A 72,089-nucleotide genomic window follows, 5' to 3' on the forward strand; every position below is an offset into this window, starting at 1 on the left:
AGGAGCCGGGAAAGTGTCTACTTCCCTCACAAGTGTATGTGGTAGAGCTTTTCCCACCACAGCAGAGCTGCGCAAAATTCATCATCCTGCTGCACCTTCTTGATCAACGTAGGAAAATAGCTCTACCGTAGACATTCTTTGATAAATCTGGGCCTTTGTGCACCAGAAAGTGGTGCAAACCCTTTGGAAATAGGGTGTTAATAGCACAAAAAGCCTAACCATGCCCTAACCACTCCCCTTTAAAAAAAAAAAAAAAACTAACAGGGTGCTAAATTGAGTGCTAAATATCTAAATACATGGCACTAATAGTGTGTGCCACATTTTAAGCAAGTGTGATGCAGCTAAAGCAAAAAAGTGGTGCTAAATTCTTTGAATATCTCCCCCCCATGTGTTTTGACTCACTGTACCCAGAAGGATTTGATCACACTGTAAAAAAAAACTACTGTCACATAACAATTGTTTCAGTTAGCAACAGAAAGGGTAAGGGAATATTAAACATGCAACCGCTATGTGATGGTCTCTGGCCACTGTTGGGCTGTATTTGGGCAATCCCCACCCTGCAGAACTTATACACATAAGATGTCTGATCGCGGAGGTCCCGCCACTGACCTCGATCTCTATGCAGCACCCAGCGTTCATATAGAATGCTTTGTGCGGGCGGCGTGGGGTTGTGTGATGGCATGGCCATGCTCCTCATACCATCACGCCATGCCCTCTCAATGCAAGTCTATGGGAAGGGGCATGATGACTGTCACAACCCCTCCCATAGATGTGCATTGAGGGGACGTGACTTGACAGCATGAGGGGCATGGCTGTGACGTCACAACCTTTGCTGTCCTCACCTAGTGTTAGGAACAAATTGTTCCTCTTCCAGGGGAGCGGAGCACCCCTTAAATCAGCCGTACGGTACCGATGCCGCTTGTTATAATGTTGATGCTCGGCTCTGATCGGACAGACAGCGATCAGACATCTTATCCAAAGGATAGGGGATAAAATGTATTTGCCCGGAATACCTCTTTAATTTATAGTAATGGTCTCCTTACATGGGCGCTCCAAAGCTCCAGGGTTTGGTTGCAACTAAAGCCTCTGCATCCGCATTGTCCCTATAATTCTCACACAAGGGGCCACTTTTTATTATATATCCATAGAATTGTGTGTTCTGATTTAGTGTCATAAAGGCATGGTATGAAGAAATTCTAACAAAGCAGAGACGTATTCCCAAATTTGAAATCAGAAAAGATACCAGGGTAATTGATTTCGACTAGTGTTATAGCTAATGGCATGTAGTATTTTGGCAGGAGCCCATTAATGTGCATAACTAGATGACTACAGAAATCTCAGGGCCGACAGGTTTAAAGAACGCCAACATAAAACACTCAGTAACTCTAATTATGTGTCAACAGAGATAGTAAAGAGCCGCAATGTTCTGACAAACCAGAAACTTTAGATATTTTTAGCGGCTAAAGTAAAGCGGCTCGGCCTGCGAATCGACATTATTTAAAAAGGCCCTGGGAAATAGCACAATGCTGCGCTGTCTCAATTATGTCACAACTCTGTATGAAGAACGTGTCCAGAGCCAACGTGCATAAAACAAGCAGGCAGGAGGAATCTGAAACATTTATTTCCAATAAAATAAGAAAATCACTCTTCTTATGCAGAAGTCATGATTTCTGAGCTCCACAACTCCCATTGTAACCAAGTTAGTAGTCACACAAATTAGAGTATAACCCTTTAGAGAATATGCACATTAAACTATACCTTTTTATGAAATGGATATGAGGATCGTGGGATATCCTGCTTCTGGGACGCCTAGTGATCAGCTGTTATTTTTCAAACAAACCTGCAGTGCCCCCGCAGGAGAAATCATGCATTACACATTTCCCAATTAAAGGTTGTCTGTCAGATGTTTTGACCTTTCAAAATTGCTGAAAACATTAGATAGATGAAGGGGTAAAGCATTCTAAAGGGGTACTCTGCCCCTTGACATCTTATCCCCCTATCCAAATGAGGGTCCCCCACGATCTCCCTGCTGCACCTGGCGTTCGTTTAGAGCGTCGGGTGCAGCGCCGAAGGCTCGTGACGTCACGACCACGTCCTGCTCGTGATGTCACGGCCATGCCCCCTCAATGCAAGTCTATGGGAGTGGATGTGACAGATGTCACGCCCCCTCCCATAGACTTGCATTGAGGGGGCGTAACCATTAAGTCACGAGCGGGGTGTGGCCGTGAAATCACGAGCCTCTGCCCCACATCGCCAGTCATTCGGCATGGAGTGAAGTTCGTTCCGTGGACCGGATGTCTGGAGTGCTGAGCCGAGATTGTGGGGGTCCTCAGCAGCGGGACCCCCCGATCAGTAGTGATGAGCGGCATTGTCCATATTCGAATTTGCGATATTTCGCGAATATATAGACAAATATTCGTCCTATATTCGCGAATTTCACATATTCGTTATATTCACATATTTGAGGAAGAAAACCGTGAGGGGGTGGGCAACTTTACTATTGGTTGCTAGGGATGTTGTTGATAACCTCTTACAAGTGTATTTGCATCATTCTAATTGGCCCACAAGTGAAAAGAAGAAATATGCATAAAAAAGTGAATATTCGTAATTACAAATATATAGCGAATTTGTGATATTCACGATAAAAATCCTGATAGCTATATAAGTAAAGGTGGCTATACCCTTTCAATATCTCTCCCAATAGCATGGATGACTGTTCATGTATTCTCAGTGGAGAAAAGAGGGGTAAGCCACTGCCAGAATGCTCTGGTGGCCGTTTATCTCTATGAGAACAATAGGGTTGGGTAGTTGATAATCCAACATGTCCGACACAGATGATGTCAAGGGGTATTCAGTCCACTGGTGACTAAAGTGTATGGACAGTGTTAAGAAAAAGATGTTAAAATCTCCATTGTACTGTGGTCTAAAGTGTCTTCTAGGTAGTAACCCTATTTTGTATAGTGTTACAATCCCGACCTCATATCCTGTCCTCATATCCCATCCTCATATTCTGACCTTCTATCCCGACCTCCTATCCCGTCCTCATATCCTCACCTCCTATCCTGACATTCTATCCTGTCCTCATATCCTGACCTCCTATCCTGACCTTCTATCCTGTCCTCATATCCCGACCTCCTATCTGGACCTCATTTCTCATCCTCCTATCTGGACCTCATATCCCGACCTCATATCCCGATCTCACATCCCGATCTCATATCCCATCCTCACATCACGTCTTCAAATTCCAACCTTATATCCCATCTTCATATCCTGACCTCATATCCCGTCCTTATGTCCAATCATCATATCCTGTCCTCAGGTGGGACTGATTTGTGATGAAGATATAAGCTGAAACAAAAATGCACAAAATTGGTAGCTGATAAAAAGGGTGGGACTTAAAATGTGGGCGTGTCTTTGTGAGATGGGATGAGGCTTGCAAACTGGATTGACACATTCACCAGGAGATGCAGAGTGGAGCTTGTGGAGTAAAGTACTGGAAATCCCATATACTTGCAAGGGACTTGAAACAAAAACCTATCTTTTATATAAGGGTGTAGGTAAGGGTTAATTTAACTATCATATCTTTTTATTTGACATATAAGTAATATGTGCACAGGTATTGAAATATTTCCAGCCGTACGGAAGTTATGTGGGAACATACATTTCCCATTGATTTGCATGGGACTTTAAACAAAAACTCCGACCCTCACAATGGGGTTAGTTAAGGGTTAAATTAACTATCCTATATTTTAAGTGGACATATAAGTAACATGTGACCAAGTATTATCGAAATATCTCCAGGTGTTTGGAAGTTATGCAGTAACATATAATTCCCATAGACCTGTATGGGACTTTAAACAAAAACCCTGACCCTGGCAAATGGGGGGGAGTAAGGGTTAAATCACCTATCCTATGTTTGTGGTTGACATGTGGCCAAGTTTCATGTTAATATCTTTAGCCATTTGGACGTGATGCTGGAACATACATACATACACACTGAGTTTTATATGTACAGTCATGACCGTAAATGTTGGCACCCCTGAAGTTTTTCTAGAAAATTAAGAATTTCTCACAGAAAAGGATTGCAGTAACACATGTTTTGCTATACCCATGTTTATTCCATTTGTATGTATTGGAACTAAACCAAAAAAAAGGGAGGAAAAAAAGCAAATTGGACATAATGTCACCAAACTCCAAAAATGGGCTGGACAAAATTATTGGCACCTTTTCAAAATTGTGGAAAAATAAGATTGTTTCAAGCATGTGATGCTCCTTTAAACTCACCTGGGGCAAGTAACAGGTGTGGGCAATAGAAAAATCACACCTGAAAGCAGATAAAAAGGAGAGAAGTTCACTTAGTCTTGGCAGTGTGTGTCTGCATGTGTCACACTAAACATGGACAACAGGAAGAGGAGAAGAGAACTGTCTGAGGACTTGAGAACCAAATTTTTGGAAAAATATCAACAATCTCAAGGTTACAAGTCCATCTCCAGAGATCTAGATTTTCCTTTGTCCACAGTGCACAACATTATGAAGAAGTTTGCAACCCATGGCCCTGTAGATAATCTCCCTGGTTGTGGATGGAAGGAAAAATTGATGAAAGGTGTCAACACAGGATAGTCTGGATGGTGGATAAGCAGCCCCAAACAAGTTCCAAAGATATTCAAGCTGTCCTGCAGGCTCAGGGAGAATCAGTATCAGCGCAAATTATCCGTTGACATTTAAATGAAATGAAACGTTATGGCAGGAGACCCAAGAGGACCCCACTGTTGACACAGAGACATAAAAAAACAAGACTACATTATGCCAAAATGAACTTGAGTAAGCCAAAATCCTTCTGGGAAAACGTCTTGTGGACAGATGAGACCAAGATAGAGCTTTTAGGTAAAGCACATCATTCTACTGTTTACTGAAAACAGAATGAGGCCTACAAAGAAAAGAACACAGTACCTACAGTGACATATGGTGGAGGTCAATGATGTTTTGGGGTTGTTTTGCTGCCTCTGGCACTGGGTGCCTTGAATGTGTACAAGGCATCATGAAATCTGAGGATTACCAATGGATTTTGGGTCGCACTGTACAGCCCAGTGTCAGAAAGCTGGGTTTGCGTCCGAGATCTTGGGTCTTCCAGCAGGACGATGACCCCAAACATACATCAAAAAGCCCCCAGAAATAGATGTCAACAAAGCGCTGGAGAGTTCTGAAGTGGCAGCAATTAGTCCAGATCTAAATCCCATTGAACACCTGTGGAGAGATCTTAAAATTGCTGTTGGGAAAAGGTGCCTTCCAATAAGAGAGACCTGGAGCAGTTTGCAAAGGAAGAGTGGTCCAACATTCCGGCTGAGAGGTGTAAGAAGCTTATTGATGGTTATAGGAAGAGACTGATTTCAGTTATTTTTGCCAAAGGGTGTGCAACCAAATATTAAGTTAAGGGTGCCAATATTTTTGTCCAGCCCATTTTTGGAGTTTGGTGTGACATTATGTCCAATTTGCTTTTTTTCCCCCTTTTTGGTTTAGTTCCAACACACACAAAGGGAATAAACTTGTGTATAGCAAAACATGTGTTACTGCAATCCTTTTCTGTGAGAAATAGTTAATTATCTAAAAACATTTACGGCCATGACTGTATACGTTACTCACTAGGTCATGCAGATGCTTTACATGTCTTTATGTGTCTAGCTTCTGTGTTTGGTTGGGGTGCCAACATTCACGGCCATGACTGTGTATGTATATATATATATATATATATATATATATATATATATATATATATATATATATAATATATTTTATATAACAAATTATAATAAAAGAAAAGGTGTCGTTAAAATTATGATGGGTTCTACAAAAATAAAAAATAAATAAGAGTCATATATTAAATTAGCAGATGTAAAACAAGGAGCCCATATACCAGTGTTCCGGAGCACCGGAAAGCTGAACTAATTTATGCAGGAAAAGTCAGCAACCGTCGAGCCGAGAAGTTCGTGACGAATCAAATTTACTGTGAGTTCGCTCATCTCTAGTGATAACTTGATATTAAGTGTACAAGAATAGTATATGGCAGTGTTTTCCAACCAGTGTACCTTGAACTGTTGCAAAACTACAACTCCCATCATGCCCGGACAGCCTTCGGCTGTCCGGGCATGATGGGAGTTGTAGTTTTGCAACAGCTGGAGGCACACTGGTTGGAAAACACTGCCATATACTATTCTTGTACACTTGATAGGAAGTTATCACTAGAGATGAGCGAACTTACAGTAAATTCGATTCGTCACGAACTTCTCGGCTCGACGGTTGCTGACTTTTCCTGCATAAATTAGTTCAGCTTTCCGGTGCTCCGGTGGGCTGGAAAAGGTGGATACAGTCCTAGGAAAGAATCTCCTAGGACTGTATCCACCTTTTCCAGCCAACGGGAGCACCTGAAAGCTGAACTAATTTATGCAGGATAAGTCATCAACTGCCGAGCCGAGAAGTTTGTGACGAATCGAATTTACTGTAAGTTCGCTCATCTCTAGTTATCACTGAAAAATCCTTTCCACATGAACGTACTACATATAAAAAGAAAAAAACAACCTAGTAATAATGTCACAAAGCAATTAGTAAATGTACAGTAGTATATTATCTTTTAATTGTAGTCATGGCTTTTGCACAATAACTAATGCAGGAGCAGAGAACTGGCAAAGCTCAACACATTCGGACACCGGATCTATAGCTTTATCCATTAGAAGAACAGTCGTAACAGAAACTCTGCTCCTTAATTTTAATGTCCATCAGCACCTCGGTGCACCGATCAATGATCAGCAAATTAAGGCCCGCGGATGTCTAGAGATGGGGCGGCGGAGATCCTCGCAAGTCTTCATTGGAAATCTTTTCTTAGTCGTAGTGTGCTTCTACACACAAAATAATCAAGGAAATAGTAAAATAGTTAAAGGGGTACTCTGGTGAAAACCTTTTTTCTTTTAAATCAACTGGCTCCGGAAAGTTAAACAGATTTGTAAATTACTGCTATTAAAAAATCTTAATCCTTCCTGTACTTATAAGCTGCTGAATACTACAGAGGAAACTTTTTTTTTGGAATGCTCTCTGATGACATCACGAGCACAGTGTTCTCTGCTGATGTTATTATAATAATAATTATAAGTCTTTATTTATTGTTGTCCTTAGTGGGATTTGAACCTAAGGCCCCAGCACTGCAAGGCAGCAGTGCTAACCACTGAGCCACCATGCTGCCCTTAGCATACATCTGCTATGCACAGTTGCTAAAATAGACAGAGATGTCAGCAGAGAGCACTGTGCTTGTGATGTCATCAGTGTTCCAAAAAGAAAGGCATTTCCTCTGTAGCATTCAGCAACTAATAAGTACTGGAAGGATTAAGATTTTTTAATAGCATTAATTTACAAATATGTTTAACTTTCTGGCACCAGTTGATTTAAAAGAAAAAAGGTTTGCACCGTAGCACCCCTTTAAGGTTACCAAGGATTAAAAAATAAATAAAATGATAGCAGAAAGAGTGCCACTCTTGTCCTCAGGTTGTGTGTGGTATTGCAGCTCAGTTTCATTGGAGTGAATGGAGCAGAGTAGTAATACCACACACAGCCTAAGGACAGGTGTGGTGCTGGATTTGGTAAGAATTTCACCTATTCAATTTCACCCTTATTCATTTTACCATACTAATGTTAACCCCTTAAGGACTGAGCCCTTTTTTGCAATTCTGACCACTATCCTCTTATGCATTAACCCCTTAAGGACTCAGCCCATTTTGGCCTTAAGGACTCATTTTTTCCTCCTCGCCTTCTAAAAATCATAACTCTTTTATATTTTCATCCACAGACTAGTATGAGGGCTTATTTTTTGCGTGACCAGTTGTCCTTTGTAATGACATCACTCATTATATCATAAAATGTATGGCGCAACCAAAAAACACTATTTTTGTGGGGAAATTAAAACGAAAAACGCAATTTTGCTAATTTTGGAAGGTTTTGTTTTCACGCCGTACAATTTATGGTAAAAATTACGTGTGTTCTTTATTCTTAGGGTCAATACGATTAAAATGATACCCATTATTATATACTTTTATTTTATTGTTGCGCTTAAAAAAAATCACAAACTTTTTAACCAAATTAGTACGTTTATAATCCCTTTATTTTGATGACCTCTAACTTTTTTATTTTTCCGTATAAGTGGCGGTATGAGGGCTCATTTTTTGCGCCATGATCTGTACTTTTTTTTGATACCACATTTGCATATAAAAAACTTTTAATACACTTTTTATAATTTTTTTTTAATAAAATGTATTAAAAAAGTAGGAATTTTGGACTTTTTTTTATTTTTTTTCGTTCACGCCGTTCACCGTACGGGATCATTAACATTTTATTTTAATAGTTTGGACATTTACGCACGCGGCGATACCAAATATGTCTATAAAAAATGTTTTTTACGCTTTTTGGGTGTAAAATAGGAAAAAACAGACGTTTTACTTTTTTATTGGGGGAGGGGATTTTTCACTTTTTTTTTGCTTTTAATTTTACATTTTTTTTCATTTTTTTTTACACTTGAATAGTCCCCATAGGGGACTATTCATAGCAATACCATGATTGCTAATACTGATCTGTTCTATGTATAGGACATAGAACAGATCAGTATTATCGGTCATCTTCTGCTCTGGTCTGCTCGATCACAGACCAGAGCAGGAGACGCCGGGAGCCGTACGGAGGAAGGAGAGGGGACCTCCGTGCGGCGTTATGAATGATCGGATCCCCGCAGCAGCGCTGCGGGCGATCCGATCGTTCATTTAAATCACGAACTCCCGCAGATGCCGGGATCTGTATTGATCCCGGCACCTGAGGGGTTAATGGCGGACGCCCGCGAGATCGCGGGCGTCGGCCATTGCCGGCGGGTCCCTGGCTGCGATCAGCAGCCGGGATCAGCCGCGCATGACACGGGCATCGCTCCGATGCCCGCGGTTATGCTTAGGACGTAAATGTACGTCCTGGTGCGTTAAGTACCACCTCACCAGGACGTACATTTACGTCCTGCGTCCTTAAGGGGTTAATAACTCTGGGATGCTTTTACCGATTATTCTGATTCAGAGATTGTTTTTATTTTGTGACATATTCTACTTTAACACAGTGGTAAATATTCATTGTTACTTGCATCCTTTCTTGGTAAAAAAAAATCCCCAAATTTCATGAAAATTTTGAAAATGTTTCATTTTTTCTAAATTTGAAACTCTCTGCTTGTAAGGAAAATGGATATTCCAAATAAATTATCTATTGATTTACAAATACAATATGTCTACTTTATGTTTGCATCATAAAGTTGACGTGTTTTAACTTTTGGAAGACATCAGAGGGCTTCAAAGTTCAGCAACAATTTTTCACAAAATTTTCAAAATCGGAATTTTTCAGAGACCAGTTCAGTTTTGAAGTGGATTTCAGGGGTCTTCATATTAGAAAAACCCCATAAATGACCCCATTATAAAAACTGCACTTCTCAAAGTATTCAAAATGACATTCAGAAAGCTTGTTAACCCTTTAGGTGTTTCATAGGAATAGCAGCAAAATGAAGGAGAAAATTCAAATTCTTCATTTTTTACACACTCATGTTCTTGTAGACCCAGTTTTTGAAATGTTACAAGGGGTAAAAGCAGAAAAAGCCCCCCAAAATCTGTAACCCAATTTCTCTTGAATAAGGAAATGCCTCATAGGTGGATGTCAAGTGCTCTGTGGGTATACTACAATGCTCAGAAGGGAAGGAGCGACAATGGGATTTTGGAGAGTACGTTTTTCTGAAATGGTTTTTGGGGGGCATCTCACATTTAGGAACAAATAAAAAAAAAAAACATGGCATACTATTTTGGAACCTACACCCCTTAAGGAACGTAAAAAGGGGTCCAGTGAGCCTTAACACCCCACAGGTGTTTGATGACTTTTTGTTAAAGTCGGATGTGTAAATGAATATTTTTTTTCATTAAAATGCTAGTTTTCCCCCAAATTTTACATTTTTGCAAGGGTTTATAGGAGAAAATGCCACCCAAAATCTGTAACCCCATCTCTTCTGAGTATGGAAATACCCCATGTGTGGATGTCAAGTGCACTGCTGGTGCACTACAATGCTCAGAAGAGAAGAAGTCACATTTGGCTTTTGGAAAGCAAATTTTGCTGAAATGGTCTTTTGGGGGCATGTCGCATTTAGGAAGCCCCTATGGTGCCAGAACAGCAAAAAAAATAAAAAAATAAAAACACATGGCATACTATTTTGGAAACTACACCCCTCAAGGAATGTAACAAGGGGTACAGTGAGCCTTAACACCCCACATGTGTTTGACAAATTTCAGCAAAAGTTGGACAGGAAAATGTAAAATTTTATTTTGTTCACTAAAATGCTGATGTTACCCCAAATTTTTCATTTTCACAAGGGGTAATTTGAGAAAAAGCCTGCCAAAATGTGTGACCCCACTTCTTCTTAGTATGGAAATACCCCATATGTGGATGTAAAGTGCTCTGCTGGCGATTGGTGAGAGAATTTGGTTGGAATAGAAGTCAGGGGCCATGTGTGTTTACAAAGCCCCCCTGGTGCCAGAACAGTGGACCCCCCCCCCCCCCACATATGACCCCATTTTGGAAACTACACCCCTCACAGAATTTAATAAGGGGTGCAGTGAACATTTATACCCCACTGGTGTTTGACAGATCTTTGGAACAGTGGGCTGTGCAAATGAAAAATAAAATTTAATATTTTCATGGACCACTGTTCCAAAAATCTGTCAGACACCTGTGGGGTGTAAATGCGCACAGTATCCCTTATTACATTACATGAGGGTGTAGTTTCCAAAATAGGGTCACATGTGGGGGGTCCATTGTTCTGGTACCATGGGGGCTTTGTAAACACACATGGCCTTGAATTTCGGACACATTCTCTCTCCAAAATCCCAATGGCGCTCCTTCTCTTCTGAGCATTGTAGTGCACCCACAGAGCACTTTACATCCACACATAGGGTATGCTCTTACTCAGAAGAAATGGGGCTACAAATTTTGGGGGGCTTATTTCCTATTCTCCCTTGTGAAAATGAAAAATGTGGGGTAACACCAGCATTTTTGTGAAAACATTTTTTTTTCATTTTAACATCCAACTTTAACGAAAATTTGTCAAACACCTGTGGGGTGTAGTTTCCAAAATGTGGTCACATATGGCTGTTTATTCTTTTGTGCTTATGTCAGAACCACTGTAAAATCAGCCACCCCTGTGCAAATCACCAATTTAGAACTCAAATGTACATAGTGTGCTCTCACTCCTGAGCCTTGTTGTGCGCCCGCAGAGCATTTTACACCCACATATGGGGTATTTCCGTATTCAGGAGAAATTGCGTTACAAATTTTGGGTGTCTTTTTTTCCTTTTACCGCTTGTGAAAATTAAAAGTATGGGGCAACACGAGCATGTTAGTGTAAACATTTTTTTTTTACACTAGCATGCTGGTGTAGACCCCAAATGTACCTTTTCATATGGGGTAAAAGGAGAAAAAGCCCCCCAAAATTTTTAATGCAGTACGGAGTACGGAGATACCCCATATGTGGCCCTAAACTGTTACCTAAATGCGCATTTGAGGCCTAAATTGGGGATTTGAATCCGCCACAAAAATACCCCACAGCAGTGTTCCCCAAACAGGGTGTCTCCAGCTGTTGCAAAACTCCCAGCATGCCTGGACAGTCAGTGGCTGTCCGACAACACTGGGAGTTGTTGTTTTTCAACAGCTGAAGGCTCCGTTTTGGAAACAGTGCCGTACAAGACCTTTTTTTTTTATATTGGGGGGGGGGGAACTTTGTAGGGGATGTATATACTTTTTATTTTGTGTTAGTGTAGTGTAGTATTTTTAGGATACATTTACACGGTTGGTTTTACAGTGAGTTTGAGCTGTGGCAGACCCGTGTGAATATACCCTGTACATTCACATGTGGGGGCAAACCTCCAGCTGTTGCAAAACTACAACTCCCAGCATGCACTGACAGACCATACATGCTGGGAGTTGTAGTTATGCAACGGCTGGAGACACATTGATTGCGATACACTGAGCGTTTGTTACTTAACTCGGTGTTTCGCAACCAGTGTGCCTCCAGCTGTTGAAAACTACAACTCTCAGCATGTACAGTCTCTCAGGGCATGCTGGGAGTTGTATTTTTGCAACAGCTGGAGGCACACTGGTTGCGAAACACTCAGTTAGGTAACAAACTCAGTTTCACAACCAATGTGTCTCCAGCTGTTGTAAAACAGCTGTTGCAACAATCAGCATGCATTGACAGTCGAAGGGCATGCTGAGAGTTGTAGTTTTGCAGCAGCTTGATGCACACTGCTACAACTCCCAGCATGCCCTTTGGTAGTCTGTGCATTCTGGGAGTTGTAGTTATGCAACAGTGAATGCACACTTTTTCATAGAAAAAATGTGCCTCCAGCTGTTGCAAAACTACAACCCCCAGCATGCACAGACTACCAAAGGGCATGCTGAGAGTTGTAGTTGGAACTCCAGCTGTTGCAAAACTACAACTCCCAGCTTGCCATTTGGCTTTGCATGCTGCGAGTTGTTGATAAGCAACAGTAGGAGGTGAACAGGCCTCACCTCCTGCTGTATCCTGCCGCCGGGACCAATCCTGCTGCTCCTGTCACTGCCACCGATCCTAAGAGGACCCCCGCCGGACCAGGGCAAGGTAGAAGACCCCTGCTGGTGCCGATCTCCACTCCGATCACCATCCCGATCACTACCTAGCAGGTCCGTGATTGGTCGATTGTTCCGACCGATCAATCACGTGATGGGTATGGGGTATGGGGCTGTCTCGGACAGCCCCATTCACCCTTTCTTTCCGGGTCACCGGGTCACCAGAGACCAGATTGATCCGGAAAATCGCAGGTCTGAATTGACCGGCGATTTGCCACGATAGCCGACATGGGGGGGGGGGGGGGGGGGTGGTCGATATGCCGGGATGGCTGCTGATAGATATCAGCAGTCATCCCGTTCCGATGACTGTGTACGTGTCAGGATAGCTGCGCCGTAAATGTACTTAGCAGCGCCGTGCATTTATCACGCATGTCCTTAAGGGGTTAAAGGGGTACTCCGGCGGGGGAAAATATATATATATATATATATATATATATTTTTTTTTTTTTTTAATTAACTGGTGCCAGAAAGTTAAACAAATTTGTAAATTACTTCTATTTAAAAATCTTAATCCTTCCAGTACTTATCAGCTGCTGTATGCTACAGAGGAAGTTGAGTTGTTCTTTTGTTTCTGACCACAGTGCTCTCTGCTGACATCTCTGTCCATGTCAGGAACTGTTCAGAGTAGAAGCAAATCCCCATAACAAACCACTCCTGTTCTAGACAGTTCCTGGCACAAACAGAGGTGTCAGCAGAGAGCACTGTGGTCAGATAGAAAAGAACAACTCAACTTCCTTTTGAATGTATAGCAGCTGATAAGTACTGGAAGGATTAAGATTTTTAAATGCAAGTCATTTACAAATCTGTTTAATATTCTGCTACCAGTTGATTAAAAAAAAAAAAATCCACCAGAGTACTCTAATAGAATTATCATTTTCAGGGATGGGGTTGTGGGCAGTTTTCACAGTTTGTTCCCATCACAGATTGACAAAAAGTCAATCTCCAACAAAGTTAAAAAATTTTTTGCTCAAATCCCCTGGTTTGTGCAAAGAAGTCAAGACTTTTTTTGTTGGTGGCTTAGTTGCCCACCACTTGCGCCAAATTTACTACCATTTTCGTGAACTGAAATTAAAGTCTATATGAGCTCTGAGCTGACAAAGGTTTCTGAGGCCGCCACACAGATGCTTCTCTTCATCACTACAGTGTGAGAGTACACTAGTGGGGGTGTACTTAGTAAATACCCCCCTCTTAGGGTTTAGGGTTTTTTGGCTTTAAAAATATATCTGTGTCTGCATTTAGTTACCATTAGGGGGAGCTAGCTGCAAATAGATATGTACAGCTAGATCTGATTGAACTTACTACATTTTCTTGTTTTCATGCAGTGAGTTCCCCCCAGTAGTGGTAGCAGGTAACAAGGAAAGAATTCTGTTCCGAGCCCCCACTACTATTTACAATTCTACTGAAAATCCACTACTTCATAAAAAAAAATATATTTTTTTCAATATAAATTATGGTTTATAAAAAAGACCACTGGGGGTCCCCGTTTCATCCAGAACATAAATCATGTCTGGCTTCAGCCTCATCTTTGTCCCAGATTAAGCTTAAGCCGGGACAAAACTCAGTGGGGGCCGGACTGGCACTCCTCTGTGCTCACTCCTGTCCTATCAGACTGCAGCATGAAAACAGAAAGGAGGGAGTTACAGAGCAGCCTGCAGTGATTGAATGAAAATACACAGTACAGCCGACTCAGGGAGGAAGTGCATGTATGGTGGGTGAGGGCGGACTCAGTGCTTGCTTTGGACATGCCCCTTCCTGAAAAGTGGATGTCCGACTGAGTGAGCAGCAGAACAGAGGAGTTTGTGAGCCAAACACAGAAGCTAGACACATAAAGACATGTAAAGCATCTGCATGACCTAGTGAGTAACATATACAGTCATGGCCGTAAATGTTGGCACCCCTAAAATTTTTCTAGAAAATGAAGTATTTCTCACAGAAAAGGATTGCAGTAACACAGGTTTTGCTATACACATGTTTATTCCATTTGTGTATATTGGAACTATACTAAAAAAGGAGGAAAAAAAGCAAATTGGACATAATGTCACCAAACTCCAAAAATGTGCTGGACAAAATTATTGGCACCCTTTCAAATCTGTGGAAAAATAAGATTGTTTCAAGCATGTGATGCTCCTTTAAACTCATCTGGGGGAAGTAACAGCTGTGGGCAATATAAAAATCACACCTGAAAGCAGAGATAGGAGAGAAGGAGAGAATTTCACTAAGTATTGGCATTGTTTGTCTGTGTGTGCCACACTAAGCATGGACAACAGAAAGAGGAGAAGAGAACTGTCTGAGGACTTGAGAACCAAAATTGTGGAAAATATCAACAATCTCAAGGTTACAAGTTCATCTCCAGAGATCTAGATTTGCCTTTGTCCACAGTGCGCAACATTGTCAAGAAGTTTGCAACCCATGGCACTGTAGCTAATCTCCCTGGGTGTGGACAGAAGAGAAAAATTGATGAAAGGTGTCAACACAGGATAGTCCGGATGAGGGATAAGCAGCCCCAAACAAGTTCCAAAGTTATTTAAGCTATCCTGCAGGCTCAGGGAGTATCAGTGTCAGCGCTAACTATCCGTCGACATTTAACCTCTTAAGGACGCAGGGAGTACCTGTACGCCCTGCGCCTGGTCCCGATCTGTAACGCGGGGTCACGCCGTGACCCCGCATCATTGCGGGTCAGTCGTGGCAGCTAATGAAAACTGGGACCCTGGCCTTATAGCGTGGGGCACAGATCGTTCTGCCATGCAATATTAACCCTTTAGAAACGGTGTTCAAAGTTGATTGCCACATCTAAAGTAACAAAAATACACTCCCAGCAGCTCAGTCGGGCTGATCGGGACCATTGCAGTGAAATTGGGTTGTACCGATCAGCTAGAACATGAGTGGAGGGTCTCTTACCTGCCTCAGTCGAGGCCGATCGGCGATTGATTGCTCAAAGCCTGAAATCCAGGCTTGAGCAATCGACCGCCCATAACACTGATCATTGCCATGTTAATGCATGGCGGTGATCTGTGTATAAGATCAGTACATGCAGTGCTATAGCCACTAGAGGGGGCTATAAAACTGCAAAAAAAATAATTTGTGAAAAAAAGGTGATAAAGATTTAACTGTGGTATATGTGGTATCGCAGCTTGCGGAAATGTCCAAACTAAAAAAATATATTATTAATTAAACTGCATGGCCAATGGCGTATGCACAATTAAATTACAAAGTCCAGAATAGCGTATTTTTGGTCACTTTTTATATCATGAAAAAATGTATAAAAAAGGTATCAAAATGTCTGATCTATACAAAAATGTTACCAATAAAAACTTCAGATCACGGCACAAAAAATGAGCCCTCATACATCCCCATATGCGGAAAAATAAAAAAGTTATAGGGGTCAAAATTTTAAACGTATTCATTTTCGTGCATGTAGTTAGGATTTTTTCCAGAAGTACGACAAATCCATATCATGAAGCAAAAACAGATCCCTCCAGGACAGCACAGGATAGAGCTGGCGCACAAGACTTCAAGGTAAAAGTAAATTTAATTTACCCGGCATGCAACGCATTTCGCTGGATAACCAGCTTCATCAGGCATCATTCATGCCTGATGAAGCTGGTTATCCAGCGAAACGCGTTGCATGCCGGGTAAAATAAATCTACTTTCACCTTGAAGTCTTGTGCGCCAGCTCTATCCTGTGCTGTCCTGGAGGGATCTGTTTTTGCTTCACGTTGTGTTGCCAGGAGCGGCTGCAGAGTTTTCGCCCGTATAGGGTTTATGCCTACACCATTGTTGTACTTTGTCGCAGTACAACCGACATCGGTGAGCAATATTGCTTAAATTGTATCCTATTTATCTACGGTATCACACTAGGAGCGCCGTCTCCCTTTGTCTATAAATCCATATTATGACTATAAGTCATAATATGGATTTTTAGGTGCAAAGTTGAAAGGGTTATGATTTTTAAAAGGTAAGGAGGAAAAAATGAAAGTGCAAAAAAGGAAAAACCCGAGTCCTTAAGGAGTAAATGAAATGAAATTCTATGGCAGGAGACCCAGGAAGACCCTACTGCTGACACAGTTTGCCAAAATTAACTTGAGTAAGCCAAAATCCTTCTTAAACGTCTTGTGGACAGATGAGACCAGGATAGAGCTTTTTGGTAAAGCCCATCATTCTACTGTTTACCGAAAACAGAATGAGGCCTACAAAGAAAAGAACACAGTACCTACAGTGAAATATGGTGGAGGGTCAATGAAGTTTTGGGGTTGTTTTGCTGCCTCTGGCACTGGGTGCCTTGAATGTGTGCAAGGCATCATGAAAAAGTTAAGGGTGCCAATATTTTTGTCCAGCCCATTTTTGGAGTTTGGTGACATTATGCCCAATTTGCATTTTTTCTCCCTTTTTTGGTTTAGTTCCAATACACACAAAGGGAATAAACATGTGTATAGCAAAACGTGTGTTACTGCAATCCTTTTCTGTGAGAAATACTTAATTTTCTTGAAAACATTTACGGCCATGACTGTACTTTCTTCCCAGAATTCCTACTAGATCATGAATGGGTTATAAGTCTCCACACATCTTTTTGATGCTCTCCTCAAGGAGCAACATTATCCATTTGACGCCAAAAAAGGGGTTATCCACCATGAGGGGATTTTAGTACTTACCTGCCAGAACTGGGTATTTCCTGTTGGATTTTGTTCGCTAAACTACACATCCCACAGTTCCATGCTTGAAAGGTTTAGATCACTTTCTGTCTTCCCACACATCAGCCACCCCATCCATTGAAACAGTGTTTTCTAACCAGGGGGCCTACAACTATTGCAAAATTGAAGCAGGACAGGCTATCTCTGATCACATGACTAGTGATGTAAGGTCTCACTGCACTGCAAACAAAAAGAAAAATAACCAGCACAACTACCTAATACATGGGTGCACACTGCTGTGGCAAATACAGAGTATACAAAAAAGAAGATAGCAGCAGCCCACTTGGTCAAAAAATGGAGGCTCTTAGCGCACTTTTTGATCAAAACATGCCCCCCCCCCCATCCACCTCGCGGAGGTGGCCTCATTTCGCATGGGACCCTAACACACTTTATGAGCGTTACACTCATTTCACTGACCTCTGCTGGGCATATGGCCTCTGACTGGGTGACATGCAGGATGCATTATCAATTTAAAATACCTCCTGTGAAAAAAGGGGAGGGGTGCATGGCTACAGAGGGGGCCATTCCCCCTAAGTTACACAAACAAACAAAAAGAAAAATAGCCAGCACAACTACCTAATACACGAGTGCACGCTGCTGTGGCAAATACAGAGTATACAAAAAAGAAGATTGCAGCAGCACACTTGGTCCGAGTGTGCTGCTGCAATCTTCTTTTTTTGTATACTCACTGCACTGCAACCTGGGAAATCCCAAGACATAAGTAATTTTGTATACTGTTAAAAATAAGTATTTGGGCGATAATCACAGAAGAATTGTGAGACAACCGTCACACAGGTACAGACACCATATTATCAACTACACTAACTGTACAGCCCCTGTAGCATAGTCAAATAAAAAAAAAAATCCTGGAATACCCCTTTAACTTCAGTCATGTGATTGGAGCATTATGGAAACATTGGATCTATACACCTTTAAAAGGAGTACTCAGGGATATGAAAATGTATCCCCTATCCTAAGGATAGAGGATAAGTTTTCATATCCCGGAGTTCTTCTTTAACCAGCACAGATGTCAAAATGATGGGAGTTGCAACAGCTGGAGAGACACAGTATGCAAAACACTGGTCTAGCCAATAGGCCATGGGCAATAATGTGTCTTTAGCTGTTGCAAAACTACAACTGTATTCTGAGAGCTGTGGTTTTGCCAAAAAACTTAAATAAAATATATATTGTCACGATCACATCCTATCGGTCCAGCCAAGACGCTAGAGAGAGAGTGTGGGAAGATTAAAGAAGACATGGGGCATTAACGTCTCGTGGATCAGTTGCTGGCTTCTTTATTCATTCAAGGTGCGGTGAAACACATGTTCTGACGGGGGGTCAGGAGAAAGCGTGCGGGCACGATACGATAGCTATTTCGTGCCGATCCCGGCACTTCCTCTGGTCACGCCGCTAGTGAGAGTGTGATGGTGCAAGGGTTAAAGCCAACAGAGCTCTGGGTAACCACTTCTAGTCCCAGCGAGTCACCAAATTAACCCTTTGATAAACGTGTTTCACCAGAGCTTCCTTCAGAAAGGTGAGCTCCTATATGTAGAGATCAAAGACCAGAGCTGATTAATTAAACATTTAATCTGAACAAAGGTATCACAGTCCTAGGCATAAAATAAACAAATGACATAGAGGTACAAAAATATATAAAAGAGTTCGGCAAGAAAAGTTCAGAAAACAAAAAGAAAGTCCTTACTGCATAATAGTATAGCAGTCCTTGTGAGTGAGTCTCCAGCTGTTTCTTAGGATGTCTTGTCAGCTTTTGTCACAGGCTTGAACAAAGGTTTGTGACCAGCACCTAAGTTTTATAGTGGTTTTCCTGGAGGGAAAACCACCCCCCCCCCACCCCTCTGATCCCACCAGGTGGGGGGCATCTCTCTTGCGGTTCCCTTATCTCAGCTTGTTTTATGATGGCCAGAGTGCCTGACTTCAAAGGAGGTATAACTATGATACCATAATTAATCAGGCCTTGGGCATAGATAGATAGATGTTTTTTATATATATATATATATATATATATATATATATATATATATTTTTTTTTTTTTTTTCCATGATTATTTTTAATTCTTTTTATTGTTATTTTTATGTTGTAAAAATTGCAGTCACTGTGTGTTCTTTCTTTACATCTGCCTGTCATCTGATCGTACCAGGGTACAGAGAACTTTTGAGAATCCTGTCCTGGAGCGGTATTTGTGGCCATTAGGGTCCCCTCCTCCTGTAACCCCAGCTCCCCATTTGGTGAATACAAACCTTGATTTACGTATCTTAGTGGACAATGACGTAGAAGCAGGGATCATACTAAGTGTCTGTGAAGAGCGGCCATTGATCTCCGGCTGTTGCGAGTCCCAAAAGGGGACAGAATGTTAAAAATATAGCTCAATCTGTAGGCATCATGTTATAGAGCTGGAGGAGCTGAACAGAGTGAGATATATATTTATTTGTGGGGAAAAGGTTCAGTATGACTTGTCATGCTTAGGTGTCCAGTGGGCGGTCCTAATCAGTAACTGAGTTATCTGATACAGGGGAAGCTGTTAATCACTGATTGGACCGCCCACTGGACTCTTATTAGTGATTTACTACACATTCTATATTTTTTTTACTACAAATTTATATATACCTCAATCTGCTCTATGACATGATGCCTGAAAAGTGGACTGCTTTTTCAAACATATCAGGTTCCTTTTATCATGGTATCAATTATAGATCAAGTCTTGTTCCATTGACTAAAAGATGAATGTGATTTCATAACACAACAGATACGGCCATGGCACACAGCTTTAACGTCATTACTTCTATGTAATACTAGGAGCACTTCTCCAAAAAGGATTTACAGCATCTAACACATTGCTGGTAGACGGTCTCAAAGTCTTCATCGCTGCCCTGCAAATGGAGGAAAAAATAATTATTTTTTTAGTTATACTGGTTCTTATTACAGCCTAGTAAAGATTTTTTTTTAAATTATTAGTCTATCCCTCACTATAGGATAATGTGTCTGTACATACAGTGCCTGGGCCTCCTATAGAGCAAAAATATATAGTAAAATGTGTAAAAGCCGCAGTACGTGCTGGTACACGGCAGAATCCACTCAGAAATTCCTTTGCAGCAGAGCCCCATTGTTTTCAATGGGATGCACTGCACAAAAGGCGGAATTTTCATATAGAAACAAGTTCTGATTCTGGCCTCCGCAAAAAGAATTGACATGTCCGTTTTTTTCTGTGAAATCCGCTTGGAAATTCATTGCTGTCTATAGAGATGAGGAATTTCCAAGCTGTCCTAGTGCCGATCGGTTCGGTTAGTGCCCGTTGTCTGCAGAATTTCCGCCAGAAATTTGCCGGGCGGACATTTTGCAAAAAAAGCCACCTTGTTGACATACCTTGAAGAAGCCACTTGACCAAAACATATTACGTGCAATGGTTTCTTAGCTATTCTGCCTCTCAGCCACATGAGGGATTTAAGATTCCTTCCATCGATGTCATACATTTGCATTGAAATCAAAATCTAATATTTGGCCAGTGCTGACATAAGGAGAATATCTGTGGCCATTCCATCACCCGCACAATGCTAAAGTAATCCTGAAAAACATGACCACTTGTCAGCTCTGTTACACAGGATTGCTAGTGGATTCCTTGTTAAGCAGTAAGTACTCCGGGTTAAAAATTAATAAATAAATAAAGATGGGAGATAAGTTACAGATTTCAGGTGTCCAACCACTGGGACCCCCACAAACTCCTGCCCAGTTCCCCGGCTCTCTGCTTGAAAAGAGCTGTGTCTACACCTGCACTCACGAAGCTGTGTCCGACACTCCCCCTCCATGCAGCTTAATGGGAGAGCTGGAGATACACGAGTGCAGCACTCCAACTCTCCCAGAGATGCATGGAGGGGGCTTGTCAGCTACAGCTTCATGCGGTGGTCTACACGCCCTAATTAGGAGGAGAGCCGGGCACTGTACAGGAGACCGTGGGGGGTCTCAGCGCCCCACCCCCGATCTTCCACATTTATCGCCTAACCTTAGGATAGGGGATAGATTTTTCTATCTCGTAGTACTCCTTTACCTAGACTTGTAGTTTGATAGTTTAAGAGGTTTTACAACCATAGACACTTCTCCCCTGTGGTGACAGGGTGAGGCAATGGTATTGCAGGGTCTGGTGGTATTAACCCTTGGTTTGTCGTGACGCCAGGATGAGGTTGTTTGGTATATAAGGCCCTGCCGACAACCGGCTTAGAAACGGAAGGAAATAAATAATGGAATGTCCACAGCAGGATTTATCAGATAACTGGAACTTTTACTTAACTTCTCAGGAAAACAGTCTTTACAGTTATTCCATTTCTCTTGAGGTAACCGGGATGCAGGATACCTCACAGGCTTGGCTGGGACTTGTAGTCTTGAGACTTATGCAAGCCACTGTGCTACTAATTATATGCTCAGTTGAATAGTAGTCACTAGGAATTGTAGATAGAGCTTGGTAACTCACGGTTTGCAGTGGCTGCAGGTTCCTTAGGCTTTGGCCTGGGTAAGATGAATTAATTATATGCTGATTGTGCTTGGCTGAAATCCAGGAGATAAGAGAATGCAGGGACAAGAGAGTGAATTTAGAGACTACAGCCCCTTATATACTAGGGGGGCTAGATTAATCCCATTGGTTGTCAAGCTTGGAGGCCCTGTACCCAGGGAACTCTGGGTACATCACATGACAATATCACATGACCCAGGAAGGTCCTACACATTTGTACAACTTTATACATAATTAACATTATGCACAATATATTTTTTAAGGAGTGAGCAAGGGGTAAGCCCTGCAGGAGAGCCCTGAAGAATGGAGGAACTCTAACTGAGGGGACCTAGGAAAGGGACAGGACAAGGTTCTTTACAGGGTCACCACAAAAGCATACGTATCTACAAAGGCAAAACCCCTTAAAGGAGTACTCCACCCCTAGACATCTTATCCCCTATCCAAAGGATAGGGGATAAGATGTCTGATCGCAGGGGTCCGACCGCTGGGGACCCCCGCAATACAGCATGCAGCACCCACCTGTATCTGCTTCCGGCAGCGCTGGAGGTTCTGGCTCCCGACCACGGGAACGGAAGATCGTGATGTCACGACTCCGCCCCCGTGTGACGTCTGCCAGAAGCAGACACAGGTAAGTGCTACATGCTATATTACGGGGGTCCCCAGCGGCGGGACCCCCGCGATCAGACATCTTATCCCCTATCCTTTGGATAGGGAATAAGATGTCTAGGGGTGGAGTACCCCTTTAAAACCTATTAGCAGTGCTACCAAGGGTTTAGAAATCCAGGCCTAAGCAGGACAACTCCAGCTAAACCTTAAAATGAGAGCATGAGGGGAATATGGAGACCTACGCTTATATGAGATTAGAATAGCACCAGAAAAGTTTCACACTTAGCCATTGGCTGGTATTGCATCTTTGTGGATGCCCACAGTATTTGTCCCTTTTGGGAACCTCAACTGACTAATACAGTGGGCATCTACATACACGAGCATCCATACCCCTCTCGTCTGTGCTGCTGAATGCGCCAGAACAGGGAAAATCCCTCAATATAAACAAGTTGCTCCTGCAGCCAGGAAAACCTCTACTCCGTCATGAATGAGGACATCTTACTGTCTAAAATGCGTTGGCTCTTCCAGTGATGTATTTTTATAATATGGCCAATAAAGTTTGAGAATTTCATGAATCGCAGAGTTGTAGGTCCAAGTTTTTCCTCCCTGGGTACCCATTGCCTGACAAATTGAGCTCCAAATACTAACAATGACATATGAGACCCCCATACATTTCGGACCTGATCTCCTGATACCACCTCTAACAGTCTCCAATCCTCATAAGATCTTCCTTAGTTCTCGTCTCTTGTCTGCTCCTACACAACCATCTCCCGTGCTTCTCCCAACCATTGGTACTCTCTGCTCCAGCACAACAGATTCTCACCATCAACTAAAACACTGTTTTCCAACCAGAGTGCCTCCAGCTGTTGCAAAACTACAACTCCCAGCATGCCAGGACAGCCTTCGGCTGTCCTGGCATGCTGGGAGTTGCAGTTTTGCAACTGCTGGAGGCACACTGGTTGGGAAACACTGCATCAAATCACGGTCGTCACGCCCCCTCCCATAGACTTGCATTGCGGGGGCGGGGTGTAATGTCACATAAGGGCGGAGTTGTGACATCACGATACTCCGGCCCCATAGTCGTGACATAGTCGTGGCCAGAGGTGGGTGCTTCATGCGAGATTGCGGGGGTCCCCAGTGGCAGGACCCACGCGATCGGACATTTTATGCCCTATCCTTTGGATAGGGGATAAGATGTCTTAGGGCCGGAGTACCCCTTTAAGAGAAATCTATGTAAAACTTACATAATATGGATTTTCAATGATGAGTCGTTTTTGGGGGTCGTAGCTTCCCAGCAGTTCGATTTTTGCTTTGCAGTTTTGTACTTGGCTACATTTATGTTTCAAGTCTCTGCAAAAAAAAAAAAAAAAAATGTAATAATTATAAATAAATTATTTGAAATTTCCAATTTTTTTTTCGAAATTTTACCATCTTCAGTATATTTTTTTTTTTAAATTGTGATCTTGCAGTTTTTATTTCGGCCTTTAGGCTTAAAAACAAAGCTGAGACCATTAGTTGCCTGAGACAAATTTATGCCAGAAACGTGCCGCAAAATTTTGGCACATTTAGGCCAAGTCCCATTCCCCACCGTTTTGTCTGCAGAAGTGTAAGCAAGCCGTGTAAGACAGGTTTTGGGTGAAAACTGCTTAAAGGGGTTCTCCGGTGCTTAGACATCTTATCCCCTATCCAAAGGATAGGGGATAAGATGCCTGATCGCGGGAGTCCCACCGCTGGGGACCCCCGGGATCTTGCACGCGGCACCACGTTTATAATCAGTCCCCGGAGCGGGTTCACTTGTGGTCGTCGGTAATCAGACCCGGAGCGAACATGGGGTGTGGTGTGCAAGATCACGGGGGTCCCCAGCAGCGGGACTTTCGCGATCAGGCATCTAAGATGTCTAAAGCACTGGAGAACCCCTTTAAGAATTCCGGGATCTATAAATTTGCTATTGTAAATCGGCTCCATTGTGGTTTTTTGCTCTGATCAACGCACAAAAAAGAATTGCATCTTGGGCATAAAAAAAAAAAAAAAAAAAAAAAATTGGGGCAGATTTTGTTATTTTTATTTCTATTAAATTAGATTTTATAAATACAGTGACAAAGATAAAAATAAAATGGGTAAATATTGTACATATAGACAAATACGTATTACAAATAAAGCTTTGTGTAAGGGTTGATAAGTGACTCCACTTACCTTAGATTACTTTCATCCATGCACAGAATATAGTCATAGGAGAGGAAATCCTGCTTTGTGATCTGTATAAAGAAAGAAAACTATTAATGATTTATACGGACAACATTTCTTATTATAAACAGAAGAGATGGAACATTTAAGTACATGCAGCAAAATAAAAAATGAATATTTTACAACCTGGTTAAAGGGGTACTCCGGCGCTTAGACATCCTTTGGATAGGGGATAAAATGCCTGATCGTGGGGGTCCCGCCGCTGGGGACCCCCGTGATCTTGCACGCAGCACCCCAGTTAAAATCAGCGCCCGTAGCGTGTTCGCTCCAGGTCTGATTACCCGCGACCACAGGGCTGGTGGCGTGTGACGTCACGCCTCCGCCCCCGTGTGACATCATGCTCCGCCCCTCAATGCAAGCCTATGGGCAGCCACCGGCCCTGTGGTTGCTGGTAATCAGACCAGGAGCGAACATGCTCCGGGCACTGATTTTATCTGGGGTGCTGCGTGCAAGATCACGGGGGTCCCCAGTGGCGGGACCCCTGCGGTCAGGCTTCTTATCCACAATCCTTTGGATAGGGGATAAGAGGTCTAAGCGCCGGGGTACCCCTTTAAGAACAAAAATATACAAAAAATAGAGAAAAAATAGATACCATGAAGATTTATTTTATTAACCATATACTAGAAAATGGATGGTTCTGCTATTCATTTAAGGGTCTATTTACAGGTACAGTATCCTGCTGCAGCCATGTTTAGTCATTTAGTTTACACTGAAATCTGCAGCATTAAACCCTGGGCAGGATATTGTGTAAATAGACCCTTAAAAAGACAAAAACACACTAATATAAAAACTTTGTGGTACAATACAGATTCCTGAAAAGTGGGCAAATAAGCATGGCTAGAGATTTAAAAAACAAAAAAACACTACTAACCTAGCCCCATCCCCTACTGGTTCCCTGATCTTCTGTTTTTTTATCCTGCTTCTGAGACGAGCGGAATGCGCAGGACCTGCCCACTCAGCCAGACTCTGACCGCAGTGGTGTCTTGTCTCAGCCAGTGTTGGCAGGTCCTGCGCAGAGTCCTCGTCTCAGAAGCAGGAGAAAAAAAAACACAGAAGATCAGGGAACCAGTAGGGAATGGAGCTAAATAAATAATTATTATTTATTTTTTGCTATTCTTTTCGCCCCAGCAGGTTTTTTTTTTATTTTTTTTATTTTTTTTTATAACGCTGGATAACCCCCAAATAAACCAGCTATGATTGTACTTTTTACGCTATGACTAAGGGCAACATACTAGCCTAAAACAGATCAGCTACTGTATTGTGTGTGTGGAGCATTAAATTAAGCCACCAATGGTACATTACCTGCCTGGCAGTGTGATTCATAGCTACGCCGTGCTTCCTCATACAGCTCTGGCCACGGTGATCCGGGGGGTTTCCTATTTCATATGTAGAGGTGGCAGCGCTGTCTATGTGCCACTAGAAACAGAAAGACAAGACAGTCCATTTCATCGGAACATTTCCTTCAATTAATCTAAAGCAGTGTTTCCCAACCAGTGTGCCTCCAGCTGTTGCAACACTACAACTCCCAGCATGTCTGAATAGCCTTTGGCATGCTGGGAGTTGGTTTGCAAGAGCCAGAGGCACACTGGTTGGGAAACACTGGTCTAGGGTAAGTCAAAGGGGGTATTATTGTTTCTGTGCAATTTATTGAAGTATTTGAGTGGTTTTCCAGCTTGGAAGTCTGTGCACCTTGTTTATGATTTTTTTTTTTACAGTTTACGCTGACTTTATCACTTCTGGATTATTTTTGCACTTGAAGGGGCATAGCCTATTGTTCAAAAATCGATTTGTTGTATTTATATGCAAAACAAAATTTAACCCCTTAAGGACCGGAGGTTTTTCCGTTTTTGCATTTTCGTTTTTTGCTCCTTGCCTTTAAAAAATCATAACTCTTTCAAATTTACACCTAAAAATCCATATGATGGCTTATTTTTTGCGCCACCAATTCTACTTTGTAATGACGTCAGTCATTTTGCCCAAAAATCTATGGTGAAGCGGGAAAAAAAATCATTGTGCGACAAAATTGAAAAAAAAATGCTGTTTTGTAACTTTTGGGGGCTTCCGTTTCTACGTAGTACATTTTTCGGTAAAAATGACACCTGATATGTATTCTGTAGGTCCATACGATTAAAATGATACCCTACTTATATAGGTTTGATTTTGTCGAACTTCTGGAAAAAATCATAACTACATGCAGGAAAATTAATACGTTTAAAATTGTCATCTTCTGACCCCTATAACTTTTTAATTTTTCCGTGTATGGGGCGGTATGAGCGCTCATTTTTTGCGCCGTGATCTGAAGTTTTTAACGGTACCATTTTTGCATTGATAGGACTTATTGATCACTTTTTATTCATTTTTAAATGATATAAAAAGTGACCAAAAATGCACTATTTTGGACTTTGGAATTTTTTTGCGCGCACGCCATTGACCGAGCGGTTTAATTAATGATATATTTTTATAATTCGGACATTTCCGCACGCGGTGATACCACATATGTTTATTTTTATTTTTATTTACACTGTGTTTTTTTTTTTATTGGAAAAGGGGGGTGATTCAAACTTTTAATAGGGGAGGAGTTAAATGATCTTTATTCACTTTTTTTTTTCACTTTTTTTTTGCAGTGTTATAGGTCCCATAGGGACCTATAACACTGCACACACTGATCTTCTATGTTGATCACTGGTTTCTCATAAGAAACCAGTGATCAACGATTCTGCCGGATGACTGCTCATGCCTGGATCTCAGGCACTGAGCAGTCATTCGGCGATCGGACAGCGAGGAGGCAGGAAGGGGCCCTCCCGCTGTCCTGTCAGCTGTTCGGGATGCCGCGATTAGCCGCGGCTATCCCGAACAGCCCGACTGAGCTAGCCGGGAACTTTCACTTTCACTTTTAGCCGCGCGGCTCAGCTTTGAGCGCGCGGCTAAAGGGTTAATAGCGCGCGGCGCCGCGATCGGCGCTGCGCGCTATTAGAGGCGGGTCCCGGCTTCACTATGACGCCGGGTCCGCCAAGATATGACGCGGGGTTACTGTGTAACCCCGCGTTATATCAGAAGAGCAGGACCAAGGACGTACCGGTACGTCCTTGGTCCTTAAGGGGTTAAAGGGGTACTCCGGTGAAAACCTTTTTTCTTTTAAATCAACTGGTGCCAGAAAGTTAAACATATTTGTAAATTACTTCTATTAAAAAATCTTAATCCTTTCAGTACTTATTAGCTGCTGAATGCTACAGAGAAAATTTGTTTCTTTTTGGAACACTGATGACATCACGAGCACAGTGCTCTCTGCTGACATCTCTGTCCATTTTAGCAACTATGCATAGCAGATGTATTGCAGATGTATTGCAGATGTATGCTAAGGGCAGCATGGTGGATCAGTGGTTAGCACTGCTGCCTTGCAGTGCTGGGGACTTGGGTTCAAATCCCACTAAGGACAACAATAAATAAAGTATTATTATTATAATAATAACGTCAGCAGAGAGAACTGTGCTCGTGATGTCATCAGAGAGCATTCCAAAAAGAAAATAATTTCCTTTGTAGTATTCAGCAGCTAATAAGTACAGGAAAGATTAAGATTTTTTAATAGAAGTAATTTACAAATCTGTTTAACTTTCTGCCACCAGTTGATTTAAAAGAAAAAAGGTTTTCACCGGAGCACCCCTTTAATAATTAAAAATGGTGCAAGTATATTCCACTCCCTAGGTGATGTGGAATTTGTGAAGTTCGTTGATGCGTGCATTTTCCTTCCGATTTTGTCATCTAAACTCCAGCAGGTTGTCTACTCGTACCATTCGGCTCCTTGGCTGAACTGTCATTTCTAACATTATAATATCTTGCCTCCTGGAATTTGGAATTTTACATTAGTTCAGACAAAGATCCGCTGCATGCTTCTGATGCTGTAACAGGAATGGGCGACCAGACACTTATTTATAAAGACTTTAGACATCACTGAGCCATGTACATATTTATAGGCCTCTAATACTGGAATTACGCCTTACGTTTTCCCTTTACAATATAACATTATAGTAGAGCCAATACATAAAGAAACATCTAATGCAGAAGGAAACTATTAATATAACCATAAAGATTAGGGCTGAGCTCAGAGTATTGTTCCTACATGAGACAGTTTAAAGGGGTACTCCGCCCCTAGATCTCTTATCCCCTATCCAAAGGATAGGGGATAAGATGTCTGGTCGCCATTGGGACCCCCGCGATCTCTGTGCTGAACCTGGCGTTCGTTAAGACATCACGCCACACCCCCTCAATGAAAGGCCCCCCCATAGGCTTTCATTGAGGGGGCGTGACGTGATGTCATGAGGGGCGTGGTTGTGACCTCACGACCCCGCCGACTGCTCCAAGGGTTGGGAACAAAATGTTCCTAACGCTGGGGCAGCGGAGTACCCCTTTAATACTTTAGCAGCCCAGCAATAAAAACCTTGTGTAGACTTAAAGGTGTTCTCCGCCCCTAGGCATCTTTCCCCCTATACAAAGCATAGGGGACAAGATATCTGAACCTCTGCAATCTCTGTGCAGCACCCGGCATTCATTTAGAACGCTGGGAATGGGCGGTGGGGTAGTGACGTCACAATCACGCCCCTACGTGACTTCCCATTGACTTGCATTGAGTGGGTGTGGCATGATGTCACAAGGGGGCATGGCCGTGATGTCACAACCCCACAGCCCGCTCCAAGCATTCGAAACAAAATGTACCCCTTTAACAATAAACACATAGGGGAAGATTTATCAAAACCAGTGCAGAGGAAAAGTTGCCCAGTTGCTAATAGCAACCAATCAGATCGCTTCTTTTTTAACAAGGCTTCTGCAAAATGAAAGAAGGGATCTGATTGGCTGCTATGGGCAACTAGGCAACTTTTCCTTTGCACAGGTTTTGATAAATCTCCCCCATAGATGCTAGTGTTGAGCGGCATAGGCCATATTCGAATTCGCGAATATTCGCGAATATATGGACGAATATTCGTCATATTCGCGAATATTCGCATATTCTCGTTTTATTTTCGCACATGCGAATATTCGCGGGTGCGAAAATTAACATATGCGAAAATTTGCATGTACAATAAATTAACACAAGCTGAAATTCGCATATGCGAAAATTAGCATATGCAAATTTTTGCATATACGAAAATTCGCACGCCAGTCTCACACAGTAGTATTAGAGCCTTCTTACACCACATAAACTGGAAGCAGAGAGGGGTGATCACTGTGATGTGTACTGTGAAAAAAAACAAAAAAAAAAAAACGAATATTCGTAATTACGAATATATAGCGCTATATTCGCGAATATTCGCGAATTCGCGAATATGCGATATTCGTGAATAAAATTCGAATTGCGAATATTTGTGAGCAACACTAATAGATGCAGACTACACGGCTCCTGGGATGTGTCGTGTATTTTCTTCTTACCTCGTGGGATACTCCTTCATCTGTTACCAACTTTCTAAACACGGCTTCTGCTATTGGAGATCGGCAAATGTTGCCTGCAAGAAAAAAAAACTTAGAAATTAGACATCTGCATGATACGTAGTATCTCATAACCCTACAGTAAGTTCATCTTTATCCAAAAACAGATACTTGTCTAAATAGCAACGATCCCTGGTAAAGTCGTGAACACACATCACATATACTTGTGTGCAGGCAGATTCCTCCTGCTCTTCGGCTACCTGCCCTGTAAAGGGGGGATTTATCAATGGATTTTACAGGTTTTGTGGGAAATTGCCATAAATTTTTGAGCAAACCCTAATTTGCGTAAAATTTGTAAACTTTCCCTATGTTTTGTGCAAACTTCAGAGCATTGTACACTGATTTTATGGTTGAATAATTGATACATTCCTGGCTTTTTCTTATTCCACAGAAAAGCCACTTTTCATTAAAAAAAAAGTATTAAAAGAATTTTTTTTTTTAGCTATTTACATTTGTTTTTTTAAGCTATTTAAATTTTTTTCACCCCATTTTCACCTTAAAGGGGTACTCTGGCGTTTAGACATCTTATCCCCTATCCATATATATATATATATATATATATATATATATATATATATATAAACGCATAAAGAACAATAGCATGCACTCACTGCAAGGATAGTGTCTAGACTAGTTCCGGCCTGAAGAAGCGCGCATAGTCGCGTCAAACGACCGGCGTAGCCTCTGAGCGCTTCGGTACCTGTTCTATGCTCCTCAGGGTTGCCGGACCTCTGGACGTCTAGACACTATCCTTGCGGTGAGTGCATGCTATTGTTCTTGATGCATTATTGTCATTTACTGCAGCTTTATTGCGTGCACCCCGCAGATGTCAAGCATTACACTGGACCTTCATCCACTATTGAATACGTATCCTTTATGTCTTAGTGGTATTTATATAGTAGTGCTCTCCCCTTCATTTCCTTGCTCCAATGAATAATATATATATATATATATAGATAGATAGATAGATAGATAGATAGATAGATATACACTCCAATCCAGTATATAAACCCAAAAGAAAAAATTTAGCTATTTACACAAAAGTATATGCAAAAAATGAATAATCTTTATCAATACATAATGTATGACATACAATGGAAACCATATTAAAAACAAGGAGGAATAAAACAACAGAAGGTGACAGCCTGCTGCTGCTCTGCTGTATCCTTCCTGCCGCCGCTGCTGTCTCCGCTCCGGGGGCCCCCATCCCGTTGCCAGTGGGATTTTCAGAAGCAGTTTTCATCATTAAATATTAAAAAAAAAAAAAATTCAATGGGCACTGTCAGATATAAAAGATATGCTCTGTCTGTTCAGTGAGCGGAACGATGACGCGGCCCATCAATCAAGCGGAGGGGGCGTCGCTGCCGGCCGAAGAACGGGAGTAGGTGAGAAGAGCTCCCCGCCCAGGTGACTACTTACGGCGGCGGCGGTGACTAGTTTATAACTTCATATCTTCACCATCCCTGGGGGCAGCAGCATCCCCCGGGAATGGCGAAAATAAAGATTTTACCATATATAACGCTTTGCCAAGCGTTATATAGGGTAAAATCTGATGATTGGTTTCCTTTAAATTGAAATTGAGGGTTTTGAAATTGAACTTTTCACTCCCAAGTTTTAGTGTCCCGGGCCCGGACATGTGGGAACAAAGGACCAAATCTAACAAGGAGTCACATGTCACATGGCAGCACAATGACAGAGCCTGGAGGTGGCATCAGTAGGAGGAGACCATATAGTGGCGGAATGGCACAGCCTGGAGTTGGCTGAAGCATGAGAAGAGACCATGTAGTGGCTGAATGAGACAGCCTTGAGGTGGCATCAGTATGAGGAGACCATATAGTGGCTAAATGACTGCCTGGAGTTTGTGGCAACATGGGGAGACCATATAGTGGCTGAATGGCGCAGCCTGGAGGTGGCTGAAGCATGAGGAGACCATATAGTATCTGAATGGCACAGCCTGGAGTTGGCGGCAGAATAAAAGATGAATTTTGAAAATTCCATTGAAGATGTATGGTACCTAGTGCTACCATAAACATATATAGGTAATTTCCTAGGCCCAGCAGCATCACTAAACCATGTAGTTGCTGAATGACACAGACTGGAGCTGGCTGCAGCATCAGTTAACCATATATTGGATGAATGGCACAGCTTGGAGGTGGCTGAAGCATGAGGAGACCATAAAGTGGCTGAATGACACAGCCTGGAGTCGGCTGAAGCATGAAAAGAGGCTATATAGTGGCTGAATGAGACAGCCTGGAGGTGGCAGCAGCATCAGGAGTCCTGAAAGTGACCCGGTGACAGAGTGGTGCGGTGGGTGGCAATACCAGTACCCAGTGACGAATGTGGGTGAAAAAAGGTCTGATGCGGAGGAATGTTTGTAACTAGGAAGCAGTGCCTAAAATCTGTTTGGAAAAAAAGAAAGACACAGAGCGCTCCTATGTGCAGAACCCAATGAATATTGAAGGAATAGCAATAATGTATCGGTTATGCTAACCTTGAGGGGTTGTGCATAAATAAGGCACAACACTTATGCAAGCTTGCAATGATGTTCACGGCTGCAGCAGGCTTCCCACGCCGGGTTGGCGTGTAACAGTAGAAGGGAGGATTTTCACAGATGTGGTGGAAGGTCTCCCTGCGCTTGCTGGTGATGAGGGTCAGAAGAAAAGGATCCACGACTGGATAATGGTAGGTAAATAATCTTTAATTGCAAGCAACGCGTTTCTAGGCTGGGTCAGCCCTTTCTTCAGGCGTGATAAAACAATTCACACAATGGAATTATAAAGGAAGAGGGAGGGGGCGTCATACCACCGGACATGACGTTCCGCAACAGGTATACGCCTGAACAATTACAAATACAAAGATATACATAAAAACAATAAATACAATGGTAATAATAATTATACAGTGGTTCTCTCAATTGTCTCATTGAGACCCTCCGGATATAGGGAATTAATTTTATAAATCCAATACGACTCCCTGTTAATGAGTTGCTGGAATCTATTGTGATGTTGAGCAGGGATGGATTCACCCACGCATATCGACATGCCACCAACATCACAAGTGGGATTATTGTTGACATGTCGAGATACACTGTGCAGTTGAAATTTATTTGTAATGTTGTGGCGGTGTTTATTTAGCCGGGCTGTCAGGGTCTGAACAGTTCACCCTATGTATTGTACTCCACAGGAGCATGTTAATAAGAATATCACAAACATGGAAGCACAAGTGTGCAATTGTTTTAATACAAAGGTCTCACCTGTTGATTTACAGGAGAAGTTTTTTATACCTTCTCTGGGGATTAAGTTACAACACAAACATCTTGGTTTCCCACACCGGAATGTGCCAATTTTTTGACTTACCCCGGAGTTAACAACCCTATGCTCCTTTAATATAATAATTCCAAATAATTCCATAACGTTTTTGCTCTTCGAAAAGTGATTCCAGGATTTTTTGGGAGTAACCCCTTTAAAACAGGGTCTGAGAGAAGAACTGGCCAATGTCTTTTTATAATTTTTTTGATATTGTCAGTACCAGAGTTATAATTAGTAATAAAATTAAATGTCCTATTAATTTTCTCAACAATAGGTGAACCTGAAGAAATAGCAGCCGTTTTATCCGTTCCTTCAACAAATTTACATTTTTTTCCAATTAATTCTTTTTGTGATAAGGTGCTTACTTTTTTAAAAGTATTTTTTAAAATCTTTTTAGGGTAACCCTTTTCTAAAAAACGGTCCCGTAGAATAACTGATTGTGTTTTAAAATCTATATCCGAACTGCAGTTTTTTCGTATGTGTTGATACTGCCCAAATGGAATATTGTTCACCCACTTGGGGTAGTGACAACTGGAATATTCTAAAAGGCTATTCACGTCGACTTTCTTGAAATGTGTTCTAGTTTGTACAGTATTCAAGGAATCTTTAAAAACTTCCAAATCAAGGAAGACCATACTCGTCTTTGAAAAATTCGGGGTAAACGACAAACCCCAGTCATTGTCATTAAGATGCCTGACAAATTCCATAGCATCACTTTCACTCCCTAGCCAGATAATAAATAGGTCGTTGATAAAACCGCGATAAAAAGGTATGTGTGAACCGTACCAACGGGAATGCGCGATGAAAAGGGACTCAAAGTGCCCCATATACAAATTTGCATAACTAGGGGCAAATCGAGTCCCCATCGCACAGCCCTGCCGCTAACGGTACACAGCATCACCAAATGTAAAATCATTATTTTGTAAAATAAATAAAATGGATTCCAGTAAAAATTGGGATTGGGAGGTACTCATATCCCTATCAAAATCAAGAAAATGTTGTATAGAGTTCAGACCCTTGTTATATAGAGCACTAACATCTAATGTTAAAAAACTGAAATCAATAGGAAGAGGTGGAGATTGGAGCTCAGCAATTAATTGTGTAGAATCTTAGAGATACGCTGGAAGCTCCAAAACATATTTTTGCAAATAAAAGTCAACATAATGTGACAAATGACTAGTTATTGCACCTATCCCAGATATTATAGGCCTCCCAGGGGGTCGCTTTTCATCTTTATGGACCTTTGGGAGGTAATAAAAGATAGGGGTCTGGTAGTTTTTTTATTTGTAAAAACTTTTTTTCCCTGTTTATTTATAATATTTGAATCCATAGCTTTAGATAAAAGTTTATTATAATCAATAAAAATATCTGGAGAGGGGTCAGCATCTAAAAGACCATAATAAGTCTCATCTGAAAGAATGTGTAAAGCTTCATAAATATAGTCTTGGCGATCTAGGAGGACTGTACCGCCCCCATTATCAGCCGGACGAATAATCAAAGAATCATTATTTTTTAGTGTATGGAGGGATTTTCTTTCCTCTTTAGATAGATTATCCCTAAAATTCCCAATAGGGATTTAATTTATTTTTCTGAAGTCCTGAGAAACTAAAGAATAAAAAGTCTCTATGTAGTTGCCTTTATAAGTTATAGGGTAAAAACTGGATTTAGCATATACATCCACATGTTTAATAGGAATGTCAGGAGCTATCAAAGGCGGAACCGTTATATTTGAAATGGGTTCCCCCAGTCCACATGAAGGATCATTATTAATTTGAGAACACATGGAGAAGGAGAAATGTCGGCACTGCCGCACTCACGATTCTGCCGGAGTATACTGGATCACTGCACCTTCAGATCCAAATGCTACAAATCCGGTGCTCAGTCCGCCATAAGCATAAGCGTAGAAAACTTAGAAAGAAGAGATCGCAGACGGCACTCACGGAAACAGCAAGAAGTTTTATTCGGGAGCGCTGGTCCACGCAACAAGAACGCCAGGTAAGTCGACCGGTTTCGCGCTACGCAGAGCGCTTACACGTGACCTCTGACATCAATTAACCCTTCCCCCCTTAAATACATACACCAGGTAATACAAAAATAGAAAAATAGACATTACAGGGTTAAAAGCACAAATATTGTGTATGGTGTGGAGAGACTAGCATTAGTATTTACTAACTAGCTATAGCAGCGCCTAAAACTATGTAACACTAACGGAGGTTATGCATTGTACTAAAAACGCTAGGTGTGAACATAGGTCCTATGCTAACAACATCCACCTGCATTATGGAAATACATTAAGATCCTCCCGTAGGTTTAATCCTAGTGGCCCTATGGCGTCTGTAAGTATAATCATTTCAGATTCTTTTTGTAACAATAATTTATGTCTGTCTCCACCAAATTTTTAGGGTGCAACTGTTTTTAATCCTAGGAATTTTAAATCTTCAATTTTGTTATTGTGTTTATATTTCATATGTTCTATTACTTTTGGGCAGCCTTTTCCAGTAGTGAGTGAACGTTCACTCACTACTGGAAAAGGCTGCCCAAAAGTAATAGAACATATGAAATATAAACACAATAACAAAATTGAAGATTTAAAATTCCTAGGATTAAAAACAGTTGCACCCTTAAAATTTGGTGGAGACAGACATAAATTATTGTTACAAAAAGAATCTGAAATGATTATACTTACAGACGCCATAGGGCCACTAGGATTAAACCTACGGGAGGATCTTAATGTATTTCCATAATGCAGGTGGATGTTGTTAGCATAGGACCTATGTTCACACCTAGCGTTTTTAGTACAATGCATAACCTCCGTTAGTGTTACATAGTTTTAGGCACTGCTATAGCTAGTTAGTAAATACTAATGCTAGTCTCTCCACACCATACACAATATTTGTGCTTTTAACCCTGTAATGTCTATTTTTCTATTTTTGTATTACCTGGTGTATGTATTTAAGGGGGGAAGGGTTAATTGATGTCAGAGGTCACGTGTAAGCGCTCTGCGTAGCGCGAAACCGGTCGACTTACCTGGCGTTCTTGTTGCGTGGACCAGCGATCCCGAATAAAACTTCTTGCTGTTTCCGTGAGTGCCGTCTGCGATCTCTTCTTTCAAGTTATTAATTTGAGAGGTAACATTACCTTCCTTTATTGCTTTTTTATTCATAAGTTCAAAAAACCTTGTAAGGGTTAATGTTCTGGTGAATTCATTGAAATCCAGAGACAGTTGGAATGGATCAGGATTAATAGTAGGGCAGAAAGATAACCCCCTAGATAATAGGGAGCTCTCACTGTCCTGTAGCACATAGGATGATAAATTAAATATCTTTATGAAGGGTTTGTTACATGACTCCTTTTTTCCTTTCTTTTTTGATCCACCTCTGCAGCCTCTATGTCGAGCTTTCTTTTTAAGCTCGCACTGTTCTGGGTAGATAATGTTGGCTGCAGAGATGGTGTCAATAGAGGGGGGAAAAAGAACTGGGGGATAGTCCGTGTTTTTGGACTGTGTAACACAGGGTATGTCTTGGCAGTGTGTACACGCACAGGTCAGGAGACAAAAAAAGAGGTCAATTCAGATGTGGAAGTAGAATCACTCAAAACAGAAGAAGATTCGGGTGGAGTGGGTAAAGTAAGAACCTCACTATTCAGTTCACCCACCGGACTGTCATTCTGTGTAAAATGTACAGTCAAAATTGACATATTAAGAGAATTATCATTTGTTAAGACATTAGTTGGAGAAGCAGGAACAATTATACTCTCCATATTGATCACAGGCGTCGGGTGAATTTCAGCCTCGATCACACATAGATGGCCCAATAGTTTATTTGTCTCGGAGATAGCCATCTTGGAAATAGTGTTTCCTGTATCACCTGACACCTTATTAGTAATATTATTAGATAGAACAGTGGATGTAGTACTAGTATGTAGTTTTGTATGGGGATCTCTAGAACTATTTTTTCTATTGCGGTGATGAGAATTTACAATAGTTCTAGAGGAATTGTTGGTTTTTCCCCCAGGTGGGTATTTTTGAAAATCATTTTTTCTTTCAATTTTTTTATTATTATTATTATTATAGATGAGCGAACTTACAGTAAATTCGATTCATCACGAACTTCTCGCCTTGGCAGTTGATGCCTTTTCCTGCATAAATTAGTTCAGCTTTCAGGTGCTCCGGTGGGCTGGAAAAGGTGCATACAGTTCTAGGAGACTTTCCTAGGAATGTATCCACCTTTTCCAGCCCACCGGAGCACCTGAAGGCTGAACTAATTTACGCAGAATAAGTCATCAACTGCCGAGCCGAGAAGTTTGTGACGAATCGAATTTACTGTAAGTTCGCTCATCTCTAATTATTATGTCCGGGCAGTTTCACGTTAACTTTTTTAGTATTAGAATAATTATTACCATATTCACCACCATTATGATCATTTTTTTGTTGTTGTTCACTTATAGTGTGTGATGGAACGGCATCAGATTGTTCAGATAAAATCTCATTTTGTGGGGTTACTTGATATTTTGGCCATTTTCTAATTTGGCCTGTGGCATAGTCATCTCTATCACTATTGAATTTAAACACTTTTTTTGTATCTGTTCAGATTCAAATTTATTCAACCTGCTGGTTACATTACGATCCAGTCGTTCAAATTCAACGAAAGACTGGAATGATGTAAGAATTTCTTTCAAAGCAATAGCCTCAGAGGAGTACATGGAGACCAGTGATTTATGCTTAATGAGCACACGGGTCAGCATCTCCATAGAACAATACTCCATGTACTTCTCCCATTCCTCAGTAAAAATTGAGTCGTCCTTAAATGAAGACTCAAATATGGAGACCCCTCGGGGCCACCCTTTCATGTAAATATAATTTCAAAAAAGAAACATCAATACTGTGTTGTATTTCAGACTTGCATGCTCTTTCAAAGTTAAGAAATGTCTCTGTTAATTATTTTAGATCCGACACTGGAATATGTGTAGCATGTTGGGTGGGGACTGATAAATTAAGAGTTACACCCAAAAGCTGCGTTATTAAAGAGTCCCGTTTTTCAGAGCGATTCTTAAAGAATTCCATATTTGAAAATCGCACAAACTGAATAGAGTCCAATGAACAATGAGTACAAAGTACGTCACCACTAGAAGGAAAATGTGGGTTCCAAAACAAGGTGCTGTACAATACGCTTCACTACGCTTAAAACAATATTTGTCTAGAACAGCAGCAGGTGTGCACTTTTGGCTGTCCTTTCACAGTATAATAGTACACTACTTAGATGTAGGTATGTAGTATGCACTGATAAGGGCAGAAAAATGCTCTACAGTATACTTAAAAAAAGTATCTGTGTACAACACCAGCCAGTGAGTACTTTTGCCTAGACTTTAACAGTATGTAGGCTCTTGACAGATTAACAGGTAAAAAATAGTACACTACTTAGGGCAGAAAAATACACTATAGTAAACCTAAAAACTCTGTATTTTTGTGTGGTGTCCCGGTACCGTATCCTATCCGGTACCTTTTTATTGTGAGTCCCCATAGCCAGAGTCCCTAGGATGTCGAGGTTCCTGTTGTCCTGTCCACCCCTAGTCACCTCTCATCCAGATGGTTATTGCACCAATAACTTACTTAGGAAGCATGGAAATATTATATAAAAGCTCTATAAACAGTTAATTACCTGTCCCATAGTGTAACAGGACCTGCGGGTCACGTGGTTAGGTGAACTCTATGGTATTTCTGCTTGAGGACCTTTGGAGGTCCTTGTGACGTAGTCAATCCCATCACTGATTGTAACAGTGAATGACGGATGTTCGGACCAATGAGTCTAGCCCGCCCCCTGCCCATATAAGGAAGTGGCGGCCATGTTCTCACTCTCTTGTTCCTGCGCAGCCAAGCAGTAAGGATCTCTCTTGTTTCTAGGACCTTGCGGTGACGGCCAATAACTTCTAAATTTTGAGTGTATCAATCCCCACACACTCTGCAAGATCACCGGACCTTATCTATCCCCTCAATACGGACGGATCTGCAATAATTACCCTAAATTCAGAGACTTTAATTTATTTCAAGGTCCGCAACAATTGTCAGTCATTGAGCTATATAAAGACTGTATTCCGGAGACTGTCATTGTTCATTGGATGTACCGCAAGCACTTAAGTAAAGTTAGTCAAGTTCATGTACATTGTGGACCTTCAGTCATTTCATTATATGCACCTATCGTTTCTGGGAAGGGCGGCGATAGGCCGGAGAATTATCTCAGCATACTAGCCTTCAGCCTGGCGTCACGAACTATAGGGTTAATATTAACCCCTTATCTACCACAACATCTTAACTACCATACACCCCCCAAGGCTACCACATTTGTAAAACACCAGTCGTGATTACTTTTGTCTATCCTTTCACAGTATGTAGGCCCTTGATAGATTAACAGGTACAAAATACTACACTATTTAGATGTAGGTATGTGGTATGCACTTATGAGGGCAGAAATATGTGCTACAGTACCCTTAAAATATGTATTTTAGTAAAACACCAGCAGTACACAGTCGCTGTGTACTAGACCCAAAATTGCACTCTGTCAAACACTGTTAGGAATGGACTGCTGGGTATTATTCCGTCTACAGACTAGTATAACCAGCAGATTTCTTTTAGAACAAAGACACAGAATTGCGCTGAAAAATGATTCCTGCCTCCTCTGCTAAAGTTTATGAAGTTGAGGCAGCTTGTTGAAATGTATGAGGCAACACACAGCTATCTGCCCCTTTCTGTAATACTATGCCGAAGAAAGTGACTGGAAGGTTAATGCCTGCAGCTGCAGTAAAAATCCTTTTCAGTGAAAAAACAATGCTCTCCGTCCACGAGAACGCTGATGTGACTAGGAGGATTTTAAATGCTGCTGGACTGCGCTTTTCTCTGCTGTAACACACACACACAGGCTTTGCATCCTATGATCCTTCTGCAGTGTAACGAACGAAGTGGGGAGCCGGAATTATGGCTGCCAATTATATAGGGCTGTGACACCACAGGGGGGATACTGGTACAAAATCTACTAGGATAGAAGAAGGGCTGGTTAAATCAATATATGCTATACAACATATTTCCCATAGTTATTGCCCCTTGTTATATAGGACTGCTAAATGTGCACTGCAAATCCACTACAAACAGTGAACCCACCCCACTGTGTACATGTGAAACCTAAGTGTTGTACATATATGTGCACCTATAACCTATGTGCATCCCAATAAGTAATGCATGTATGTATATATATATATATATATATATATATACACATTCACTTTGAATATATATGTACACATACACACATAAACACTGTGTGTGAACACACACATATGTATACATGTGTGTGCTAAACTATGTGAACCCCGATGTGTCCAGTGTTAGTGTAAACAACCACTATGTGTAACCCCTGATATATAAAATATGTGTATTATGTGTACAAACCATATGTGCCCTTATGTGTATCCTTGTATACTAATCACTAAGTGTGACCCCTGATATAATTGAATATGTAAAGAGTACGTGAAAAACTTGTGCACTCCCCTTCCCTTTGACAAGATGGAAAAGACATTGAGCAGCTGTAATATGCTATTTTTTGTGTGAAATGTGTAATAGAGACATCAAAAATTACATGTACATGATCAGGATGAGGTACTGAGTAACATAATAGTTGTTTTTTGTGGGATCTGACAGATACACTTTAAACAACCATATTACATATGGTCTTTAATTTTGATCAGTAACAACATATAGAATGTTTTTGGATCTGACAGTGTCCATTTAAGTTAAAGGCTTAAAGGGAATCTGTCATCAGTATCACCCGCACTAACCGGTCATACAGGCTTGTAGTGCTGGTGAAACTGATCAAAACAATGCCTACCATGTCCCGAAATGTCCAGCTGTTCCCCCATTATTCTTGTTTTTCTTCTTATGTAAAGTAAGTCTTTGGGGTATGGGCGGAGCTATGGCTGGAGCTCGGGGCACCCCTATGTCATCTTCAGCCGGGGCGGGAGCTCCGCCCAGCTCATCCCTATGTATCACCTCCCTCCCTGCTCACGCAGCAGGCTTGCAGAGTAAACCTGCCACGTGAGCAGGGAGGTAGGAATGAGCTGGACGAGCTCCCACCTGGCCAAAGATGACGTAGGGGTGCCCAAAGCTCCAGCCATAGCTCTGCCCATGCCCCAAAGATTTAATTTACATAAGAAGAAAAACAAGAATAATGGGGGAACGGCTGGACATTTTGGGACATGGAAGGCATCGTTTAGATCAGTGTTTCTTTACCAGCATGCCTCCAGCTGTTGCAAAATTACAATTCCCAGCATACTGAGAGTTGGGGTTTTGCAAATGCTTAAGGCACATCGGTTGGGAAACACCGTGTTAGACACAGGGACCATCTTCCCCATCTATGTAATCCTGGGGAGGGGGGGTACTAGGACGATGTTTCCCCAACTATTAACAACTACAACTCCCAGCATGCCAACAGCTAAAGGCTATAGAGCAGGATAACGTTAATACAGTACACCGGTGCTCCACAACCTGTGCACTACAACTCCCATCATCCCCAAAGTGTCTTCAGATTCCTAGCCATGATGGGAGTTGTACTAAGACAACAAGGACCTTGGATGAAGCCATTCATTCTGCAGTTCATTACTAATGGAGATTATCATGTGTCACTAGTAGAACTAGTTGGGAACTTTTCAGGAAGTGCAAAAAAAAAACAAAAAAACACACAGGACCTACACTTACCCAGACACACAAACAGCACAGACTTGCTCCCGGCAGCCGCCATGTCTTCCACCGCCGTCTATCTCTCACTCTCTCTGCCACAGCACAAGAACTAAAGAGGGCTCTCACAATACCGGAAGTGCGTCACTTTACAGCATTTTAGGTTCCCAGACAGGGACCGGTGTGAGGTGGAAATTTGCGCCACCAGGCAGACTTGGGTCCCCTCCTCCCCTCAGTTCTCCGAAGATTTCCGAAGCTAGAGCTGGAGGAGAGGGGGAGGGAAGAGCGAAGGAAGAGCAGGGGGAGAGAGGAGGTACACGCCCTCCTCATCTCCTCCCTGAGCTCTGCCTGTGTCCACTGAACGGAAAGGGAGGATGATAAAGTGCACAGGCTGGGGATGTATACACTGCAGGGGCTGGGGAATAAATCTCGGACTAGTGATGATTTCTATGTGTAAAGGAGGGGGGGGGACTCATGAATGACACATGCTGGGAGTTGTGGTCCCTGTTATGTGTGTGTGTGCTAGTGTTTCCCAATCAGGAAATGTTGGGAGTTGTAGTTTTGCTAAACCTGGAGGCACCTTGGTTGGGATACACTGTTGTATGCCCTATAGAGGTGTGGGGAACTACAACCCCCAGGAGACTACAGAGGAAGCATGCTGGTGTTATACCACAGACTGAAGACTCCTGAATGACACATTCTGGGATTTGTAGTCCCTTTTTTGTGTTTATGCCAATGTATCCCAACCAGGGCTGAGTTATGTTAGTGTGCTGTGTATAACTCTGCACAGGCTGTATATATATATATATATATATATATATATATATATATATATATATATTAGTTTGCTGTGTATAACTCAGGTTTCCTCTGTCTGCAAAGGGGGGGACGAACTGCATGGGCTGGTTTCTGCTTTTTCATGGGGTGTTCATTAGCCCCATAAAGAGTAGTGTTGAGCGGCATAGGCCATATTCGAATTTGCGATATTTTGCGAATATATGGACGAATATTTGTCATATATTCGCTAAATTAGCATATTCGTAATATTCATGTTTTATTTTTGCATATGCGAAAATTTGCATATACTAAAATTTGCATATGGGAAAATTAGCATATATAAAAATTAGCATATGAGAAAATTTGCATATGCGAGAATTTGCACGCCAGTCTCACACAGTAGTATTAGAGCCTTCTTTATACCACACAAGCTGGAAGCAGAGAGGGATGATCACTGTGATGTGTACTGTGGAAAAAAAAATAACAAAAAAACGAATATTCTTAATTGCGAATATATAGTGCTATATTCGCGAATATATAAGAATTTGCGAATATGCGATGTTCGCGATTAAAAATTGCGAAAATTCGCGAGCAACACTAATAAAGAGAACATAGCAATGCATGGGGTTTGTACAGGATATGAACATCATGTATGAACCCTGTGCATTTCTATGTCAGCGTTCATACAGGGACGTAGAAATGCACGGGGTTCATACAGGGACGTAGAAATGCATAGGGTTCATACAGGAACGTAGAAATGCCTAGGGTTCATACAGGAACATAGAAATGCATAGGGTTCATACAGGGACGTAGAAATGCATAGGGTTCATACAGGGACGTAGAAATGCATAGGGTTCATACAGGAACGTAGAAATGCATAGGGTTAATACAGGAACATAGAAATGCATAGGGTTCATAAAGGGATGTAGAAATGCACAGGGTTCATACAGGAACATAGAAATGCACAGGGTTCATACAGGAACATAGAAATGCCTAGGGTTCATACAGGAACATAGAAATGCACAGGGTTCATACAGGGAAGCAGAGATGCATAGGGTTCATACAGGGAATAGAAAAAGATAGGATCAGCTCACTCACTGTTTTAGAGTCCAAACGTCCAGCACAAGCTCTCCTCTTGGAAGCTTGGTGCGTTTCGTGAGTGTTTGTTTTTATCTTGTTTTTCTTTTTTCATGCTACATTTGGATTTTAAACTTGATATGGAATAAAGCTTAAATATTTTTACTCCAAGTCGGGAAGCGGAAACCCTGTTTCTTTGTTTTTCATACAGGGAAGCAGAAATGCACTGGGTTCATACAGGGAAGCAGAAATGCACAGTGTTCATACAGGGAAGCAGAAATGCATGGTGTTCCTACAGGGAAGCAGAAATGCACAGTGTTCATACAGGGAAGCAGAAATGCATGGTATTCATACAGGGAAGCAGAAATGCATGGTGTTCATACAGGGAAGCAGAAATGCATGGTATTCATACAGGGAAGCAGAAATGCATGGTGTTCATACAGGGAAGCAGAAATGCTCAGGGGTCATACAGGGAAGCAGAAATGCACGGTGTTCATACAGGGAAGCAGAAATGCACAGGGTTCATACAAGGAGGCAGAAATGCACCGTATTTATACAGGGAACCAGAAATGCATAGGGTTCATACAGGGAAGCAGAAATGCACGGGGTTCATACAGGGATGCAGGAATGCATGGGGTTTATACAGGGAAGCAGAGATGCATGGGGTTTAAAAAGTTAAGCAGAAATGCACAGGGTTCATACAGAGAAGCAGAAATGCACAGGGTTCATACAGAGAAGCAGAAATGCACAGGGTTCATACAGGGAAGCAGAAATGCACTGGGTTCTTACAGGGAAGCAGAAATGCACTGGGTTCATACAGGGAAGCAGAAATGCACTGGGTTCATACAGGGAAGCAGAAATGTGCAGGGTTCATACAGGGATGCAGAAATGCATGGGGTTCATACAGGGAAGCAGAAATGCACAGGGTTCGTACAGGGAAGCAGAAATGCACAGGGTTCATACAGAGAAGCAGAAATGCACGGGGTTCATACAGGGAAGCAGAAATGCATGGGGATCATACAGGGAAGCAGAAATGCACGGGGTTCATACAGGGACGTAGTAATGCACGGGTTTCATAAAGGTAAGCAGAAATGCACGGGGTTCATACAGGGGAGCAGAAATGCATGGGGTTCTTACAGAGAAGCAGAAAGGCACTGGGTTCATACAGGGAAGCAGACATGCATGGGGTTTATACAGGGAAGCAGAAATGCACAGGGTTCATACAAGGAAGCAGAAATGCACAGGGTCTATGCAGGGGAGCAGAATTGGACGGGGTTAATACATTGAAGCAGAAATTCAAAGGGTTCATACTGAGAAGCAGAAATGCAGGGGGTTCATACATGGATGTAGAAATGCACAGGGTACATACAGGGATGTAGAAATGAACAGGGTTCATACAATGAAGCAGAGATGCATGGAGTTCATACAGTGGTCTTCGTGTCAGCGTTCATTGCACAGCAGCTTCGAGAGAAAATCATTTCAGGAGGAACATACAGGAGCACAAACATACAGGAGAAATAACAGTATCATGTACATTGTCATCCAGGAGAAGGAGGAGAAAGCGGATTTTGGCACCGGCCGCCAAATTAAATCTACACTTGCAGAATTCTGTAAGTGGAGTCTTAGATTAAACCAATAACCTGTATAGGACCAAGGGCATACAGGTATGCCCTTGCATCCAGGAACTTAACCCCTTAATGACGCAGGACGTAAATGTACATCCTGGTGACATGGTACTTAACGCACCAGGACGTACATTTACGTCCTGAGCATAACCGCGGGCATCGGAGCGATGCCGGCATCATGCACGGCAGGTCCCCGCTGTGGATCGCAACCAGGGACCCGCCGGTAATGGCGGACACCGGCGATCCCGCGGATGTCCGCCATCAACCCCTCAGATGCCGTAATCAATACCGATCACGGCATCTGCAGCATCACAGTCACTTAACAGGATGATCGGATCACCCGCAGCGCTGCCCGGCAGCCGGAGGTCCCCTCACCTGGCTCCCCTGCCTTCCGGCAGACCAGTGCAGAAGATCACCGATAACCCTGATCAGTGCTATGTCCTATACATAGCACTGAACAGGATTAGCAATCGAGTGATTGTTTTAAATAGTCTCCTATGGGGACTATTAAAGTGTAAACATAAAAGTAAAAAAAGTAAAAAAAGAAAGATAAAAAAATGTGAGAAACCCCCTCCCCCAATAAAAACGTAAATTGTCCCATTTTCCCTATTTTACCTCCAAAAAGTGTTAAAAAATTATTTTATATACATATTTGGTATCGACGCGTGTGTAAATATCCGAACTATTAAAATAAGATGTAAATGATCCCGTACGGTGAACAGCGTGAACATAAAAAAAAGAAAGTCCAAAATAGCTGCTTTTTTTATAACATTTTATTCCCAAAAAAATTAATAAAAAATGTAATAAAAGTTTTGTATAAACAAATATGGTATTACTAAAAAGCACAGATCACGGCGCAAAAAATGAGCCCTCATACCGCCGCTTATACGGAAAAATGAAAAAGTTATAGGTCTTCAAAATAGGGTGATTTTAAACATACTAATTTGGTTAAAAAGTTTGCCATTTTTTTTAAGCGCAACAGTAATAGAAAAGTGTAGAATCATGGATATCATTTTAATCGTATTGACCCAGAGAATAAAAAACACATGTCATTTTTACCATAAATTGTACAGCGTGAAAACAAAACCTTCCAAAATTTGCAAAATTGCGGTTTTCTTTTTAATTTCCCCACACAAATAGTATATTTTTGGTTGCGCCATACATTTTATGATAAAGTGAGTGATGGCATTACAACGGACAACTGGTCGCGCAAAAAACAAGTCCTTAAGGTCCTAATGGGCTGAGTCCTTAAGGGGTTAAGGACCAAGGGCGTACCGGTACGCCCTCGGCATTTCCGTTCACCACTGGTAACCGGGGCAGTGAATGGGATGCCTGCTGAAATCGTTCAGCAGGCATCCCGTGCAAATGCCTGGGGGCTGACTGGGCATGCTGGGAGTTGTAGTTTTGCAAGATCTGGAGGGCTAAAGTTTAGAGACCACTGCACAGTGGTCTCCAAACTGTGGCCCTCCAGATGTTGCTAGGTAACTACTCACCTCCTGGCTCCCATCACCAACAGGATCGCCGCCCACCACACCTAGAGAAGGATAGCTGCCCGCAATGAGTAAGGGACCTCCGCCGCCGCTCACATTACAGTTCCCCCGCTCTGTCCGGACTACCGTGGGTGGCTAGAGCAGGGGAACCAAACTTTAACACCCCCCATGATATGCTATTGGTCAGTCACTTCTGACTGACCCACAGCAAGCATGGGAGGGGTGGCACCCTGTATGAACCCCGTGCATTTCTATGTACCTCTATGAACCCCGTGCATTTCTGCTTCCCTGTATGAACCCCATGCATTTCTGCTTCCCTGTATGAACACTGTGCATTTCTGCTTCCCTGTAGGAACACCATGCATTTCTGCTTCCCTGTATGAACATCCCTGTATGAACCCGATAATGGTTTGTTGGTTATTTTATTACTATGAAATATTTTTTTTTTATTTTGTGAGAAACTTTTGACTTTTAGAGTTTCAAGGCCCCGTAAACTTTTTCATAGTTTCATAGTTTTTTTTGTCTCTGTATCCACATTTTTGTTTTCTCCTTTCCGTTTTTTTCTTTTGCTTGGTCTGCACTTCACCCCTCCCCCATAGCCCTTGCACATATAAATTGAGCAGGAAGTGCTCTAGGGCCCCTCCCTTCCTGGCTTGGCTTCCAGTCTCTGGCTGGAGGCACATGGTAGGTGAACTATTACACTCTGTTCACACTGGTGTGGTACTGCGTGGCGGCTGCTCCCGCCGCGTCTCGTGGGGGTGGGGCGTCCCGTGGGCTGGTTCGAGTGGCATTTGGGGCTGCTCGGCCAGCGGGTCGTTCCCCTCCCGTGGGCACTGGTGTCGTGGCGGTGCTGGTCGCCGCGTGGTGCCCCGCCATTTTATGCTAGGGATGTTAGGGACCCGCCACATCCAGGTGGCCGTGACAAGGCTGGCGGGCTTCATGCACTTTATGATAATAAAGTACACAAATTACCTGTTTGGTTTATATATATTGCTGAGAAGCGTTAGATCATTAGTGCATTTTGTGGATGTGCGACCATGTCTTTTTTTTGTCTCTGTATCCACATTTTTGTATTCTCCTTTCCGTTTTTTTTCTTTTGCTTGGTCTGCACTTCACCCCTCCCCCATAACCCTTGCACATATAAGTTGAGCAGGAAGTGCTCTAGGGCCCTTCCCTTCCTGGCTTGGCTTCTAGTCTCTGGCTGGAACATAACATAACAAAACAAGAAAAAAGTTAAAGGGTCTTTTTTTTCCCGCCACTAAATAGACCTTGTGGGGGGAGTGGGGATGAATAGTGATTAGTGAGGATGGGTGGGTTTGTACGTGTTATTTGTTTGTAGATTTATTTTGTGTATATATTATGTCTCTTTAATTATGCAATGTCTTGGATGTCTTGTTTGTAATATTGAAAATATGAATAAAGAATATTTAAATTAAAAGGGGTCTAAAAGGGTGTACACAAATATACAGTTAGCAATTAATCTGCTACAAAATTTGTCCCAGTTTTCTTCGGATGCCCATGTGGTGGGAGGGGGGGGGGGGCTAACATCCAGCCAACATCTTCCCCTAGAGAGACACTACTATATGTGTACACCTGGATGCCCATTGCAGAAGATGTCCTTTTTAAAAGGGTACTCCGGTGGAAAACTATTTATTTATTTTTTTCAATCAAACTGGAGCCAGAAAGGTATACAGATTTGTAAATTACTTCTAATAAAAAAAATCTTAAAATTATTTTCTTTTTGAATTTCTTTTTTGTCTGTCCACAGTGCTCTCTGCTGACCCCTCTGTCCATGTCGTGAGCAGGAGAGGTGTGCTTTGGGGATTTGTGCCTGCTTTGGACAGTTCCTGACATGGACAGAGGTGTCAGCACTGCAGAGAGCACTGTGGTCAGACTGGAAAGAAATTCAAAAAGAAAAGAACTTCCTGTGGAACATACCGCAGCTGATAAGCACTGGAACGGTAAAGTTTTTTTTTATATAGAAGTAATCTACAAATCTGTTTAACTTTCTGGCACCAGTGGATAAAAAATAAATAAAAAATTCCACCGGAGTACCCCTTTAAGTGGTTGTGAAAACACACGTGGAGGCCTCCTGGTGAACATTAGGTTTCAGGGACCAACCAGGTGACAGGGAGAGTGAGCCCTAAACTAACCCTAAAACCTCTCTCCCTGCCTACTTGCCCATCCACCCTAACTGGTGGATTGACTACTGGGCGTCGGTCCCACCCTGAGCTAAAGTGCAGAGGCCTTAAAAACACATACTAATAAACAGTCAGTCACAAGCCAGAAACATAACAGGAACATAGAACTCAATAATATCTTTAAGTTCAGAGGATACAGATCAGTGAGCAGCACAGAGGACACCATAGACCAGTGGTAATGTACAGAGGGAAACACTAGCTAAGTGATCATGTACTCTATGATCAGTACATTTACAACAACTCCAAAGATCTGAATAAAGAACAAATAAACATAGAGTTCAAAACACCAGACAAGGAAACGGATGAGTCAAAGACTCCAGATTATAGAACACTGTTCACACTGAACAAGACAGGAAAACAGATGAGTCTAAACAGACTCCAGGAACAAACAGAAATATAGCATAATCCCCTAGAAAACCTCTGGTAGACACAGGAATAACAATACCCTCTGAATCCCCCACACAAAGGTTAATGGAATCTATTGCTAAACAGGAATAATCACAATCCCTAAACCTCCAGTAGACATAGGAGTGAATTTCCCAGAGTCCCCATGGACCGATAACAGGGATACCTAGTAACAATTCAGAAAAACGGATACAACCAGATATAATTATAGAACACTGTTCACACTGAACACAAGACAAGAATAATTGCAATCCCTCAGAAAACATCCAGTAGACACAGGATTGTTACGACGAGCGCTCCGGGTCCCTGCTCCTCCCCGGAGCGCTCACAGCGTTCTCCTGTTCGCAGCGCCCCGGTCAGGCTCGCTGACCGGGTGCGCTGCGATAATGTCCCTAGCCGGGATGCGATTCGCGATGCAGGACGCGCCCACTCGCGGTGCGCATCCCGACCCGCTTACCAGACTCGCTCCCCGTCTGTGCTGTCCCGGCGTGCGCGGCCCCGATCCCTAGGGCGCCTGCGCGCCGGTTCTTTGCGATTTAAAGGGCCGGTGCGCCACTGATTGGCGCATGGTTTTTAATTAGTGTGTTCACCTGTGCACTTCCCTATATTACCTCACTTCCCCTGCACTTCCTTGCCGGATCTTGTTGCCATTGTGCCAGTGAAAGCGTTGTCTAATCCCTTGTACCGCGCCTATCTCAGCAGTCAGAGAGGTTGAGCCGTTGCCGGTGGATACAACCTGGTTGCTACCGCCGCTGCAAGACCATCCCGCTTTGCGGCGGGCTCTGGTGAAAACCAGTAGCAACTTAGAACCGGTCCACCGACACGGTCCACGCCAATCCCTCTCTGACACAGAGGATCCACCTCCAGCCTGCCTAATCCTGACAGTAGATCCGGCCATGGATCCCGCTGAGGTCCCGCTGCCAGTTGTCGCTGACCTTACCACGGTGGTCGCACAGCAGTCGCAACAGATAGCGCAACAAGGCCACCAGCTGTCTCAACTTACTGTGATGCTACAGCAGCTTCTACCACAGCTTCAGCAACCATCTCATCCGCCAGCTCCTGCACCTCCTCCGCAGCGAGTGGCCGCATCCAGCCTCCGTTTATCATTGCCGGACAAGTTTGATGGGGACTCTAAACTTTGCCGTGGTTTTCTCTCGCAATGTTCCCTGCATTTGGAGATGATGTCGGACCAATTTCCAACTGAAAGGTCAAAGGTGGCTTTCGTGGTTAGTCTCCTGTCTGGGAAGGACCTGTCAGGGGCCACACCGCTCTGGGACCGCAATGATCCTGTCACTGCCTCTGTACACTCTTTCTTCGCGGAGATTCGAAGTGTCTTCGAGGAACCTGCCCGAGCCTCTTCTGCCGAGACTGCCCTGCTGAACCTGGTCCAGGGTAATTCTTCAGTAGGCGAGTACACCATCCAATTCCGTACTCTCGCCTCCGAATTGTCCTGGAATAACGAGGCCCTCTGCGGGACCTTCAAAAAAGGCCTATCCAGTAACATCAAAGATGTGCTGGCTGCACGAGAAATCCCTGCTAACCTGCAGGAACTTATTCATCTTGCCACCCACATTGACATGCGTTTTTCCGAAAGACGTCAGGAGCTCCGCCAGGATATGGACTTTGTTCGCACGAGGCGGTTTTTCTCCACGGCTCCTCTCTTCTCTGGTCCGCTGCAATCTGTTCCTGTGCCTTCCGCCGTGGAGGCTATGCAAGTAGACTGGTTTCGCCTGACACCTCAAGAGAGGACACGCCGCCGCAATGAGAACCTATGCCTGTACTGTGCCAGTACTGAACACTTCTTGAAGGATTGTCCTATCCGACCTCCACGTCAGGAAAGACGCACTCCGATTCCGCACAAAGGTGAGACAGCTCTAGGTGGGAACTCTGTTTCTCCACGTCTTACTGTGCCTGTGCGGATTTCTTCTTCTAACTTCTCCTTCTCAGCTGTGGCCTTCTTGGATTCCGGATCTGCAGGAAATTTTATTTTGGCCTCTTTCGTTAACAGGTTCAACATCCCAGTGACCAGTCTCGCCAGACCCCTCTACATTGCCTCTGTTAATGGTGAAAGATTGGACTGTACTGTGCGTTACCGCAGAGAACTCCTCTTAATGTGCATTGGACCCCATCACGAAAAGATTGAATTTCTGGTACTTTCTAACTGCACCTCTGAAATTCTTCTTGGACTACCTTGGCTGCAACACCATTCCCCTACACTTGACTGGACCACAGGGGAAATCAAGAACTGGGGTACTTCTTGCCACAAAAAAATGCCTTATGTCTGCTCCCAGTCCTGCCAGTCAAAACCCTATGGCTCCTCCGATACCAGGTCTCCCCAAGGCCTATCTGGACTATGCTGATGTTTTTTGCAAAAAACAAGAAGAGACTTTGCCTCCTCACAGGCCTTATGACTGTCCTATTGATCTCCTCCCTGGTGCTACTCCACCTCGGGGCAGAATCTATCCTCTGTCTGCTCCGGAAACACAAGCCATGACGGAGTACATCCAAGAAAATTTTAAAAGGGGATTTATCCGCAAGTCTTCCTCCCCTGCCGGAGCAGGGTTCTTCTTTGTCTCCAAAAAAGACGGTTCCTTACGACCATGCTGTCACGATGCCGGCTGGCAGGAGGTGGATCCTCTGTGCCAGAGAGGGATTGGCGTGGACCGTGCTAGTGGACCGGTTCTAAGTCACTACTGGTGTTCACCAGAGCCCGCCGCAAAGCGGGATGGACTTGCTGCGGCGGTAGTGACCAGGTCGTATCCACTAGCAACGGCTCAACCTCTCTGACTGCTGAAGATAGGCGCGGTACAAGGGAGTAGACAGAAGCAAGGTCGGACGTAGCAGAAGGTCGGGGCAGGCAGCAAGGATCGTAGTCAGGGGCAACGGCAGGAGGTCTGGAACGCAGGCTAGGAACATACAAGGGAACGCTTTCACTGGCACAATGGCAACAAGATCCGGCGAGGGAGTGCAGGGGAAGTGAGGTATACATAGGGAGTGCACAGATGAACACACTGATTAGAACCACTGCGCCAATCAGCGGCGCAGTGGCCCTTTAAATCGCAGAGACCCGGCGCGCGCGCGCCCTAGGGAGCGGGGCCGCGCGCGCCGGGACAGGACCGACGGAGAGCGAGTCAGGTACGGGAGCCGGGGTGCGCATCGCGAGCGGGCGTCACCCGCATCGCGAATCGCATCCCGGCTGGAGGCGGTATCGCAGCGCACCCGGTCAGTGGATCTGACCGGGGCGCTGCGGGAGCGAGAGTGTAGCGAGCGCTCCGGGGAGGAGCGGGGACCCGGAGCGCTCGGCGTAACAGTACCCCCCCCCTTGGGTCTCCCCCTCTTCTTGGAGCCTGAGAACCTGAGGACCAGACTTTTATCTAGGATATTGTCCTCAGGTTCCCAGGATCTCTCTTCAGGACCACAGCCCTCCCAGTCAACCAAAAAGAAGGTTTTTCCTCTGACCTTTTTGGAGGCCAGTATCTCCTTTACAGGAAAGATGTCTGAAGAACCGGAGACAGGAGTGGGAGAGATAAGTTTAGGAGAGAAACGGTTGATGATGAGTGGTTTAAGAAGAGAAACGTGAAAGACATTAGGAATACGAAGAGAAGGAGGGAGAAGAAGTTTATAAGAGACAGGATTAATCTGGCACAAAATTTTGAAAGGACCAAGATAGCGTGGTCCCAATTTGTAGCTGGGAACACGGAAGCGGACATATTTAGCGGAGAGCCATACCTTGTCTCCGGGAGAAAAAATGGGGGGAGCTCTTCTTTTCTTATCAGCAAACTTCTTCATGCGTGATGAAGCCTGTAAGAGAGAATTTTGGGTCTCTTTCCATATGGTGGAAAGATCACGAGTTATTTCATCCACAGCGGGCAAACCAGAGGGCAAGGGAGTAGGGAGGGGGGGAAGAGGGTGACGGCCGTACACCACGAAAAATGGGGATTTGGAAGAAGATTCAGAAACTCTGAAGTTATACGAGAATTCGGCCCATGGTAGAAGATCTGCCCAGTCATCCTGGCGGGAGGAAACAAAATGCCGTAAATAATCACCCAGGACCTGGTTAATTCTTTCTACTTGCCCATTGGATTGAGGATAAGCAGAAGAAAAGTTTAATTTAATCTTGAGTTGTTTACAGAGAGCCCTCCAGAATTTTGACACGAATTGGACGCCTCTATCCGAGACGATCTGCGTGGGCAACCCGTGAAGATGAAAAATGTGTACAAAAATTTTTTTGCCAACTGAGGCGCAGAAGGAAGACCAGGAAGAGGGATGAAATGTGCCATCTTGGAGAATCGATCAACGACCACCCAAACAACAGTGTTGCCACGGGATGAGGGTAAGTCTGTAATAAAGTCCATACCAATCAGAGACCAAGGTTGTTCGGGAACAGGCAGAGGATGAGGAAGACCAGCGGGCTTCTGGCGAGGAGTCTTATCCCGGGCACAGACAGTGCAGGCCCGCACAAAATCAACAACATCCGTCTCCAGAGTCGGCCACCAATAGAAACGAGAGATGAGTTGCACGGATTTCTTAATGCCCGCATGGCCTGCGAGATGGGAGGAGTGACCCCATTTGAGGATTCCGAGGCGTTGGCGTGGAGTGACGAAGGTCTTCCCTGGAGGAGTTTGCCTGATGGAGGCTGGAGAAGTGGAGATCAGGCAGTCAGGAGGAATGATGTGTTGCGGAGAGAGCTCTACTTCCGAGGCATCCGAGGAACGAGAGAGAGCATCGGCCCTGATGTTCTTATCGGCAGGCCGAAAGTGAATTTCAAAATTAAATCGGGCAAAGAACAGAGACCACCTGGCCTGGCGAGGATTCAGCCGTTGGGCAGACTGGAGATAGGAGAGATTTTTGTGATCGGTGTAAATAATAACTGGAAATCTTGATCCCTCCAGCAGATGCCTCCATTCCTCAAGTGCTAATTTAATGGCTAGTAGCTCTCGATCCCCGATGGAGTAGTTCCTCTCCGCCGGAGAGAAGGTCCTAGAAAAAAAACCACAAGTAACAGCATGCCCGGAAGAATTTTTTTGTAGAAGGACCGCTCCCGCTCCTACTGAGGAGGCATCTACCTCCAATAGGAAGGGTTTAGATGGGTCAGGTCTGGAGAGCACGGGAGCAGAAGAAAAGGCAGACTTGAGCTGTTTAAAGGCGTCTTCCGCTTGAGGAGGCCATGACTTAGGATTGGCATTCTTTTTGGTTAAAGCCACGATAGGAGCCACAATGGTGGAAAAATGTGGAATAAATTGTCTGTAATAATTGGCGAACCCCAAAAAACGTTGGATAGCACGGAGTCCGGAGGGGCGTGGTCAATCTAAGACGGCAGAGAGTTTGTCTGGATCCATTTGTAGTCCCTGGCCAGAGACCAAGTATCCTAGGAAAGGAAGAGATTGACATTCAAACAGACATTTCTCCATCTTGGCATAAAGTTGATTGTCACGAAGTCTCTGAAGAACCATGCGGACATGCTGGCGGTGTTCTTCTAGGTTGGCAGAAAAAATCAGGATATCGTCCAGATACACAACAACACAGGAATATAAGAGATCACGAAAAATTTCATTAACAAAGTCTTGGAAGACGGCAGGGGCGTTGCACAGGCCAAAGGGCATGACCAGATACTCAAAGTGTCCATCTCTAGTGTTAAATGCCGTTTTCCATTCATCCCCCTCTCTGATGCGGATGAGATTATAAGCACCTCTTAAGTCCAGTTTGGTAAAGATGTGGGCACCTTGGAGGCGATCAAAGAGTTCAGAGATAAGAGGTAGAGGGTAGCGGTTCTTTACCGTGATTTTGTTAAGACCGCGGTAGTCAATGCAAGGGCGTAGGGAGCCATCTTTTTTGGACACAAAGAAAAATCCGGCTCCGGCAGGAGAGGAGGATTTGCGGATAAAGCCCTTTTTTAAATTTTCCTGGATGTACTCAGACATAGCAAGAGTCTCTGGGGCGGACAGAGGATAAATTCTGCCCCGGGGTGGAGTAGTGCCCGGGAGGAGGTCAATAGGACAGTCATAAGGCCTGTGAGGAGGAAGAGTCTCAGCTTGTTTTTTGCAAAACACATCAGCAAAGTCCATATAGGCCTTAGGGAGACCGGTTACAGGGGGAACCACAGGATCACGGCAGGGAGTACTGGTAACCGGTTTAAGGCAGTCCTTGAAACAAGAGGTACCCCAACTCTTGATCTCCCCTGTGGACCAATCCAGGGTTGGGGAATGGTGTTGAAGCCAGGGTAGTCCAAGGAGAATTTCGGAAGTGCAATTGGAGAGGACCAAAAACTCAATTCTTTCGTGATGAGGTCCGATGCACATTAGGAGGGGTTCCGTGCGGTAACGCACGGCACAGTCCAATCTTTCATTGTTAACGCAATTGATGTAAAGAGGTCTGGCGAGACTGGTCACTGGGATGTTGAACCTGTTGATGAGAGAGGCCAAAATAAAGTTTCCTGCAGATCCGGAATCCAAGAAGGCCTTAGTGGAGAAGAAGAAGGTAGAGGCAGATATCCGCACAGGCACAGTAAGACGTGGAGAAGCAGAGTTGACATCAAGGACTGTTTCACCTTTGTGCGGAGTCAGCATACGTCTTTCCAGGCGGGGAGGACGGATAGGACAATCCTTCAGGAAGTGTTCGGTACCGGCACAGTACAGGCAGAGATTCTCCATGCGGCGTCGTGTCCTCTCTTGAGGTGTCAGGCGAGACCGGTCAACTTGCATAGCCTCCACGGCGGGAGGCACAGGAACGGATTGCAGAGGACCAGAGGAGAGAGGAGCCGGGGAGAAAAAACGCCTCATGCGAACAAAGTCCATATCCTGGCGGAGCTCCTGACGCCTTTCGGAAAAACGCATGTCAATGCGAGTGGCAAGATGAATGAGTTCATGTAGGTTAGCAGGAATTTCTCGTGCGGCCAGAACATCTTTAATGTTGCTGGATAGGCCTTTTTTAAAGGTCGCGCAGAGGGCCTCATTATTCCAGGAAAGTTCTGAAGCAAGAGTACGGAATTGCACGGCGTACTCGCCAACGGAAGAATTACCCTGGACCAGGTTCAGCAGGGCAGTCTCAGCAGAAGAGGCTCGGGCAGGTTCCTCAAAGACACTTCGAATTTCCGAGAAGAAGGAGTGTACAGAGGCAGTGACGGGGTCATTGCGGTCCCAGAGCGGTGTGGCCCATGACAGAGCTTTTCCAGACAGAAGGCTGACTACGAAAGCCACCTTAGACCTTTCAGTAGGAAACTGGTCCGACATCATCTCCAAGTGCAGGGAACATTGTGAAAGAAAGCCACGGCAAAACTTAGAGTCCCCATCAAATTTATCCGGCAAGGATAGTCGTAGGCCTGAGGCGGCCACTCGCTGCGGAGGAGGTGCAGGAGCTGGCGGAGGAGATGATTGCTGAAGCTGAGGTAGTAGCTGCTGTAGCATCACGGTCAGTTGAGACAGCTGGTGGCCTTGTTGCGCTATCTGTTGTGACTGCTGGGCGACCACCGTGGTGAGGTCGGCGACAACTGGCAGAGGAACTTCAGCGGGATCCATGGCCGGATCTACTGTCACGATGCCGGCTGGCAGGAGGTGGATCCTCTGTGCCAGAGAGGGATTGGCGTGGACCGTGCTAGTGGACCGGTTCTAAGTCACTACTGGTGTTCACCAGAGCCCGCCGCAAAGCGGGATGGACTTGCTGCGGCGGTAGTGACCAGGTCGTATCCACTAGCAACGGCTCAACCTCTCTGACTGCTGAAGATAGGCGCGGTACAAGGGAGTAGACAGAAGCAAGGTCGGACGTAGCAGAAGGTCGGGGCAGGCAGCAAGGATCGTAGTCAGGGGCAACGGCAGGAGGTCTGGAACACAGGCTAGGAACATACAAGGGAACGCTTTCACTGGCACAATGGCAACAAGATCCGGCGAGGGAGTGCAGGGGAAGTGAGGTATACATAGGGAGTGCACAGGTGAACACACTGATTAGAACCACTGCGCCAATCAGCGGCGCAGTGGCCCTTTAAATCGCAGAGACCCGGCGCGCGCGCGCCCTAGGGAGCGGGGCCGCGCGCGCCGGGACAGGACCGACGGAGAGCGAGTCAGGTACGGGAGCCGGGGTGCGCATCGGGAGGGGGCGCCACCCGCATCGCGAATCGCATCCCGGCTGGAGGCGGTATCGCAGCGCACCCGGTCAGTGGATCTGACCGGGGCGCTGCGGGAGCGAGAGTGTAGCGAGCGCTCCGGGGAGGAGCGGGGACCCGGAGCGCTCGGCGTAACACATGCATTGATTACCGCGGTCTTAATAAAATCACTATAAAAAAACGCTATCCCCTGCCTCGGAACTCTTTGACCGCCTACGTGGCGCCAACATCTTTACCAAATTGGATTTAAGAGGTGCATATAATCTCATCCGCATCAGGGAAGGGGACGAGTGGAAGACCGCGTTTAACACCAGAGATGGACACTTTGAATATCTGGTTATGCCGTTTGGGCTTTGCAACGCCCCTGCCGTCTTCCAGGACTTTGTAAATGAAATTTTTTGTGATTTATTATATACCTGTGTTGTGGTCTACCGGGACGATATTTTAATTTTTTCTTCTAACCTATAAGAACACCGCCGGCATGTCCGCATGGTTATTCAGAGACTTCGGGACAATCAGTTATATGCCAAAATGGAAAAATGTCTCTTTGAATGCCAATCTCTTCCCTTCCTAGGATATTTAGTCTCTGGCCAGTGACTCCAAATGGACCCGGACAAACTATCAGCCGTGTTGGATTGGCCACGCCCCTCCGGACTCCGAGCTATCCAACTTTTCTTGGGGTTTGCCAATTACTACAGACAATTTATTCCACATTTTTCCACCATTGTGGCCCCAATTGAGGCCCTAACCAAGAAAAACGCCAACCCTAAGTCCTGGCCTCCTCAAGCGGAAGAGGCGTTCAACCGTCTCAAAACTGCCTTTTCTTCTGCTCCCATACTCTCCAGACCTGATCTATCTAAACCCTTCTCACTGGAGGTAGACACCTCCTCGGTGGGAGCTGGAGCTGTACTCCAACAGAAAAATTCTTCCGGACATGGTGTTACTTGTGGTTTCTTTTCTAGGACCTTCTCTCCGGCAGAGAAAAACTACTTCATTGGTGATCGAGAACTACTGGACATAAAACTGGCCCTCGAGGAATGAAGGCTCCTGCTGGAGGGGTCCAAATATCAAGTTATTATATACACTGATCACAAGAATCTCTCTTATCTTCAGTCTGCCCAACGGCTGAACCCTCGCCAGGCTAGGTGGTCGTTGTTCTTTGCCCGTTTTAACTATGAGATTCATTTTCGCCCCGCTGACAAGAACATTAGGGCTGACGCCCTCTCTCGTTCCTCGGATGCCTCTGAAATGGAAGCCTTCCTGCAACATATTATTCCTCCTGACTGTCTGATCTCTGCTTCCCCAGCTTCCATCAGACAAACTCCTCCTGGAAAGACCTTCGTCCCTCCACGCCAGCGCCTCAGGATTCTCAGGTGGGGACACTCCTCACATCTCGCCGGCCATGCTGGCGTCAAAAAATCGATCCAGCTCATCTCTCGTTTTTATTGGTGGCCTACCCTGGAAGCAGATGTTGCTGATTGTTCGGGCTTGTACAGTCTGTGCCCGGGACAAGACTCCTTGCCAGAAGCCTGCCGGTCTCCTTCATCCTCTGCCTGTTCCTGAGCTACCATGGTCTCAGATTGCTATGGACTTTATTACAGACTTGCCTTTATCCCATGGCAACACAGTTATTTGGGTGGTCGTTGATCGTTTCTCCAAGATGGCACATTTTATTCCTCTTCCAGGTCTTCCTTCTGCGCCACAGTTGGCGAAACAATTTTTTGTGCACATTTTTTGCCTTCACGGGCTTCCTACGCATATCGTCTCAGATAGAGGCGTTCAATTTGTGTCGAAATTCTGGAGGGCCCTCTGTAATCAGCTTAAAATCAAATTAAACTTCTCGTCTTCCTATCATCCCCAATGCAATGGGCAAGTGGAGAGAGTTAATCAGGCTCTTGGTGACTATTTGCCACATTTTGTTTCCTCCCGCCAGGATGACTGGGCCAATCTCCTACCATGGGCCGAATTCTCGTACAATTTCAAAGTCTCGGAGTCCTCCGCTAAATCCCCATTCTTTGTGGTGTACGGCAGTCACCCTCTTCCCCCACTCCCCACTCCCACGCCTTCTGGTTTGCCCACTGTTGATGAGGTGACTCGGGACTTCTCTCCGCCAAGTATATCCGCTTCCGTGTCCCCAGTTATAAACTGGGACCACGTTATCTTGGACCTTTTAAAATCAAATGCCAAATCAACCCTGTCTCCTACAAACTCCTTCTTCCTCCTTCTCTCCGTATTCCCAATGCTTTTCATGTCTCTCTCCTTAAACCACTTATCCTTAACCGCTTCTCTCCTAAGGTTGTTGCTCCTACTCCTGTCTCCGGGTCCTCAGACATCTTCTCGGTTAAAGAAATTCTGGCATCCAAGACGGTCAGAGGTAAAAAAATTAATTCTTGTAGATTGGGAGAATTGCGGCCCGGAGGAGAGGTCATGGGAACCCGAGGACAACATCCTTGACAAGGACCTTATCTACAAATTTTCAGATTCTAAAAAGAGGGGGAGACCCAAGGGGGAGGGGTACTGTTACGCCGAGCGCTCCGGGTCCCCGCTCCTCCACGGAACGCTCACAGCGTTCTCCTGTTCGCAGCGCCCCGGTCAGACCCGCTGACCGGGTGCGCTGCGATAATGTCCCTAGCCGGGATGCGATTCGCGATACAGGACGCGCCCGTCCCGACCCGCTTACCAGACTCGCTCCCCGTCTGTGCTGTCCCGGCACGCGCGGCCCCGCTCCCTAGGGCGCGCGCGTGCCAGTTCTTTGCGATTTAAAGGGCCGGTGCGCCACTGATTGGCGCATGGTTTTTAATTAGTGTGTTCACCTGTGCACTTCCCTATATTACCTCACTTCCCCTGCACTTCCTTGCCGGATCTTGTTGCCATTGTGCCAGTGAAAGCGTTCCTTGTGTATCCCTAGCCGTTGCCCCTGACTACGATCCTTGCTGCCTGCCCTGACCTTCTGCTATGCGCGACCCTGCTCTTGTCTAATCCCTTGTACCGTGCCTATCTCAGCAGTCAGAGAGGTTGAGCCGTTGCCGGTGGATACAACCTGGATGCTACCGCCGCTGCAAGTCCATCCCGCTTTGCGACGGGCTCTGGTGAAAACCAGTAGCAACTTAGAACCGGTCCACCGACATGGTCCACGCCAATCCCTCTCTGACACAGAGGATTCACCTCCAGCCTGCCGAATCCTGACAAGGATCAATCTCCCAGAGTCCCCATGGACCGGTAACAGGGATATCTAGTTATAAAAACACAGAAAACGGATACAAGAGAAAACTCAATGCAGAAAGGACATATAAATCCTAAAACCGACTACAAACATGGATTAAAATCTACTATGAGCATGTTATCTAACCATGGGTAAAAGCCCAGAACATATCAAAGATAAAGGCCAGGTGTATGCTAAAACAGATATACTAAATTAAAAGCTCAAACAAGGAGTGTTTCACCAAAAAGCTCCATAGCAGCATGTTAGCAGCCAGATGTCAATATCTAATCACCAGCCCAAAAGCTAGACTGGGCTCACCTTATGTAGACACACCCTAAGAGCTATTGGATAGAAAGCCAAAGGCTTTAACTATTCCCTGACCGGGGAACATATAACTGTTAAAACACAACCAGATCCAATAGCTGTGTGTGAACACAGACCAAGACAGACATGACATTAGGTTTGAAAAGCGTCAGTCTCATGTTACTTTAATACATCCCCAGTGTCCTTTCAGTCTTTATTTAAAGGGGTACTCCGGCCCTACTACATCTTATCCTCTATCCAAAGAATAGGAAATAAGATGTCTGATCGCGGGGGTCCTGCTGCTGTGGACTCCCGCAATCTGTCGTTCAGCACCCACCTTTGCAAACTCTCCACAGCACTGAAGGCTTCGAGTGTGCAGCGTGACGACCACGACTCCGCCCCCGTGTGATGTCATGCCCCGCTCCTCAATGAAAGGGGGCATGACAGTGACAGATCAGACATCTTATCCCCTATCTTTTGGATAGGGGATAAGATGTATTAGGGCCGGAGTACCCCTTTAACAGGGTTGTGTTTTGCAAATGAATGGATGTCACAAAGATTTATGGTCTGCTTCGAGAAAGGGTTTCAACTAGGGCTGGACGATATATTGCACTGCAATTTTTGTGATTTGCAATATGTGGCCCCCCCAGGAAAATTTTTGATTACCTGTGGCAGTGGCCCCGCACCATATCATGCACCCACGCACAATCGGGGGCAGGGCTGACGCCAAAATTCAAATGCTTAGTCAGAGTTTCCTAACCATGGCACCTCCATCTGTTGCAAAACTACAACTCCCAACATGCCTGGACAGCTGTTGGCTGTCTGGGCATGCTGGAAGTTAGAGTTTTGCAACAGCTGGAGGCACCCTGATTGGGAAACACTGTCCTAAGTAATAATAGGGGCACAGTGGAAACATAAGAAACCTGATGCTCACCTAGCCTCGGTCCCTGTAGGTCTGTCGCAGATCCTGTTCTCGTCCTTGCAGTCCCTGTATCTTCTCTGTGCTCCCAACAACCAGCCAGTTACAGGACCTTTCCCCTTCAGCCAATCAGTGGCCGCGGTGGTAACATGTGTCAGGCCAGTGATTGGCTGAGCAGGAAAGTCCTGTAAGACCCATAAGACACCTGACTATGTGGAGGAGAATGGAATCTGCAGCAGACCTACAGGGGACTGATGAAAAGGTAAGCGTTAGATTTTTTTTCCTTTGTTTCCCCCGCACCCTGCCACAACATTAATATATTTGTTATATGGAAATCACAATATTTACCTCTATAATCGCAATCACACATTTACTCCAAATAATGCAGCCCTAGTTTTTTGGGCAGTGATGTTCACGTACGGCTTAATATACTCCAACTTTTCTTGCAAGAACATAGCGGAGCATTAGAATCTGTCATGTCCCTTACACAGTCCTCAAGGCCCACCAAGAGTCCAGAATTAGAATTGTTCCCTGTTCTATTCCAATGGAGTAACTAAATAAACCTGGAATGTTTTTGGGCCCTGAGGACTGTGTTGGATGTGCTGATGTACATGATTGTATAACAGGTGAATACACCGCACGCTCAGCTTGGCATTCTGAGGGAATAAATGCTCACTGCTTTGTCCTTGTTACTTATCTTGCGATGGTTCTTCTAGAAATCTGGAGGAAGATGTTGCGATAAGAAGCTCCGCGGCCGTCTACACATACTGCAAGGCACAGGGATTGTTTGCTGGAATATAATTAGAAGGGTCCGGATTGATAGAGAGGAAAGAAACTAATCGCAAGTAAGTGAGAGTTTTTTTCTGAAGTAAAGGCATATATTATGGCAGTCCTGAAAAGTCCTTGCAATGCTGCTCCTTTCTGAAAAGCAGAACTTGCATTTCCTTTTCCACCTGCAGCCACTTTTTCTAAACTTTTTAGGTCATTGGTTGTACTTGCTATTCATTATTTATGATTTATCACTGCGCACTAAGCTACAACCTTTCAAGTAAAATAACAGAAATAAATATAAGAAAGTAGGTACCAAATACTTGCACTTTGGTATGGAGTAGCCACTCCACAAGTCCCTCTTAGTAGCCTACATCAAGTGCTCTTATTTTGAGCTTTTGGGCATACATGCATGCACCGACTATGGGACTTTGAAGCAAGCTTAGGAGCTGTGCTGTGGTGGGTGGCCACGCCCCCTCCCATAGACTTGCATTGAGTGGACGTGGCCTGATGGCACGAGGGGCGTAGCCAACCCCCGCAGCGTTCACACAGCGTACCCCTTTAAAGTCGTGAGTAATTGCTTCTATCAGCAGCCAGGACTCACCGTTAATGCTGGACATTGGCCATGAAGATGATGTTCGGCATTAACCCTCTTAAAGCGCTAAAATATTAATGCTGGTCCTTTAGGGGGCTGATCAGGAACTCTGCAGTGTAATCGCTGAGATGACAGACTGATGGATACAGTATAGTAGCCTCTATCACTGTTTATAAAAAAAAAATATTAAAAAAGTATATATATTCCAGGATTTTTTTTTTTTTTATTTAACTATGCTTTTAGGGCTGTAAGGTAAGTGTAGTTCCTAATATAATGTTTGTATCTGTGTGTGATGGTGGTCTCACAATTCTTCTGTGAATTTTGCCCCAAAGTTTATTTTTAACAGCATACAAAATAAGTGTTGTCTTAGGTTTTCCCAGATTGCAGTGTTGCCCGAGACATTACATTACTAGTCAGGTGTTGAAAGGACCCTGTCTGCTTCATTGGGTGGAGCAACTGCTGGGTGGGAGAGATATCATTCTGCAAGGAATTGTAGTTTTTCAACAGCTGGAGGCACCTGGTCAGAAAACACTGGTCTATTGCTTACAGCACAGGTGTGTTTCAATGTGGGTGGGGTGGCTGATATGTGGGAGGGAGAAAAGAGACCTCACACTTACAAATAAGGAATAATGGGACTTATAGTTGGAGGGAGGGAATTCCAACAGGAAAAGATTATTTTATTTTTTTAAGTTTACAATTGTATATCATCTAAACGGCAGCTATAGGGAATGAGGGGTTCACAAGCCCTTGGGCTAATGGGAGTTTATTTATGCCCTGCTGTGTAGGATATGCCAAATATAGCTTGGTTGCCTCCAGACCATTATTGGGTACATTTATGTACTAGATCTGTTAGTCTTTAGCCCAAGTAGATTTATTGAATCTGATATGTATGAAACAGAATGTTCATAAAGAATGTTTCTAAAATGCCAAAGGCTTCACACACAATTGAATTGGCACCTAATGAATTCCAGCTTCCATTCGTATTGTTTCCATACTGACTTTACCCATATTGAATATGGTAGAGGTTGTGTACCCCTTGCTGGTTATTCTCACATGCTATGGAATGTTGCATTCCCTCAAGAATGTAAATCTGCTAGTAATTTCCATTGATGTCATACATGTAGTGTTCCTTGCAGTATATAAAACATTTGTCTTAAGTTATAATAGGGTTTTTATTACAGATTTTATTGTCAAGAGGACATCCGGGCCTATGAGATCCTGTTTAGTGAAATCCCCCGCCCCGCCTTGGCCGAAGAACTTTATGACATTCTTGATTCTTTTACTGAAAAATATGAAATTGAAGAACAGAGTATTAGTAGGAGAAAGACTGTCAGAGAACAAAGAAAGGTAAAACCTATATGATCGTACAGCTACCATACGAGATGACCGGAATGATGGCTTATAGGTTTGGGTGGTCATAAAACGTGTATGAAAAACTTAAAAAGAAAATGGGGATTACTTACTAAGAGTGGAGTCTTGTTTTCTTTGTGGTTTTTTTCCCATGGTATTGCTGATTTGGTGCTTTCCCCAAGGTTTTACTGTTATTACAACTACTTTGAGCTGTCGGGTTTTCCAGAGCACAAACTCGCCACATTTTATGTGGAAACATTAGTAAATTTGTTATGCCTCCTGCAACCTTCCACTCTCTGTCCACACACAGCATTTGCAACCTCTTGCTGTGTGTCTCTTCCACATAACTCTTGGGGCCACTCATAGCTCAGGCTGTTTGTTCCTCACCAGGACCCCTGCCTCTTCCCTGTAGCCACCTTGCTGTCTTCTGGGGAGAGCCCCAACTATTCTGTCTGACTTCCTTTTAAACACACTTCTCCTTTCTGCTACCTCATTAATTAGGCCACAGGTGGAGGTCTCTCCAGGGTTAGCTAGTAGCTAGGGAAATACACCCTTCCCTTGCCACAGTGTCAATATATATATATATATATATATATATATATATATGTATTATTTTTTTGTAAAATTTTATCTGATTGCCATATTGGAGTCAGGAAGGATATCCCCCCCCCCCCCCCCCTCCATCTATAGGCAATTGGCATGAGCCTCATTAGGGGTTTTGCCTTCCTCTGGATCAACACATCAACACAGTAGGGATATATATTAAATTTGATGCACTCTGGTCTCTTTTCAACCATGTAAAATATGTAACTATGTAATAGACAGTGATGTGGAAAATGTAATTGTTATTTTTTTTTAAAGAATATGTTAAAGGGGTACTCCGACCCTAAGACATCTTATCCCCTATCCAAAGGAGAGGCTGATGATAGGGGGTGCTGCATGGGAGATTGCAGGGGGTCCCCAGCAGCAGGACCCCACAATCAGACATCTTATTAGAGTACTCCTTTAAACACTAAACAATAGTGGGGTAGTGGAGGATTTACTAAGATCTGCACATGCTGATCTCAAGTAAAATCCTGCTGGCATTATACCAGCCTGATTTATTAAGTGCCACGAGGAGTAAGCAGTTGATTCCCCTTAGGTAATTTTCTTATAACACATTTAAAGAAGGAAACTGAGCAAATTAAAGTGTACCTGTCATTATAAATACTTTTGACATGTTTTATGAATGTTATTTGCCGGGGTCTGAGTGTTCCAATCAGTAATATGAGCAGGGAGAGAACACTGCTCCTCTTCCCGTTCTGTGTCCATGTGAGCAGAACAATCCCATAGACCTACATCATGAGTCCATCCTGGTCATGTGACACAGCCAGGATAAAATGTGCTAAGCGCACACTTCTCCCAACTCATTCTACTAATCAGTCTGAAAACTCGGACCCTATAACCAATAAAAACTCTCGATATGTCTTTATGACAACAAACAGGTCTACATGCATGCAGTACATGTAATGTCCTGGATCCTGTGCATGGAAGGGCCATACTTCAAATCCCAGAAACCAAGAAAACACCAATCCAGCTTCGGGTATCCAGTTAAAAGCAGATCTATATTTTTGCTTCAAGTTAAAAGTACATACAGTATGTAATGGCAACTGACGCATTTCGGCCTTAGTTGCATCTTAAAGGGGTACTCTTTAATCATGCTGTAATCATGCTGTAATCATCTTATCCCCTATGCCACCTCCACGATCTCCAGGCTGGCAGTGGCGGCATCCAGAACATGGAAGCTTGCAGCTTCCTCGTTCGTGACATCATGCTACACTCCATTTATGTCTATGGGAGGGGGCATAAAGGAAAGTACATAGCAGTCATGACTCTTCCCATAGACGAGAATGGAGGGGTCGTGGTGGCCGGCATCACCAGTCATCAGGAACGGAGCAGAGTCTGTTCCATGCACCGAAAGACAGTGGGCCGCAGCGGAGATCGCGGGGGTCCCCAGCGGCGGGACCCCCGTGATCTAACATCTTATTCCCTTATCCCCTATTTATTGGGATACCTATTGCCAGATTGCCCTTTTCATAATGACAGGGACACATTGGACGTCTCTGTTCATCCTTTTGTTTTTAGTTTGGTGAAATTCTAACTTAAATTACAGTTCTGTGCTGGGGTTATGAGATTCTCTGGATTATTGGTTTCTGGATTAGAAGAATTTGCCTGATCCATCTTTCCCATGTCATCTGGTTAGATGGTCAGCAGGTTTGACCAACACTGCGGGAGGAGCTTTAAACTGGCCTTACATAGTAGATAAACCTGAACAGGAGCCGCCAAACATCCAATGTGTACTGGGACCTCCTGACTGTACAGTATATCCCAACTGTAGATATAGGAAGACAAGGATCAGGCTGTTGGATTTTAGTTGCTTGTTTTTTGTTGATAAAGGATAAGCCACCAACAGAGGTGTAAAGCAGAGCAGATGTTCCTGGAGGGATCTACCAAATGGAAAAGGATTTGGGTGAACTAGAGGAATGGTCAGAACACTGGCTAATAAAGTTTAATGTGGATAAGTGTAAACCCTCGAGCAAAGTATAGACTGTGATTCAATCTTAACCTCAGTGTGTGAGGAAAGGGATTTAGAGGCCACAAAAGGATATAGATACTCTAAAGAGAGTTCAGAGAAGATACTATACTAGTACATGGATTGTAGGATAAAACTTACCAGGAAAGGTTAAAGGACCTTAACATGTATAGAAGAAAGAAGAGGCAAAGGGGATATGATAGAAACTTTTATATACAAGGGAATGAAAAAATTACCACAAGAGGACATTGTTTTAAACTAGAGGGGCAAAGATTTAAAAGTAATATCAGGAAATATTACTTTACTGAGTGTTACACTCACGTTTCAGAAGACAGGAACACCGGTGGCTGTGGATCCGCTGGACCTGTGTGGCAGATGACTCGGACCGTACCAGGGAGCTGAGTCTAAGGTGCCGCTGGCTTGCACCAGAGCCCGCCGCCAAGCGTGATGGGCTTGCTGCGGCAGGCGGCACCCAGGTCACTACCCCTGGCACGGCTCGACCACATAGGTGGCTGAGGAGATGCGCACAGGAGAGATAAGGCAGCTCGGAGTCTGGATAGCAGAAGGGCAGGGCAGGCGGCACAGTATCATAGTCAAGACGTAGCAGGAGTTCAGTAGGCAGGCGACAGAGGAGAAAGGTCAAAGTCACAAAGCAAGGGATCAGATACACGGCAAGGCAATACAGAGGAACGCTTTCTCTAAGGCACAAGGCAACAAAGATCCGGCAGGGAAGTGAGGAGGGTGGTGGAATTTATAAATGAGCCACAGGTGAATTACACTAATGAGCATACTAGCCCTGCAAATCTTAAACCTCCGGCGCGCGCACGCCCTAGGGACGGGACACATGTGCCGGAGCAGAGAGGCAGAGGCGGAGGCAGGAGAAACACCTGGAGAGTGACGGACTGGGGCTCGCATGCGGGCCTGCTATGCGAGTTCCAGCACCGTCGGCAGCAGCAGGTAAGGGGACCATGCGCTCATGGCCAGCGTGTGCGGCCAGAGCGCATAACATAACACTGAGAGAGTAGTGGATGCATGGAATAGCCTTCCTGCAGAAGTGGTAGCTGCAATTACAGTGAGGAAATTTAAACAGGCATGGGAAAAGGTATAAGGCTATCCTTCATAGAAGATAGTGATAGGTATAAGGCTATCCTTAATAGAAGATAGTGATAGGTATAAGGCTATCCTTCATATAAGATAGGAATAGGCATGAGGCTATCCTTTATATAAGATAGTGATAGGTATAAGGCTATCCTTCATATAAGATAGAGATAGACAGCAAGGGACTATTCCTATTATTCAGAATTTTGTGCAGACTAGATGGGCCAAATGGTTCTTATCTGCCGACAATTCTATGTTTCTATATAACTTGAATCCTTGGCTGAGAGATGGATGGGGATAGCTGCCACCACACAACAGCCATCTTATGTGTGTAACCTGCTGAAGAGTCATTTTCTCAATGATCGAACATTGTTTATATTGTATGTTCATGTCATTTTTGCCTGACTACTTCATCCAATTGTACAGTCTGTAGAAAAGCTTATCAGGAAGGAATAAGATGCAAATGGACTTAGGATAAAAGTCTTTGATGTTTGTGTGGGAACCAGCTCTGTGACGCCTCCTAGTGCGAGCAGATAAGCAGAGTAAACAGTCCGTGCAGAGGGAGATTCTATCAATACAGTCCAAGAGCCATGTGCTGCACCCAGCATACCGAAAAAGGGGACTGATCAGAGAGATATCTGATTGGTATCTTTTAACTGGTGACATAAGATCAAGAAATTCTAGAAGCTTAAAGGGGTACTCCTCCCCTAGACATCTTATCCCCTATGTAAAGTATAGGGGATAAGATGTATGATCACATGGGTCCCGCCATTGGGACCCCCGCTATCTCTTTGCAGAACCCCGCATTCGTTTAGAACGCTGGGTGGGGGACGGCTGGGGTCGTGATGTAACGGCCATGCCCATTTGTGATGTGACACCACACCCCCTCAATGCAAGTCTATGGGAGGGGGTGTGGTGGATGCCCCCCGACGCCAGCTCCAAACATTCGGAACAAAATGTTCCAATGCTGGGGCAGCGGAGTACCCCTTTAAGAACATTCTGCTGATCATTGGTACAATTTTGATTGTCTTCAGAAGAAAAAGAAAGTGTTTATTATTATTATTATTATTATTATTATTTTATTATTATATTTTGTAGTGATTTTTTATTGTAAAAATATATCTGATGATCTTAATAATATTGAAAATAATTTATGCCTGGTTGGTTTTCTGGAAAAGTTGGAGGGCAGTAACCCTATGGAGGACTGGAAAGGACTCTCTCTCCTCTCATTTTGCTATTGAGAGGACCCATAGGATGCTTTACTTTGTTCTGTGATATGGCAGGTACGCTTTCAGCCAAAAAAACAGTCACATTTTTCTTTGGACCGTTAATCACAACCCGACTAAGGGTCCAAAGAACTAAACTTATAAAATAATGGTTTTCCAAAGATGTATATGTATCACCAGCCTATTGTAAAATTATGCAGTATCACAATGAAATGTGCAAAACAAATAACTTATCTCTGCTACATCTGACCATCTCGGCTCTGCTGCATCAATGTCAATGTTGCTTGTTCTTTAAATTTTTACTGCTTTTATAATTTAAGATGTCTTGAAATGGACTCTATTTCCACTAATCCCAGCTCCAGGCCATGGCTATTTCGGGCATGCTTTTATGGGAGATGCGTTTCTCCCTTGTTAATAGAACAAAGTGGAACCCCTTGTTATGGACATAGTGCAGGATACAAATCAACAAGCAAAGTCTTGCACTTCCAAAAGCGTCTCGGAGAAGCCAGGAGCTACAGCAGCCGGCATAAAATATTCTTCTGAAGGGAGGCTTGACCTTTCCCTCATCTCGGCTGTCACACTGTTATATCGCTATAGATAGCGGCTCAGGCACTATTGATGGAGATTTACAGCCGTGTGTTTAAATTTGCTGCAATTGTCAAAATTGACTTTTTTTCTGGCCCTTAAAAAAGTAGCCAATAAAAAGTAGCAGATACCAGCATCTCTGGTTTAACCACAGAAATATACCACTATAAAATAGCAAAAAGTGGGATCTAAAAGTGTGAGACAGCGCAAAATTATCTGGAAGTAAAAAATAGATTCTTTACTTTTATACAATATTATAAAAATAAATAGTAGTAGTAGTAGTAAAAGTGGCAGCAGTATTAGTAGTCATAACTGTAGAAGTAGTATAGTAGTAGTATTAGTAGTCATAACTGTAAAAGTAGTAGTATAGTAGCAGTATCAGCTGTCATAAACATAGAAGTAGTAGTATAGTAGTAGCAATATTAGTAGTCATAACATGATGAAAAGTGGTTATAGTAGTAGCAGGCCTATAGTAACATACTTCATAAAGTTGAAAAAAGACCAGAGTCCACCAAGTTCATCTTATATCCCTAATGAGTCCCTACTGAATTGATCCAGAGGAAGGCAAAAAAACCCTCATACTAAAGGTAAAAATTCCCTCCCGACTCCAAATATGGCATCAGAATAAATCCCTGCATCAACGTTCTGTCCCCATAGATCTAGTATACATACCCAGCAATGTTCTTATTCTCCAGAAATGCATCCAGACCCCTTTTGAACTCTTTTACAGAGTTCACCATGACCACCTCCTCAGGCAGAGAATTCCATAGTCTCACTGCTCTTACAGTAAAGAACCCCCATCTGTGCTGGTGTAGAAACCTTCTTTCCTCAAGACGTAGAGGATGCCCCCTTTTTATAGATACAGTTCTGGGAATAAATAGATCACAGGAGAGATCTCTGTACAACCCCCCTGATATATTTATACATAGTTATAAGGTCTCCCCTAAGCCTTTCTTTTTTCTAAACTAAATAACCCCAATTCTGATAATCTTTCTGGGTACTGTAGTCCTCCCATTCCCCGTATTACTCTGGTTTCCCGTCTTTGAACCCTCTCCAGCTCCACTATATCTTTCTTGTACACTGGTGCCCAGTACTGTACACAGTATTCTATGTGTGGTCTGACTATTGATTTGCACAGTGGTAGAATTATTTCCTTGTCGTGGGCATCTATGCCCCTATTGATGCACCCAATGATTTTATTTGCCTTGGCAGCAGCTGCCCGACACTGGTCACTACAGCTAAATTTACTGTTAACTAAGACTCTCAAGTCCTTTTCCATGTCAGTCGTCCCAAGTGTTCTCCCATTTAGTACATAAACCCAGCCCGGATTTTTCTTCCCCATGTGCATTACCTTACATTTATCAGTATTGATCCTCATCTGCCACTTCCCAGCCCAAACCTCCAACCTATCCAGATCCATTTGCAACAGTGCACTGTCCTCTATAGTGTTTACCGCTTTACAGAGTTTAGTATCATCTGCAAAGATTGCTACTTTACTATTCAACCCCTCTACAAGGTCATTAATAAATA

General features: G+C 43.7%; 1 protein-coding gene across 1 annotated transcript; it reads right to left on the reverse strand.

Moving 5' to 3' along the window:
- Positions 1–19,437: 19,437 nt before the first annotated feature.
- On the reverse strand, positions 19,438–42,528 carry LOC130361285 (low molecular weight phosphotyrosine protein phosphatase-like). The gene is made up of 6 exons (XM_056564073.1): positions 42,293–42,528; positions 30,188–30,261; positions 26,069–26,182; positions 24,716–24,777; positions 23,767–23,872; positions 19,438–20,285 (listed from the first exon to the last, which is right to left on the reverse strand). The coding sequence occupies exons 1-6, from the start codon at positions 42,333–42,335 to the stop codon at positions 20,208–20,210; spliced, it is 477 nt and encodes a 158-aa protein (XP_056420048.1). The 5' UTR covers positions 42,336–42,528; the 3' UTR covers positions 19,438–20,207.
- Positions 42,529–72,089: the final 29,561 nt, after the last annotated feature.

The sequence above is a fragment of the Hyla sarda genome, chromosome 3, assembly GCF_029499605.1.
Source record: "Hyla sarda isolate aHylSar1 chromosome 3, aHylSar1.hap1, whole genome shotgun sequence".
NCBI lineage: Eukaryota > Metazoa > Chordata > Amphibia > Anura > Hylidae > Hyla > Hyla sarda.

Excerpts from the sequence above, each read along its gene's own strand:
- LOC130361285 (XM_056564073.1), bottom strand. The coding sequence starts at position 42,335 with ATGGCGGCTGCCGGGAGCAAGTCTGTGCTGTTTGTGTGTCTGG. Across the intron at positions 24,778-26,068 it reads TGAATCACACTGCCAGGCAG|ATCACAAAGCAGGATTTCCT; the intron begins GTAATGTACCAT and ends TTCTTTATACAG. Across the intron at positions 23,873-24,715 it reads ATGGATGAAAGTAATCTAAG|AGACTTGAAACATAAATGTA; the intron begins GTAAGTGGAGTC and ends TTTTTTTTGCAG.